Below are 72089 nucleotides of genomic sequence, written 5' to 3'. Positions count from 1 at the left end.
TTTCCTCTAGGCTTCGACTAGTGCAGTTGAAAATACTACATCGGGTTTATTACCCTAGGACACGTCTATATGGCTGGAAACGGGCTTCTAACCCAAACTGTTTGCGGTGTGGGGATGGGGAAGGGACCTTTATTCACATTTTGTGGCTGTGTCCCCAGATACAAACTTTTTGGAACGCATGCTGTAGGGAACTCTCCCGAGTTCTGACTCGCACCATACCACTGGACCCAGGGGCTTTGCTTCTGGGCGTGCCCGATGAGATAGAAACTAATAAGTGGGAAAGATTGCTCTTACACACGGCGATGGGGCTGATTAAGCGCAATATAGCGCAGAAATGGGGTACCCCTGACTCCCCAACGCTGGAACAATGGAAATTAGATATGGACATATGCGCTATGATGGAGCGTAGGATTTACTCGGCGCGAGGCTGTCCCAACAAAGCGTCGAAAATATGGGACAGGTGGGAGGAAGGTGTGGCCTGAGTGTCCCATGTACAGGCGGGGGAATGTGCACTGGGTGCTTTGTTTTGTGCTTGTACCATACTATACATTATTACATGTGATGAGATGATCGCTCAACTGTTGATGTTCTGGGTACCTTTTCTGATTGTGAACGACTATGACAGTCTGGAGTTGTTTTTGTTTGCTTGTTGCTTTGTTATTGTGACCACTGTATTATGTTAATAACAATAAAATACTATATAAAAAAATAAAAAAAAAAAAAAACAATAATGCAGATGCCGTATTTTATGAGATATTTAAGACTAAGAAAGCGCACTGCATTCAGGACTGTGGACTGTCCCCAATTCATGCAGTAACCAGGACCAGCCCTGCTTAGATTCAAAGTGAGGCAGGATCCAGCACCCTTAAGCCATGTTTCTCTAAGTTGTCTTGTAAGGTGGGCTCATCTGTTAGGTAACATGGCCTTAGGGCAGAGGTCTTCATACTGTGTGGTGCACCCCCCAGGGTGGTGGGGGGCACGTGAACCCAGCATGAAATTATAAAAACATTTTATTTATTATTATTATTTTTTTTAGATTGGAAGAAATAGGCTGGGGCAGCCCACATGGTCAGACTGGAGCATAACACTGTCTCAGGCACCAATAATAAAGTGGCCCGCAGTTGCAAATGGATATTCATTCCTTTAGTCATAGACTGTTTGAATAGTACCCAAGGGGGTGTTGTTTGCTAAAATGTAAGCACATTGTGATATTTAAAGAATATTAATTGAGCAACAATGGTCAAACTACTAGCTGCACAGTGAGGTAACTCATCATGCTGGCCCTCAGTGGCCAAAAAGTGGGCAATTTTGACTGGCCTACACTAGCATTTTGTATTTTTGGTATGGGTATTGCCTTATTGCCCTACAGGCCAGTCTGAGCCTGGCGGCTCATCCATAAGGAGTGAGGAGGCGTCCACCCAGTGGCCCCATCACCCATTATGGCGGAGCCAAGAGCCAGCCCAGTGAAACACTGAGCACTCCCTCAGCTGCTTTTTCCAGCTGAGGGAATGCTACTGGGCTGGCTGAACTGTCAAAGGGAAATCCTTTGACAGTTCAGTTCAGTTCCTCAGCCACACATGCTCAATGAGCCATGCACGGCTGGGGGTGTTTTGCTTCACGAAATGCTGGCTGGGGCACTGCATGTCTGTATTTGCAAGAGGGAGCTCCTGTGCCTGCTCGCACATACAGACAGAGCAGCCTGAAGCGGGGTATTTCAGCACTCACGTGCAAGCCCCTCTAGAAGATATGTTTATGTTCATTCATTTTTTATTTAAATATGTGTATGGATGCATGTATGCTTGTGTTATGAGTGAGTGTATGGTGATGGGTGCTCATGTGAATGATATAGATATTGCTCTGTGAATATGTGTGTGGGTGTGTGTGTGTTTGTTTTGGTCAGTTGAGCTGATTTTGATGAGTGGGAGCTAGAGGGGGAAAGGAGGGTTGTACAACAAAGGCATTTTAAAAATGCCTTTGTTGCACAATCCCCCTAACCACCTGCCAAAATCAGCTTTCCCTCTGAGGCGCTGTGGAGCCCAGGGGACAAGGATGGTATTTTTTGACTGGATATCTATCATAGATGTCCAGTTATAAACACCATGTTTTCCCCCTGAGCCCCCCAGCACCATTTGCAAACTATTTGGATTTTTACCCATTTTCTTTTTTAAAGTATGCTTTAAAAGGCAACATTTTAACCCATTATTTAAAAATAATTCACGGGTGAAAAACCCCAGATACCCCCTGGATTGCTTTGGGCTACCTTGCTGCACTCGGTCACTATGGCATATCTGGTGGAAATATTTATGCGCCTCCACTTAAAAAAGTCACCGGCCAACACTACCCTGCAACTGTGCTGGAAGCAGGATGGGTAAGCTGTCACGATGCCTGCCCCCAGACATCCGGAACAGGTCCATCTATCCAGGGAACAGGCACCCAAGAAGACACAGGAATTCCCAAAACCCCACATAGGGGCTACATGGGTTCAGTCCTGGCGCCATAGGCGCCAGGCTCATATTGCCAACTTTAAATTATGCAGGTCATCCTGCAAAGAACTCAGGTACAGTCCATGAAGGGACTACTTTCCTTTAGGAACTATTTTGCTGCTTGGGTGTGGTACTGGAACTTCTTACCTGGGAACTGGATGCTATTTAAACCACGCTGAAGAGCAGCACACGCTTTGCGTTATTCTGCATCTTAGCAGCGTAATACTCACCGTGTCTGCAGTCCAGCATCCAGTCTACAGCCACACCCATCTTGTGTCCGGAGCCAATCCTAGAGAAAAGGAAAGAAGAAGAGAAGGTTAGAACAAGGAGATTTCCATTTGGTCATCATCTTTTCGTGGAGCAGCCGCACCTGTGGATAAAGGAAAAAGACATTAAAATAAACCGCGTCGCATTGCCAACTGCAGCGTCACGCCATACTCACCTGTCTTTGGAGCATCTCCATGACCCGGCGCCGTTGAATCGCTGCCGAAACATCAGCATTTGAAAAGACAAGAACAAACAAAAGGTGAGCGGGGTTCCGCCAAAGACATTCTTTTACTTACCGCAAGATACTTACTCGGAATTTTACCACTCGAGGCAGCGCTGGTCACCATCCTACGTTAGACATTTTCGACAAGGCGCCGCACCTGCAAAGAAGATAGAGAACTATTGGTTAATTACATTTGGAACAATATTACTTGCTAGACAGTGCTTGGTACAAACTGACTCTTACCTAAGCGCTTCCTTCATCCATCGAGGCAAACTCACTCCTTGTATCACGCTGCAAGATAAAAGGTATGAAAGGAGCAAGAGTAAATTAACAGACAGTTGAACTCTAAAAGAACTTTACATTTGGTTTACACACTACTTACCTCGGAGTCATTGTTGTCTGGAACTCTGACAAATACCTTCGGATCAGTGAAGTAACTGAACTTCTACACGCCCCTGCACTCCACGCAGGATGGAGAGTTCATCCTTCCAAACAATAAGGTGAGACTTTATGAAGGGGAATACTGGAAGTTTTCAGGGAAAATATTGTTAGTGTAACCTCTCTACCACGGGTGGCTAATCCCCTTTACTAATTTTAGGAAAATATTCTTGTGGGCCAGGCAGATGAAACTGAGTGGGCAAGTGCAGTCGATCATCACTTCGCTACGGGTCACACTGGTGGAGACCGCAGCAGTCCAGCTTCGTTCGACGCCCCTGCGGAATCCAGGTGAGCGTAACAGAATGCGAAGCCTTACTACAAATCTCCACCCAGGCATTATGGAGACCTCAGAGACTGACCAATTAGCCCAAATACTGGGAGAACTAAGGGCTGAAGTGCATTCCGCCCGTCAAGAGACTAATACTCTCAGGAGAGAACTGATTGTGGCAAAAGAACGTATGGATGATCTCGCCAGGCGATTACTTCAAGCTCAAGCTGGGCACATACCTTTACCTGGACTCGGTGGAGCTTCTGCCCAAGCTCAATCAAGTAATCCAGTGCAAGTAATTTTACCAGGGACAGTTCCTTTAGCACCGCCAGAACGTTTTGCGGGGGACCCCAAAAGGTTTGCCGTGTTTATGAACCAGGGCCGCCTGCATTTTTTAGGTAGACCTGGAGCTTTTCTGAATGATCAAGCAAAGGTAGCCTTTGTACTATCGTATCTCAGCGGCAGTGCAGCCGATTGGTCTATTCCACTGGTCAACCAGGATGACCCTCTTCTTCGGGATTTTCAGGGTTTTCAACTAAGCATGGAAAGACTATTTGCCCGACATTCCCAAGGCCTAGCTTTGGATAACAAACTTTTGTCCTTGCATCAGGGTAACCAGGATCTGCTGACCTACATCGCAACCTTCAATAGGTTGGTGGTAGAAACCGGATGGCCAGAGGTCAAGCGGATTACGCTATTTCATCGTGGGCTACAAAGTGAACTAAAAGACGTTTTGGCACAAGTAGTGAACCCACCTCAACATTGTGCTGAATACAAAGACTTGGTTGTCCAGTTGGATCACAGACTTCAGAATCGGAAGGCTGTTCGGGCTAGATTCGAGAATCGAGAATTGGTAAGACCTAAGGATAACGCCACCCCCAAAGGAACTGATGTATCTGAACCCATGCAAATTGGGGGGGTTAAAGGACCTTTGAAACAAAAAGAAAAGGACAAGACGCAGCAGTTACAATTGTGTTTGTATTGTAGAACCTCGGAGCATTTTTTACAGGATTTCTCAGTGAAACCACCTAAGAAGGTGGTAGGAGTCGCCGACAAAGTCAATATGGAATCAGAGCCGGGAATCAACCACGCACGACAAGCGTAGAGGTCCGCTTGCCGAGCATGAAGAAGGACACTCAGACCTTGCACCTAATTATACCAATGGTCCTTATAGATCAAAGGCAACCATCTCGTATGCACGCAGTGAGAGCATACATAGATAGTGGAGCCATAGGAAACTACATGGATCAAGAATTGGTTACAAGGATGAACCTGCCTCTTTGCAAAAAACCCACAACTGATGTAATCACCACCGTCAATGGGACCGAAATAGCTTCAGGTCCAGTAACTCATTCAACTATGGAGATGACACTGTTGGGTCAAGATGGGTATCGAGAGAGCATTGTGTTTGACTTAATCAAGGCCCCACAGTTCCAAATAATTCTGGGAATGCCATGGTTGGAAACTCATAATCCTTGTATTGACTGGCGAGAAAAGAGAGTGACCTTCTCGAATTGTGCACACACTTGTTACCCTGAAAGAACTTTGATCAAAAGACTGGCTACGGTCATGAATCCGATAACTCAGTTACCCCAGGAATACCAGGAATTTCAGGATGTTTTGCAGAAAGAACAAGCAAACACGTTACCACCCAACAGATCATATGATTCCATGCACCAGAATTTAAGCCCTTACTGAACCAGAAAATCTTCATTTACGGCAATATTTGGATCAATACCTCGCTAATGGCTTCATTCACCCGTCCAAGTCTCCGGCAGCATCGTCTTTATTTTTCGTCCCGAAAAAGGAAGGTGACCTTAGGACTTGTATTGACTATCGCACATTAAACCAAATAACGGTAAAAAACCGATACCCGTTGCCCCTGATCCCAGAACTACTGGACCAAGTAAAGGATGCTCGTATCTACACTAAGTTGTACCTCCGAGGGGCGCATCATCTGGTACGAGTGAAAAAAGGCGATGAATGGAAGACTGGCTTCTGTACCAAATACGGATTGTTCGAATACCAGGTGATGCCTTTTGGGCTTTGCAACGCACCGGCAGCCTTCCAGTATTTTATGAACGATGTCCTTCGCGAACTCATAGACATCTGTGTTGTTGTATACATAGACGACATCTTAGTATACTCTTCATCTGAATCAGACCATGTGAAGCACGTTCGTGCTGTACTAGAAAAACTACGCCAGCATAAATTAAATGCGAAATCGGAAAATTGCATTTTTCATACTTCGGAAGTTGAATTCCTTGGATTTATCCTGACCCCAAAAGGAGCTCGAATGGATTCACGAAAGGTGGATGCAATCCTCAAGTGGCCCTCACCTACCTCGATTAAAGGGGTACAGAGTATGCTTGGATTTGCAAACTTTTACCACAGATTAATTCCTGATTTTTCACATCTTGTACACCCCATCACGGCTCTTTTGCGGAAAAATAAACGCTTCCAGTGGACAGAAGAAGCTGAAAAGGCCTACCAAGACCTAAACAGAAATTTACTTCAGCTCCTATTTTAAAGCACCCACGTCCAGAACCTCCGTACGTGGTTGAAACTGATGCATCCAGCTTAGCCATGGGAGCTGTCCTTTCCCAAAAGGATGCTGAAACTGGTGAACTTCACCCAGTGGCATTCTGGTCATGGAAATTTTCAGCACCAGAGTTAAACTATGCAGTTACCAACAAGGAACTACTGGCCATGAAGTCGGCGTTCAAAGCCTGGCGGCATTATCTTCTCGGAGCTCGACACACCATCACCGTAATCACGGATCACAGGAACGTACAATATTTAAAGACAGCCAAGGCTCAATCGTCACGCCAACTTAGATGGGCCTTATTCTTTGCGGAATATGATTTTGTGATTACTTACCGACCAGGTTGTCGAATTGGCAAAGCAGATGCCTTATCTTGTATTGGAATGGGAGAAGGATATTCAAATCCAGAACCAGTATCCATAATTTCGGTGAGAAGAATTCTTGGTATAACCGCTCTACAGACTCTGGACGACATCCATAAAAAGATTCAACAGCTTTTCAACCCTGCAGACTTACAAAGCTGGTTGAACAAAGGCAAAGATTATTCAGCCACCGATCACCCACCATACTATCAAGGACGTCTTTACCTACCAAATAAAGAATTACAAGAACATGTTATCTCAAATTACCATGAGTCTTTGATAGAAGGGCATCCTGGGATCACTAAAACCGAGGCCAAGATCAAAAGACAATTCTGGTGGCCTACTTGGCGGAAAGACATTAAGTCATTTGTACTGTCTTGCGGTATTTGCGCCCAAAATAAGACCCAGAAAAGGAAACCAGCAAGCCTATTACAACCTTTGGACATTCTGCCTACGCCTTGGCATACCTTATCCCTTGACTTTATTACTGATCCTCCCACATGTAATGGGTATAACCCCATCCTAGTTATAGTGGATCCTTTTTCTAAAATGGCTCATTGCATTCCATTAAAGGGTCTACCTTCAGCCTCGACCTTGGCCAAGGAATTTCTGGAACATATCGTCCGAATACATGGATTCCCCTCCGTATTGGTTTCCGACCGGGGAAGTCAGTTCATTTCTCAGTTTTGGAGGAAATAATGTCAATTGGCCCAAATCGACGATAGATTATCAACCAGCCACCATCCTCAAACCGATGGTCAAACTGAGAGGACCAATCAGACACTAGAGCAATACCTATGGTGCATGTTACACCAAAACGAAGGCAATTGGAAAGAAATTTTGTGGCTATCCGAATATGCATACAACAACTCATTGCACTCAGGAACAGGACAAAGACCATTTTATACTATATATGGGCGACATCTTCAAACCTCTAAACTCGATTCGCCCCAACACTTAGAGATGCCCGCCGTGAACCATCTACACGCCACTATTACACAAGCTTTTAAAAAGGCAACCGAACATTTGAAACAGGCTAAAGAGAGATACAAGAAAACCGCAGATCAACATAGAAGCAAAGCTCCGAAATATCAGATAGGAGACCAAGTTTGGCTGACTTCAAGACACATACCTTTAAAGGGGACTCAAACCTTTAACCCCAAGTATTTGGGACCTTACACTATTAAAGCCATTATTAATCCTGTGGCCGTCAAATTGGAGTTACCGTCAAATATGCGAATTCACCCAGTCTTTCATGTTTCACTTCTAAAGCCAGTAAAACCACGGACAAGGCTAACTAAACCAACTAACCCCATCCTAATAGAAGGGGAACCAGAATTTGAAGTAAAGAATATTTTGGACTCAAAAATAGTCAAATCAAGACTTTTTTATCTGGTTGACTGGAAAGGTTATGGTCCACAAGAAAGGTAATGGTAACCAAGTGACAATATTCAAGCACCTTGATTGGTGAAAAGGTTCCACCAGAATTTCCCAGACAAACCGGGACCAGTGAGGAGAACAGCCTTAGGAGGGGCCTTGGCAGGGAGTGCTGTCACGATGCCTGCCCCCAGACATCCGTAACAGGTCCATCTGTCCAGGGAACAGGCACCCAAGAAGACACAGGAATTCCCAAAACCCCACCTAGGGGCTATATGGGGTCAGTCCTGGCGCCGTAGGCGCCTAGCTCATATTGCCAACTTTAAACTATGCAGGTCATCCTGCAAAGAACTCATGTTCAGACCAGGAAGGGACTACTTTCCTTTAGGAACTATTTTGCTGCTTGGGTGTGGTACTGGAACTTCTTACCTGGGAAGTGCTTTTTTGATGCTATTTAAGCCACACCCGAAGAGCAGCACACACTTTGCGTTATTCTGCATCTTAGCAGCGTAACGCTCACTGTGTCTGCAGTCCAGCATCCAGTCTACAGCCACACCCGTCTTGTGTCCGGAGCCGATCTTAGAGAAAAGGAAAGAAGAAGAGAAGGTTAGGACAAGGAGATTTCCATTTGGTCATCATCTTTTCCTGGAGCAGCCGCACCTGTGGATAAAGGAAAAAGAAATTAAAATAAACTGCGTCGCATTGCCAGCTGCAGAGTCGCACCATGATCACCTGTCGCCCCAAACATCAGCATCTGAAAATACAAGAACAAACAAAAGGTGAGCGGGGTTCCCCCAAAGACATTCTTTTACTTACCGCAAGATACTTACTCAGAATTTTACCGCTCGAGGCAGTGCTGGTCACCATCCTACGTTAGACATTTTCAGAAAGGCACCACACCTGCAAAGAAGATAGAGAACTATTGGTTAATTACATTTGGAACAATATTACTTGCTAGAAAGTGCTTCGTACAAACTGACTCTTACCTAAGCGCTACCTTCATCCATCGAGGCAAACTCACTCCTTGGATCACGCTGCAAGGGAAAAGGTATGAAAAGAGCAAGAACGAATTAACGACAGTTGAACTCTAAAAGAACTATACATTCGGTTTACACACTACTTACCTCGGAGTCATTGTTGTCTGGAACTCTGCCAAATACCTTTGGATCAGTGAAGTAACTGAACTTCTACGAGCGCCTGCACTCAACGCAGGATCGAGAGTTCATCCTTCCAAACAATAAGGTGAGACTTTATGAAGGGGAATACTGGAAGTTTTCAGGGAAAATAGTGTTAGTGAAACCTCTCTACCACGGGTGGCTAATCCCCTTTACTGCTTTTAGAAAAATATTCTTACGGGCCAGGCAGACGAAACTGAGTGGGCAAGTGCAGTCGATCATCACTTCGCTATGAGTCACACTGGTGGAGACCGCAGCAGTCCAGCTTCGTTTGACGCCCCTGTGGAATCCAGGTGAGCGTAACAGAAGCCCAGGCACTGTGGTGGGAGCAGGATGGGTGGGAGCCATGGGATAGTGGGGGGAGCAGGGATTGGAGAGCCCAGGGTCTTGGGTGGGGTGGGGAGAGCGTAGGGACTGGGCTAGGAGTTTTGATGAGGGAGGCCAGAGACTGTGATGGGAGCTGGTGGGGGAGCCCAGAGACTATACTGGGAGTAGGGTGCGGTGATGGCGCGCAATAGTTTATAGCCATTTGGACTTACTGTCCATTAGGCATTTTTGGGGGGCCGGCCTGCCCACATTTTGCTCAGGGTGGGCCCAGCCTAAAAAGTTTGACGACCACTGCCCTAGGAGGCTGACCACTTCCTCACTCGGAAGCTAAGCAGAGTTTGTCACAGTTACTGCAGGGATGGGAAACCCACTGTTGCTCTAAAAATATCTATTTCTTTTTTTATTATTGACTGGGAGACTACAAATACCAGAATGCAATTCAGAAAAAGGCAAAAAATGGTCTCTGAGCGCAAAACTTTCAAGGACTGACAGTAGCACTAAATCATTTGTTCGCCCATCCATGCAGTAACCGGGACTGACCCTGCTTAGATTCAAAGCAAGGAAAGGGCTGACCCATTTCTCTAACTGCTCTTATAACTTTCGTTCATTTATCAGGCAACATGGCCTGAGGAGGTTGGCCCCTTCTTCACTTTGAAGCTAAGCAGTGTCTGTTCTGGTTACTGCATGCATGGGAGACCTGGATGGCAACTGAGCCACTAGCCATGGCCAGGGCAGTAATGTTTCACAATAGCTGTAAAAATATGTTTTTAAAAAAAAGGTAACAGCAGCACATAACTACTCTTATCCACGGCGATGTGTAGTCCTCTGTAGCCTTTGGATATAGCAGGTAAAATGGCTGGAAAAGAAAAATGCTTTCCAGGCCCTCACAAAGCATTTCTGATCACCCTCTTACACAGACATTTCAATAAACAATTTATATCAACAAATCAAGTGCCACTATTTGCAAGTCTTCTCTTGTCATGTGATCCTTTTACAATGTGTTCATCGGTGCACAGATCGTTTTTACTTCATGTGATTGCCTTGCATTGCCCCCCAGTGTCGTGAATAGTGCCTTTGTGTGTTAAGTGTAAGCCAACATTAGAAGCATGAAACCACTGTTTGTTTTGTTGAATAACTGAATGAATTTGCCAAAATATGTGTGGACAGTATTGGAGTTGTACTGAGCATGTAATGCATCTTTTTAGTAGCTAAACATACAATATTTTGCATAAAACTGATGTATTTCAATAAAATGATTGCAGCCTAGAATGTTGCTCGACTTTGTAATATATGCAAGTTAAGGAGATCAGCATTAACAATTGTTTTGTTATTTGATTGCACGGTCAGTTGCTTAAGAGTTTAATTGATATTTAGTACATCGAGCAAGTCTGGGCTGCGCTCAAAGCAATCGCCTCGTAGAATCGAACCTGCTAATGTTCTTACAATAGCCATCAGCCTCTCAGGTTTGGAGTACCTACGCAATGTATGTGCAGAAAGTCCGGCTTGTTGGCCAACAAGGCCTGGAACACATTAATCAGGCAATCGATCGACTGCATATTGCTATATTGGCGTTTGGAGCTAAATAAAGAATTGCAAACATTGACTTTTTGCATCATGCACTCTTTAGCAAAGAGGCACTTCCAATATAAACACATTTACACACGAGAAGATGGAAGACCCTTCAGAGCTTTTCGTTTATCCCCCGCGGAATGGACGCATGGAGCACTATGGTACTCTGCTGTGACAGTCGACATGAGTGATAGAGAAAGGAATGACGTCTATTGGCGAGACACTGTTCTTGTGCAATAAATATCCAACCTGCCCCGAGAGCGCAATTTGGTGGTAAAGTCAATCAGTACTTAAGAAAACAAGGAAAACCTGTAGGATTGGGAAGCTGAAGGATTGAAAAACAGTGGGGAGAAGGGTCTCTGGGCTGGGTCATGGCAGCTGAAAATGGCCTGCTATCCTGAGGAAAGGGTCCAAGCAAAGCAAAGCGAGTTGCAGGGAAGTAGCTCCTTAGACATTTTAAAGGCTCTTATCCATAAGCGTCATTGTTCCAAAGTAAAACGAAAACAATACATCATGGGTGCCATGGAAAAAAGGAAGCTACACAAATGAGTCCCTTGTCTATGTCCATTCCCAGCAGAGCATAGACAGAGGATCCCATAGTGGTCCTAGGTAAATTGGGATTTTAATGGGGGGATGGGGATGCTGTGAGGGCAAAGGGATAGCAGGGGAGGTCCGCAACAGGAAAGAGATTACTGGGAATGTGGGGTTTCACCAAAGAATTTGACCCACAATCTGAGCAACTTGATTGGCACCTTAACAACCTGTTTAGCTCTCTGGAAATTCCTCAAACGCTTCATTAACTCCCAGTTAAAAAGTCTCTTTGATAATGTAGCTCCATTAAATCTGAAGACAGTGAGAAACAAAACCTGGCACCAGTCATGGTTTAGTTCCATCCCCACTAGTTTGAAACAGCAAAAGGGGCAGGCAAAACGAATTTGGGGGGAAATAAATGAGAACAAGGCACTATGGAAATAATTGCAAAAAAACTACAAAACCAAATTCATGAAGCTAAAAAGGAATTTTACAATAAACAGATTGAATCAGCAGGAAACTAAAGAAAAAAGTTGTCTGAGATTTACAAAATGCTTGAAAAACCACAGTTAATTGTTCCATCCACAGAGGATTGCAATAAGGCTCAACAAGCCTTCTCAGACAAAATAAATAGGGCACTTGCAACAATTCTTAGCAATCTGGAAAGTAAAACTCTAGATACAGTAACACTTAAAGTGAGCGAGAATCCTGGCTTCTCTTTCAGACATACAGTTAAGATTGAGATGAAAGGCCTACTCATTTTGAATAACCCAGAGCTATTTACTTCCTTCTTAGTCCTTTTTGCGAATGCATCCTTTACTTCTGGCTCTGTACCCTAGTCCATTAAGCATGTGGTTGTGACACGTTTGATGAAAAAGCCAAGCCTACAGGACCGAAAGCGACCTCCAGACTCATATGCCGGAGGTTATGGAGAGAAGTGGGTCAGGGCTGCTGATTCTCCTGGATTTATCGGCCGCTTTCAACTTGCTGGACCACAGGTGCTTACTGGACATTCTTGCAACCTCAGGTAATTGTTCTCAGGAAGCCACAAGTTGGGTTAGCTCTATTCTGAGAAATAGGTCCTCTAGGGTATTCTGGGGATATGCCAGCTCGGCAGCTAAGTTAATACACCATGGAGTCCCGCAAGGAGCTTGCCTGTCACTGACCTTTTTACTTTGTACATTAGACCCCTGTGTGATCTACTAACAGCTATGGTAATTCATTTCACCAACTATGCGGATGACACTCTGCCAGACTCGACATCTACAACACCATAAAAAATAGGATGTCCAATAGTTGGATGTGCTTAAATAGTAACAAAACTGACTGAGGATTTTTGGCTCTCCACAAGCTAGAGCCAAACAAAGTTTGGAATATAGACACAGGTATATTAAGGCAATCACAAAGGAGTCATAAACAAGGTCAAGACTAGGATGCTCATTACGACCCAGGCGGTAAGTTACCGCCTGGGCCGTGACTTTACCACCATGGCGTAAACTACGTTTACGCCATGGTGGTTGGCGGACTTACCGCCCCATTCCGACCTTGGCGGGGCGGTAAGTCCCCAATCCCCATTTACCCTTCCCCATTCCCATTTTTGCCCCATAGGGCATAATGGGAGTGGGGAAGGCGTTAATTACGCCACCGTAAATTACGGTGGCGTAATTAACTCCATGGTCCCTTAGCGCCATGGATTTTAACACCTGCTGAAAGCAGGTGTTAAAAGCACCATGGCGCTAGGGGACCTCGTAATTGGCGGTAAGGGGTCGGCGCAGCTAACGCTGGCGTTAACCCCTTACCGCCAGGGTCGTAATGAGGCCCTAGGTGTCTATCTGGAGGCATCTATGAGTTCAGAGGCACAGGTGGATGGAATCATTGCTAACTCGCATTGCCGTCTAAGAGTATTAAGAAACATCAAACACCTTCTGTCATTAAAAAACTGAGAGACTTTATTTTAGTCAGGGCCATTATAATGCCATTATTGCAAAACCCTGCTGATTGGGGCAAATAAGGGTGGCCAAGATAGACTTCAGATATTACAGAATGAGGCTGCCCGCATCATCTGTGAACTTCCTAAATCAGAGCATTTTTTGGGTGCAGGAAGGAAACTTCATTGGTTAGCAGTAGCAGCTAGAGTAAGATGTAAGGCTCTCTTTTTGGCTCATAAATGCCTGTGTGGGGAGGCGCCTATTTACCCCAAAGAGCGTTTGAAATTATACACTCCCTCTAGACCACTCTGCTGTAGTTGGAGTGGTCTTTTGAATATTCCCAAACACAAAATAACGCAAGGTTTGGGATGTTCTTTCTCTGTTCTCACGACATAAAGCATGGAATGCTCTTCCAATCGAGTTACAAGTTACGATTGGAAGAACATCTGATTTTTAGAAAACGATAAAAAAAACTATTCCTGTTTTAATAGTCTCCCTACCTACTCTGACTCTCGTGGAAATCCCCTATATTCACATTTGATCAGTTATTTTATGAGTTTTTCTGTTGTCTTGTCCTTGGTGTTTTTGTGCGCCTTGATGGCTGTAGGCCTTGGTGCTATATAAATATATAGGGCCTCATTACGACGTTGGAGGTAGCCATGCCCTTAATAAGGGCATGGCTGCCTCCAGAATCGTGTCCGGGTCCGGGTTCCCTGAATGGGGAAATGCCGGGCCATTCCGAGTATGGAGGGCCCGGTATTTCCTCCTTCAGGGAACCCGGGCCCGGTCCTTCCCATTCCCATTCGAGCCCTCAATGGGATCAATGGGAATGGGGAAGGAGCTAACAACGGGCCCATTACGAACGGGCCCGTTGTTAGCTCCCTGGTCCCCTTGTGGGACCCGCTATGGACGTCTGGAAAGACCAGGCGCCCAGAGTGGGTCCCGCGAGGGGACCTCGTAACTGTGCAGAATGGGTTTAACGGTGCAGGCACCATTACCAGTGCCGTTAAACCCATTCCAAATAAAAGTTATATTGAGGCCCCTAAATATGTAAATATAAATTTCTACTTTACAATGATTTGTGAAAAAAGATAATTTGATTACGCAACTTGCTCATGTCACAGTGAGCCCCACAACATTTTGTCTCGAGCTAGATTTGAACGAAAAGTTAATAATAGTTATTTTACACATAGCTGGTAAATCTTGGAAGTAATCTCTCATTGTTTAAGAGCACCGTTTCATGCATTGATTAAAAAAAAAACTGTTTGCAAAAACAAAGGATGCTAAGGTGGTATTATTGAATGTGGAGGTGTTTTTCAAAGGTATTTTTTTAAAAAAGTAAAGAATATGGGAATGCATTCTTTAAGGATTAGAATTCTAGCAGGATAGGAGGGTCTTGATATCAATGTTGGAAAGATGGTGAAGATTACTTATTTGCGTCGTGTCCTTCAAAGAGTAACTGTTGTCTAGTTCACAAAATGACTCAATACTTACGACCTCAGTCTCCATTCTGTCAATAGGCCCCTGCCAGCCCATGCCATCCTCACATTTCAGTGTTGAAGTATTGCTTGGGTTTGCTGCTTTAAGAAATCCATTTGCTTAGGTGGCAGCCCCAGCAAGACAACATCCAACTATTTAATAAGCTTACGCGGGAGGACATTTCTGTTAGATCCCACATGTTGTTTGTTATGCCAGTGAGGTTGAGGCAGTGCAGATGCACAGATAAGTATTCAGTATGAATATAAACTGCCAAAGCTTCCCCACATTATGGTCAACTTATCTGTGGTCATCCTGTCTTGCTTTGCTTGTCTCCAGTATGTGCAATGCTGAAATAAATATTGCTGGGCACAGGCCAGGTTGACCTAGTGCCAGTCAAAATCACTGATACGGATATTTTGCGTCCCTAAATGTGAGAATATGGTGGAGTGTGCAAGAATGCGCAATGGTCCAGTGTTTTGGGGTGCGGTACTGCTTTGCCAGTGGGTACCGGGTTCACACACACACATGCACGCTAGCATACACGTGGTGACTCAGAGAAGCTTCACCATGATATATAAAGAAGCCAGCCCCTGCTCACGTGCCAGGAGTCGCCGGATGAACCACGCAATGGCTATGGTTGGCAGCACAGCTTCCGAAGTAAGAGAGAGAGTGTTTGGATAGCGTTGTTACGTCCCGCTACCGGGGCACCGGACAGGACACTAGGTCCAGGATCACCGTCTGGTGCAGCAGAGAGGTCGCCCTCTGCCAGCTGGATCACCAACTGGATCACCAGCACTGGGGGCACCCAGCACACTTGTTGCTTGGCCTCGTGGGTTCACAAGCCGAGGCAGGAGTCACAGCCGTGGTCACACGGCACACATACACAACCAAGGACCACAGTACACAGGAGTTGCCAGTAACTGGGTTTCCACTGCAGTGCTGCATGTGCCTACACGGGCCCCTTTTATTAACAAACATGACGCGGTCATGACACACGTCTTGTCACGATTCTACTCACCCACTTGTAAAGGGGCACTACATTACATTCCTCCTTTATTATAACGAAACAAAACAGAACAAACTTTAATGATGGCCGTAAAGCTACCGGCAACTTTGATGCAGTCAAGTCCACACCGCTACTAGCCTACAGTAACTCACAACAGACATTTTGGCACCCCTCACACGAGTGCTTCCTTCCCGGCAGCTGCTTACTGTATTCCTGGGTCAAACTGTCCAGCCTGGAAGGGTCCATTCCAGTAGACATCCTTCGCCTATGCTGTCCTTGGCTGCCTTTGCTGCCACAAGATAGGAGGAACACATCCTCTTCATCCTCCTCATCCACGAGCATATATTGCTGCCTCTGGTTCTCAGCTATTTGGACCACTTCACCTCTGGATGACTTCCTCCCGATGTTTGTGTTTGTTTCCCTTCCTCCTTAGGTACTGGCTTCCCTGCGCTGGCTGGTGCGAGGCACACCCTTGCAAAGTGTCCATCCTTTCCGCACCTGCCACACGTGTGCCCTTTTGCTGGACACTCATTGGCGTGCAGCAGGTCCTACCCACACTGGGGACACAAGTTGTCCATCTCCTTCCATGGCGATTCCCCTCTTCTGGCTGTTTTACCGCCTTGCCATCTGCCCACGGCACACACCTCCTCCAGCTTAACCGTTCTAAGGGCTCTTCGAGCTTGATGAACTGCCTCAAGCTGTCCATTACTGAAGCACGCACTTCCATCAGCTCTTGGGCCCAGCCCAGCTCCAGGATTCTGTCTAAGCTCAGCCCTGGTTCCCTGAGAACCTGCCTACGCAGTTTGGTGGAGCTGCATCTGTATATTATTTGCGCTCTCACCTTGTCCTCAAAATTTCCCAGGGCACAATACCACAAAGCCTCCCATGGAACGCGTCCAGGCTCTCCAGTTTTTCTTGTCTCGTGCTGCGCATTCTAAATCTCTCATAGTCCCTATTTACCATGGGCATGAAGTACGCATTCAGTGCGTCAATGGCCACTACATATGTTAGGTCCTTCGGGCTCAATGTTTTAAACAGTCTCTGGACCGAGGGCCGGCAGAGTACAGGAGGGTTGGTTGTTTTGCTTTTTCCTTTACTTCCACAGCCTCAAAATACAATTCCAGGTTTTCTACCCACGCCATCCAGTGAGGTCCCAGACTGGCCGGTGCCCCCATCACATCAAAGATATGCAAGGGTGCTAGCTGCCAACTTTGCCTCTGTGCTCCTTGGGCACCATTTTCTTCATCAGCCATGATGGATGCTGCCCAGTTTGCCCTTGCCACAGGCGTGTACCAGGCACCTCTTGGCTAGTCTGAGAGGGTGCACGAGCACTCCTTGGGGAGCCGCTACCCTTCCAGGACCGTTGGTTTCCCCACCCAATGCTCTGGGTGAACCACCAAAAGGGGTTGCTCTACTGCCCAGGGTTCTGCCGCAGCATGCAAATTTTCTTCCTCCCTGCTGGTAAATGTGCTGGTGTGCTCAGTCAACTACTGACTATTGTAGGCTACCTGTGCTGCTGTGTGGCCTACACGTGGGCACCCACCACGGGATGCAGGCTCTGCACCTTGCACACCAGCGTCATTTATGTAGTCCACCCAGGGGCTTCTGGCTACCTCTGCCTCAGCCCGCTGGTTCCTCAGGGATTCATTGCTGTACTGATCATGTTTTTTTTTTCTATGCGCTCCCCCACCATTGTACTGTTATGGGGGTGGGGGACACTTGACACTGTGGCCTCTCCCCTCAGTCCAGGGACTTGCTTTACCCCTTCTGGGCTACGCACCACACGTGGCCTCACCTGCTTTGTTCAGATTCTTGGAGCAGCTGTGCATGGACACGCAGCTCCTAGCTGCACCTCCACTGGTTGTACATCCAGCCGTAGCCTGCGCACTGTCACTGCTGCAGGCCCAGCGTTCTTGCTGACACGCCCCCTCTCTTCACGCGGTCGCCTTCCACTCCACCTCCACACCAGGGATCAAACAGCCCCTCGGCAGCCCGCGCAAGAGATCAACACGCGGGCCCAAGGCTGCGCACCTCCTCATCGCCAATGTTACGTCCCGCTTCTGGGTCACCGGAGCGGGACAGTAGGTCCAGGATCACCTGGATAGACTGCGGGCATGCAGTCCATTGCAGCAGAGAGGTCACCCTCTGCCAGCTGGATCACCAGTTGGATCACCAGCACTGGGCGCACCCAGCACACTTGTGCATCGGCCTCGTGGGCTCACGAGCCAAAGCAGGAGTTACAGCCGTGGTCACACGGCACACATACACAACCAAGGACCGCAATACACGGGTGTTGCCAGTAACTGGGTCTCCACTGCAGTGGCCCCTTTTATTTACATACATGATATGGTCATGACACGCTTCTTGTCACGATTAAACACGCCCACTTTTAAAGGGGCACTGATATGTAGCTCCCTGCATCCATGTGGGTGCATGGGGAGCCCTTTGCCAGTGGAGGTCCCTATTCTGCACCAGAACCTGAGAGAGGCTGCCTCCAAACTTGTGAGGACATAAAAGAGTGCTGTAAGCTTAAACAATGATTCATCTGAAGAAGAGGGTTAGAATGATAGGAAAAATAAATGAGTTCACCACAGCAGATTTATTCATTCTGCAGGTGGCTTGAAGGGGAAAAAGGTTTGTGAGATATAGGAGCAGAAAACACACAATGCAGATAGGTGGACGTGAGTGAGATGACATTATCTGATGATCTCTATGACGATGGTTTAGGGAACAGGATGGGTTGTTGCTTGTAAACTTCAAAGCCATGCAGCAGGGAGGCTCAATGGCGTTCCACCCTCTGGTATTTTGTTTCCGCAGATGCCAAGGTAAATATTAAAGATTATCGTGGGAAAACGGCAAAGAACGACTGGAAAATCTGCTCTGACGTATTCAGGCCAAGTGCGTTCAATGAAATGCTGAGTGAGAGCTCCAGAGATTTGCTCATGAGATATTAGGAAACAAATCACTCGATGCTACTGATATGTTTGGGTTATGAACAAAGGGCAAAGGCACACATTTTGTCACATTCTCTGATCGGTTTGTGAACAGAAAAGTGTCCAATTATTTTGGATATTGTTTTTAAAGTATTACATATAGAATCTAAGCCACAATCTTAAAAGTGGAAGACCCACGAAAAAGCTGCTCTTCACCTACCGCCATTGCTGGGTCCTCTTTTAGGGTGTTTTATTTGGTAAGGAGAAGTTGAAGCTTATGTTGTGAGCATGAAGAGGCTGGGAGCTTTCAGGCTCTCTGCCTGTTGACCACATCGGACCTTGCTCATCCTGCCTCACCCGCATATGGTTTCATGTGAGGGAGGGAGGCAGAATGGTAGGTGGTGAATTTTTTAATTGGAGAGGTGCAAATATTTGTCACTAGTATGCCAGAGCGACCGGGCACAGCAAGGACTCAATCCAACCTAGGGGGCTTCATGGTGGGAGAGACATACCCCATACATTTACTTTAATATTGGTTTAAAATGGTGCATTATACGGCACTCTTTCTATGAAAAACTTATAGATGCAAGTCAGTAAAAGTGCACAGGAGCATTTACAAACACATTTTCATGATTCCTTCACCGACAATATATGCCAGTAAACAAATATTTTCACACTGGCTGTGCCCATACATTTCCATGCTGTCTGCACCAATATATTTCAGAATTCCTATATCAGACCATACTCAAGATTGCATTGAACATAATGCCGGTAATCATATTAAAAAAAAACATGCCCACGCTGATTCTGCCTATATATGTCAGTATCCCCACATAAATGCATACTCTATTTGCCGTTGACTTTAAAAATGCTATGGCACAAAAAGAAAACATGTTCAAACTGGCTGCACAATGTAGTCTTCTCTAGACACATACATAGAGGTAGGGGTAACCAGGTAAAATGGGCGCTGTACCAGATGTTACTGTAGAGATTTTAAGTCTTGGTCTGCTGCAATAGATGAATCTCTAGGCTCCCCTAGCCTTGCGTGATGAGAAAAAGAGAAACTGGTGGATCACCTAAGTTGCGCTGACAATTGGTAATGGAAAAGATAGAAATAAGTTAATGATCAATAGTATTTATTGTTACTGACAATTCAGACACCTAATTCACTGAATGAGAGGTGCTAAATAGACATAAGTGCCCTAGAAAGCAGCTTTCTAGGGCACTTATGTCTATTTATAACCTCTCATTCAGTGAATCAGGTGTCTGAATTGTCAGTATCAATAAATACTATTGATCATTAACTTATTTCTATGTTTTTTCATTACCAATTGTCAGCGCAACTTAGGTGATCCACCAGTTTCTCTTCTTCTCTAAACACATAATAACACTTATCATGTTTGCATTATAATTGATGCTCAGTATAAAATACCATGCCACAGTAACAGATAGCTAGACTGGCTGCATCACAATGCCAGTTTAGCCATGTAATAACATTTACCATGCTTACTTTATCATAAATGTCCAGAATAATATATCATGCCACAGTAGGAAAGGTCTAGACAGGCTGCCCCAAAATGCCACTGTAGCCAAATAATAACACATAGCATGCTTGGTTTATCAAAGATGCCCAGTAAAACATGTTATGCCACAGTAGGCAATGGCTATACTGGCTGCCATAATATGCTGCTCTAGCCAATAACAATAATACATTTGCATTTATAGAGCACTGCAAACCCTCAGGTATCGGAGCGCTGCTTATTTTTACCCACGGTGTGTGGTGCTCATTTATTGACTTTGGAGGGATGAAAGGCTGAGTTTGGCTCTGCCGGGAGTTCTGCACGGATGTCAAAGCAAGCGCTTTACTCGCTGTGCTATCGGACCGGCTAGCAATAACAAATGACATACTTTTTTCATAGATATCCAGTAACAAATGCCATGCCACAGTAATAAATAGCTAGACTAGCTACCCCAAAATTCTAGTCTAGCCAAGAAAGAAAACTTAACATGCTTGTTTTATCAGGTGTGTCCAGTAAACCATTGGCTGATAAATGAAAGGATGATGATTTTTTACCGGGTGTCTATAATAGATGCCTAGTAAAAATGTATTGTTGCCATGCCCCCACCCAAGCACAAACACACACACATTCATATCACACATACACACACTCATTCTATTCACACACAGCATTCACTTATTAATTCAGAGGTGCACACACATATCATACACTCACTGATTAAAATGCATATTATACATACAAAAATAAAATCTCACCTGCACACAGCCCTGATCCTCTGCTAGAAAGCACAAACAGGAACTAGGAAGTAAAGAGCGCTTTCTGTTTCCTGCACTTACCATTATAGAAAGTCAAGTGCTAAATATCCCTGAGGCTTGGCTAAGATCTGAAGGTAAAAGAGGTTCACTTTTGGGGGGCATGGTTTTTCAGGTGGGAAACACAATAAGGAACACACATCTGGCTCGAGCTCTAAGGTCGTGAAGCCCACAGCAGTATTTGATAAGGAGGGACTTGGAAATAAACCCTGAACCGAGGCAGTAAATCGACCCCTAATGCTTTGGAAGCAAATTTCAGCACTCTTTGTCTAAGACCACTATCGGCTCATGCACAGGGGATTATGAGTCAGTCAACGGGATTAAGGCCAAATTTGGGACAAATCAGCTTAATACTATCGGTAAACCCACCTTGACAGCAGGGCTTTCAGATCGCTCCCTTGAAATTGTAGATCTCACCAATACAGCACACATCTATGGGCGCCCTGTGTGTCTGACAATAGGGGGAAAGGGTGTCCATCAGTTGAAGACATGGTCTACTATTGGTATGGCCTCCAGGTATTCTAGTCATCTGTCCAGGTTACATTTACTGCCTCAGGTGGCCCCTCTAGTTGTTGTTCTGACCAATGTTCCAGCACCTACTGCCTCTAGCACAGAAGAGATTGTATCCATGATTAATTAGGCGACGCAGTGCACAAACAATATGTGTGGTAAAGACATGGTGTTCCTCTTGGTTATGCCATAGCAGAAAATGCTTTTGGGGTGAATGCATAACCATAACCATAAATCACCACACTAAGGTTTTAGGGACAGGTCTGGCTGATGACCGACCCAGAGTAGTGAGGGCGAAGATAGGATGTCAGTGGAACTCAGGCTTTTCTACACATCCTGGGGAGGCTGGGCATCTTGTACTAGACCTCCTAATTAGGAATATAGTTCACTGTTTAGGGGATCTAGAGGAGGTTGATTGGCAGGCAGCCCACCCTGAAGAGGCTTTGCCACTGCTGGTCCCCTCTAACGATTTGTTCATATCAATGATATCCCCACAACTACTGTTAAATTGCCACAGGCTGCAGTATTGTAAGATTTGTTCCTATCATGAGTTCACTTCAAATCAATGACTTACTTGGAAGATCATTGTTACTATACAGAGGTCCAAGATTAATCAATTTATTGGGTACCTGTTCAGATTTGCCAAGGCTATGAGGCAGCACTAAATTGAGCACATGCTGGAAATCTATAGGGGCAAGGCACTAGCTGCCGGGGCTTGTGGAAGTGGAGTATGGGGCTGTGGGAATTTAGAGACCTTATAGATGGTGGAAAACCTGTTTCTTGCATGCCTTCCTGGTGTCCCCTCTACTACATCATTGCACCTACTGCACTTGGAGAATTAGCTAGCCTTCCTAAAACGCTCACTATTATTGAGGCCGATTTCACTGTGGCGTGCTCTGTGGTTAAGTAATGAAGGAACTTTAACTAGACAGTTAATAATTACTTTCTGGCTTTTACTAAAAGATCACTGGTATGAAGGGGGTGGGTGATTGTTTTGATATTGCAGCAAATACTGCCATTATTCCTATTCAGCTGCTCTAAGTGAAATTCTGGTCTGTCTCAGATAATATCAGGGAGGACGCAAATATGTGAAAGGCTTCTGTCAGGCTGTATCTCTCTTTATGTCCTGTACAGGATGCAACTGGGTACCTAGTCATGGTCTCAAACACATACCACTTCTGACCAGGGCTCAGCTAAATGCTGACATGCAACTAGTCAGGTGAGCTAAACGCAAGTGATGGATCTGCCTGTGGTGTGAGAGTGGAACTCTGCCTCACTTTGCACTGTTCTGCCCTATGTTTAAGGATGCTCGTAAATATTATTTACTAAATGTCCTTAGAGCATGTGGCATCCGGCATTGTAGATCAGCCTTTATGTTATTGCTGTTGCTGCTTGAACCTGGGTGTGCCTTTGCTTTTGCTTCCTTTTTGAAAGCTGCATGGTATCGAAGATCTAAACTAATAGTTTTGTAGTACTGTATCCTGTATGAAATATATGCTTTCTTCATTCTGTTGTCTTGTTTTAATATTGTTTTAAAATAAATGTGATGTAATACCCAGATTGATACCGTTGATACTATTCTGGAACTCCTCTCTTATAAAGAAGTCAAAGCAGTCATTGGTCATCAAAAAAGCCTTAAAGCACCTGGGGCTGATGGAGTGCTGAAATATCTCTTATGCTTCAGAGTACTGTTCCCGGCCCCCTTTCTCACTTAGGCTTTTAATACTATGTTGTCTATGAGTTCCTTCTTGGAGAGATGGAAAACAGAAACTATTGTTCATATCTTCAAATTGGGGAATAGATCATTATCAACCTCCTACCGCCCAATTACACTTTTGTATGGTATATTTAAATTATTCTCTGGTGTTATCATGAGGTGATTGGAGGAATAGATGCTTGCCAGCAATTTTCTTTCTGACAAACAGCTTGCATTTAGGCTAGGACTGGGGACGATTTATCAGTGTGTTAATCTCTACCTGATCATATTGGAGTCTGTCACCATTGTGAGGACTTGTATCTACTTGGCCTTTATAGCCCTGAGCTCCGGCTTTGATCTTGTAGATAGGAGTCTTCTCTGGAGATTGCTGGGTGAAATGGGTGTCCCTCAACCATTATTATGAGTCCTGGAGTCTTTGCATGTGGACACTAAAATCCAAATTCATTATACTAACAATAGGGAGGTTAGTGACAGCATACTCAAGACTAAGGGTGTCCATCAGAGCTGTGTCCTCGTCCCTTTGTTTTTAAATGTATATGTGAATCTCCTCCTGTCTTGCTTAGAGCAACTGTCTGTTGATGTTCCACACTGTGTTGGTAGAAAGTTGACTGTCTTGAGTTACACAGATAAAAACATGCAAGTCCCTGCAGATCTTAGTACAAGATTATGAGAGTTCCATGTTATTTCACCAAAAATATTGAGTTTGAGGTAATTTACTTCAAAGTAATTACTTTGAAATGTTACTTTGATTCTTTTTTTATTTTTATTTGGGGGTCCCAAAACCCCTTTCCTCTTCACTACTACCTCTACCCTACACCCCTCCAGACCCCCATTTTGACCCTTAACCCACAACTACAAATATATGTCAAAGTTATTTTGAAGTAATCACTTTGAAGGAAATTAATTCAAAGTAATTCCTGTTGTTGAAATCATGGGATATCGTTATGTGAACTTCATGGCACACATAGGACTTAAAGTTACTCAAGAAAAATGTTATGTTATGTGTTTTTCACCCTGATACCAAAACGGCTTTGCATGTGTGTTGTGAGTTTAAAGCAAGATAAGAGAAAAAAGTTGCCCAGCCACCATAAAGATGTCAAGGAAAATGCATAGTGCGTTTAAACATTTGAAAAGAAAAGCCCACTTTGTTTTCATGAAAAGTTCCTGTAGGCCCGAGGCAGACTGTGGGTGTCTTTCTGCAGTGGAAAACCAGAGAAAGCTAAAACAAAAGTGTAATCCAAGTGCAGATTCAAAAATCACCTCACATTACTTGTTGAAAAATAAATGCAGCATTTTCGCTGAACTGCCACCCATCAAAAGGTGGTGCACTGTGACGATTCAGACTCACCTTTCAGCAGAAAAACAAACAGCAAATAATTAAAACTGTATTTTATGAATGACTGAAGAAACAGCCCTATACTTTCAGCACAAAAGCAAAGTGGACCCTGAAAACACACCGTTTATCAAGGAATCAAGGGTGATATTAGAAACTGCAATATATGGGTTCCTTTCAGTCAAGGACAAATGGTGGGCCTCTGGGAAAACTTCAGAAAGGACTTCCTTCCCAATGAAAGCCTAATGTGTGCATCCCAACCGTTTACAACTGCAACAAAGTGTGCCGTTAAGAGTGTTGAAAACCAAGTGTCCCCAGACTTGCTGTCTTTGAAAGCCCAGCTCTGGGCAGGACAAATGGCACTGGCTGGTGCATACCAGGTATTTAAAATGTACAACAAACTTCAAACAAAGAGACTAATAAAAACAATGGCCAAGAGTGACAAATGGCCTGGAGGAAGGGAAACTCATATTTGCGCCTATGAAGATTCCTCCTTAAGATGAAATGGACTGTCACAAGTGTAAGCCTTTTTCTCAGCATCCACAAGTCGCATTGATTACATGTATGTAATTTCCATTTGATTTTGGTGATATAAAATGCATCCACATGCGACTCATGGAACTGTAATGGCCATCTAAAATGTTTTTTTTGGCTGAACTGAAAATGTCCCGAATTTAAGAGTTGGCGAACTGGTGGGAAGTAAAATGAGGTATGTGAGGAATAAATTGCATGTTCCTAAAGATTATGCTTTTAGTGAAAATGGCAGAAAATTACCAAACAGCCGTGCAACATGGGGCAGACCCAGCTGTTGTTTTATTAAATTCCCCATGATTAGCTGAATCAGAAAATATATATAATTATGGCAGTAACTAGTAAATCACAATGTTTTTGACACAACTCGTTTTCGCAAAGTATTTGACATGAGAACAAATAGGGATTTCAAATGGAAGCTGCCATATGTCTGCTCCAGACTCTTAAGACAATCCGTGGAGAGAGGCTGGATTTGGAAGGACAGAGAAGGGTAACTGTCCAATCCTATTTGTGAGAACTCTTGCAGGGTATGCCCCAAGAATGTAAACCTGATGCTGTCATCACTGCTATATAAAATGGATGCACTATGAGCTGCTGAAACTTACCATCTGACAGCCACAAGGAATCACCAAAGGAGATTGCATCTGGGTGGAGCTGTCTATTGGTAGAGTGTCCTAAAAGGCTCACTAGACTCCATGGTGAATATCTGGGGACCATCCTTGAGAGTAGAGTGACCAGACTCCTGCCCTGTCCTTCCAGAGTGTCCTGACATGCAGCTGGCTTTCCTGAACTTTAAACAGAGGTTTTATGTGTAAGTAGAATTGAACCCATTGCAACCAAAAGGTTTGGGGATATACTGGCTTTAAATCCTTTCCCTTTATAGCGGGTGGGTGTGAAAAACTGTGTAGATTCTTCGGTGCACAACTGTGTAGGCCCCTAGCCTATTTAACTAAAAAAAGAAAAATGATGAATCCCTTGGCAGAACACCATGAGGTGATATTTATTAAAATTTGAAATTAACAGAGCTCATTCCCAGTGTGCGCTGCAAACTATAGACTGTAATTGTATGTAATTGGGTAAATCTATGGGTCTGGCTTTCCCGACACAGGCCTTTAAGTGGAGGGGAGGTCTGAAATCCAAAATTCTTAAATCATCACAACTTTTTTGTCAACTTCCCCAACAAAGACCAAAGAAGGAGGGGTGACAGAAAAGCCAACTGCTAAATCACCCTGTATTATTTTAAAGAAAAAGGCGTGGCTGAAATCATAATTGCCATAAGCATTGTACCAATTGGTAAACCAAACTGGTAGCCTTTTTAAGCGTGCAGGAAAATCAAAATTGCACAACATTGCATACATAATTGTTTTTGTTTATTGATCAGTTTAATTATTTCTTGAAGTGAACTTTGTAGAAAGTAAAGAATAGATTTGTGTTCTTTTCAACCCACTTGTGTGATTTATATGTGCAACAAGAAGTTAATTGTGAGCCACAAATAAGGTGGCGTGCATAATTGGTGTGATTTCTATTACCTAAAACTCAAATAAATACAAATATATCTCCTGTACACAAGCCTGGTTCTTGGCTCATTGATAGCTCAAGGGGAGGAATCCAAGGGGCATGATATGAGACTGAGATAGGGCTGAATGAAAGAACTGACACAAACCGTTTATTGTTCGTCACTTATCTTGGGAGGGAAGGAACTCCCTGTGTTGTGGCCTCTCAATAAACTGTTACATTACAGCTTATAAAGGGAAGGGGCTTGGAGTGGGCACCTACAGAAGCAAATGTTGGGGCATGGGGAATGCCACAGGACTTCAGACAGAGCTACATTTCTTCTTATCCCATTTACTAAAGGTGCCCAGAACAACTGCGGCCTACATGACACATCTCGAGATGGGATAGGCTTTTATTACCAACATGTTGCAGCTAAAACCTGTTCTGTTCTGGTATGCTCGGTGGGGCTCGGATGCCGATTGTCTGCCAACATTCCTGTTGAAGCATATTCTAACTGTTAGTAATCACCATAGAATTGAGTGGCTGGCATATATTAAATTGACCCTTGGGTCTGAGGGCTTAGGTTCCTATTTTTATAAACCTTGAAGTATCACTATGGCTCCACTTACAACACTAAAATCATTGCTCCTGGTGTCTGGGGCTAGCAACACAGAGGATCATGGCTGTAACAAGTCTGAGGCTCAATTTTATCAAACGCATTCTCACCTTGGTGGGATCGCCCCTCATCTTGATGTTGTTACAAATACATATTATGGGTCATTATTGACCTATGCAAAGTCCAACACTGTACATGTTAAGGCAGTAACCAGCTGGTAGGCTGATATCTCATCTGCTAGCATGGTTTGCAATTGCAGTGAGGTCGAAACGTTGGCTCACCTGGTTATATTTTGCCCCTTATATAATGATTTACATAAACATTTTCTTTATGACTTCCTGAAGGGCTCTGACCATAGGCAATTGCGTACTGACTTTTTACTGCTTTTATCAGTTAAAGGTGTCATTGGTGCTTTTAATTTTGCCTGCTTTTTACATTGCGCCAGGAAAGAAGAGATAAGCTGGATAGACTAAGATAATGGGCCTCATTCCAAGTATGGAGGTAGTCATGGCGGGTCCGGGTCCGACCTGGTTCAATGGGGACTTACCGGTCCATTCCAACCCTGGAGGGACCGGTAAGTCCCCATTGAAAAAGGCAATCCACATTCCCATTTGAGCCCCCATAGGGCTCAAACGGGAATGGGGAGGGAGCTAATAACGGTACCGCAATTTGCGGTGCCGTTATTTGCTCCCTGGTCCCTTTGTGGCTCCCGCTAAGGGCGCCTGATGAAACCAGGCGCCCATTACGGGACCCGCTAAGGGACCTTGGAATAGGGCGCAATGGGATTACTGGCACTGGTGCCCTTACCGGTGCCGGTAATCCCTTTGCGCCCAACTCAGAATGAGACCCAATGTGATTTGTGATGACATTTTTGTGATATTGATGCATTTAGATTGTGTTTGTTTAACAGTTTATGATTCTTACACAGATGCTTTATGTGTTTTTATGTGTATGCTCATGTTTATATGTATGTTTTATGGATATAACATATCCGAAATACACACATTTCTCTCTCTCAAATAATAGGGTGAGATGCTGTTTAACTGCTTGTTAATTTAACGTACTATTATGCATGAGTTGTTGCATTGCTGCTTCACTTTGTGAGACTTTACTTTTATCTTTTGATGTTTTATGGATTCAATGTAATCCGAAATAAACACATTGATTGATTGATTGATTGATTGATTGAATTAAAAATACTCTTATGGTTTGACTTTGACCCTCATTCAGTCCTAAGGCTTTTGACCACAGGGTAGTGCAGTAGTCATTTATGGTCAATGTTATTATCTTCTGAAAGTCAGTTTGATATTGTTCTCACTTATTGTAGTGTGTGGGAACTATGTCAAACTATTTTTAATATAATGTTCTAAACAATCGTACAGTTTTCTATCTTTATCAATGGCTCTTCAATTACTTAGCAGGGCCCACATTTACATCTGAATATTTTCATTGCTTTTTCTTTCATGTCTCTGAAGCAAATGCATGTATCTTATTGAATAATTTTTTTAATTAGTTCAATATTTCAATTATTGTACCTTCATTCTTATTTTATATATCATTAAGAGGTTGAAATTCTCACTTTGACCTCAAAGATGTCTCCCTTTTCCAAGCGCGACCTCAAAGATGTCTCCCTTTCCCAAGCGCCACAGTATGGTGTGACTTGCATTTATTCTATTTTCAAGTCTGGAGTCTGGAGAATTCAGATGTAATTCCTATGTCAACAAATGGAGGGAATGACTAGAATTATGGTGAGGGAAAGTTTTCAATTATTGAGAGGGAAAGTGAGAAGGAAATACATATAGGCTTGCACATTGGAACACTGCAAACATCATGTTTGGTGACGCAAAGGCACTTGAGGTAACACAATAGAAAGTGTAAAGGAAAGGGTAAAGCACCATTGCAAGGTTATGCAGGAATGATTCACAGCATTAGCACTGGTCGAATGAACAATGGGAATGCATTGGAATAGAGGAGTTGAAGCAAGTGTTGGTCACTGAAGTATATAGAATCATGATGGGTGAAAATAACAGGTGGGATGTGGGCCCTCTTTGAATAGAGGTAATGAAAACAAACAGAAGCAGAGAATGTTGGGAATACTGGAGATTGTAGGGTACGCTGTTATGAAGAGTGTAGGAGGTTGGTTGCCTACATACTATCTTCCTGGTCTCCACTGATTATAGGAGTCCCACAAAGCTTTGTTCTTGGCCCTTTGCTCTTTCCTCTGTATACTATTCCTCCAAATACCATTATTCAGTCTTTTGGCCTTCATTGAAATTTCAATTCTGATGATTCCCAGATCTATTTCTCTTTTTCTGATCACATTCATTCTCATCTTTCTGAATGTCTGTCTGCTGTCAAGCTGCGGAAGCTTTCTCAGTCCTGTCACTCATTCCCTTTGAATAAACACTTGCCAAACTGAGATTATTTATTTTGTTGCTTAATCTCCTTGTGATTAGCCTGCTCCTTCTTTCCACACTCTCTTTCTTTATCACTACTTTGCATAATCTGGGTATTCTTTTTGATCATTCTCTTTCTGATTTTTTATTCTGCTATTCATCTTCATTGACTTCCTCCCCATTCTCATATCTTTTCTTCTCTTATTGCACTTACTGCCTCTCTTTTCCCATTCAACTCCCGTTCTGCTTCTTTTGTCTTCATTTGTGTTAATGGTCTTTCTTGCCTGATCTTTCTGCCTTGGTGTCTACCAATACTACCCTTCATACCCTTTTATGTTCTCCCTCTACTCTTTCCCCCATTTGTTCATCCCTTAGACTCATCTTGCTCTTAATTCTTGAATTAAAATGTGACTTCATGATGAATATTTGCCCTCAACGCTTTGATATGCTAGCATGTTTGAAAAACAAACAAAGGAGATAAACGTAGGATAAGGCCTGCATCCTAATAGAGAATTTGGGGAGGAGGCTAGTGTGATGAATCGCAGGATTCCATCACTTTTCCGCAGGGGGGGGGCCTTTCCGTGTGAGAGTAGGGAGGTGAGCCTGCTAAATGATACCCTCCCTAGGGGTAGAGGCAAGCAGGACCTCACTAGGAGAGACTCCCCCATTGGGGACAAGGACTCCCGTTCCGAAGAGGAAATCCCTAAACAACCTACCGATAGACCATCACTAGTAATATATGCTAGAAGAAAACCTGAAGAACAAAATGATATTTGTTATTGTCACACAGAACCTTTGAGTAAACCTAAAAAGAAATCCTTGTGTGGTCCTGAGATGAAGAAAACCACGGGAGCAATACAGAGTGCAAGTAGACCAAAGAATAAGGACTATGATGCTGCGCTGGGCAAGTCCCATGGGTGCATCATAAATCTGTGAGGCGAAGACCTTGAGAAGAGAGGCGCCCTGGAGTTTCAAATCAGCTGTGGGAGTGAAGCTGAAGGAAGTGAGGATTCATGGCGTCCGATGCTCGTAGGAAGCTAGAGTGCGAATCCTAGCATGTGGCACTAAGGAAACCTTAAGGAGAGAGAAGCCAAAGTACTTGCACAGTATCAAAAGAGCAACTGAATACAAAGTGGTGGAGTGACTGAAACCCAGTGGATTTAGGAGTCCATAAACAATGCTCATGCCACTTACCTGAAGGCACCACAGAGTGTGCCGAGCGAAGAAGCAAAGAGCGAAGAAGTCAACCTGACATTCAACAAAGAGCGTCCTCCCCTGATCGAAGTACCAGTGACATTATCCCGGGATACAAAAGTAACGAGGAGAGCGGGAGAACCGAGTGGGAGACCGAAGATAATGACTGGGATGTTCACACTTGGCTCAGTAGAGGCCAGGTCTTAAAAGTACATAGGAAGAGTGAGAATTATTACTGGAACGCTCATACTCGTTCCAGTAGAAATTCAATGTTGGAACGTTATAAGAGTGAGTATCATAACCAGAACGGTGATGCTCGCTCCCAGTAGAGACTAAGTACTGGAAGTATATGAGAAGAGTTTGAATTATTCCTAGAACACTTATACTCTTCCCAATTCAAACCAAGTGTTGGAAGGGCATGAAAAGAGTGCAAATAATTACTGGAACACTCATACCCGTCCCAGTAGAGAGGAAGTGCTGGAAGTGCAGAAAAAGAGTGTGAATCCTTACTGGAACGCTCATCCCAGCAGAGACCAAAGTATTGGAAGTGTGTAAGAAGAATGCAAAGCATTACGAGAATGTTCATACTCCCAGTAGAGACCAAGTGTTGGATGTGCATAAGAAGAGTGGGAAGCATTACTGAAACACCCCTGCCCCTTCTCAGTCAGGGTAAATCATCTGAAATCCAAGAAGACAGTTAGAAACATCGTTAGAACACTCATACAAGTCCCAGGCAGGATAAAGTGACACATGTCAATAGAGAGAAGGAGAATCATTAGAGTAATAATCTCAGGAGATCCAGTCAAGAGAAGGATTGGATGTTGAGTGAAGAGAAAGTCTTAAGTTTAGTTAACAAGGAAGGAGCAGAGTTATCCCAAGGAAAATGGGGGAAAAATAAAGAAGGCCACAAGAGAGAAGTTGACAAGTTGAAGAACCCAGTAGCTGAACTATACGACTTGATAAAAGTAGTTACTAAGAATTACCTATGAATGCTTTATTGAAGTGAACTTGGTGAGAAACATGCTTACAGGAGAAGGGAGACATTTTCCTGTGCCTTAGTTGTTTTTGTTGTGGTAGGGTCAGGTTGGATTAGTTTGGATAGTGGACTTACCTTCCGTTTGGGCTCACTCACAACTGATGAGCACACTAGTTTGTTTTGGTTAGGTAGGGAAAACCCATAGTGCAGGGAAATGTAGGAGTGTTCACCTTTCATTTAATAAAGAATAACCGTAAAATGGAAAACCAGAGTTTGTGTCCTTCTTCTGACCCACCACATTAGCCATAAATACCTTCAGTGACCTCAAGGTGAACTGTGCATGGAGTTTTTCATGATGTTAACCTCTGTACTGGAACACAGTCTGTTTTAAGGTAGTTTAATATCAACAATATTCTGTCCAATGAAATTCTATGCACATGAAGGAGGCTTCCATGGCTTCTGGGGCATTAGGGACGATTAAAGGGGCAGGGCACAAAAATTATGACCCGAAAAAGTAATTAAAATATATGCAAAAATGGGCTCATGTTTTCGATGTTACCAAAAACTCAATAATTTTCCATTCACTAGAGATAAATAGAAATTCGAGAATGTAATGTACTATTGTTAGGTAATTTGCAATGGAGGGCAAAACATCTGTTGTATTTGTATTTTTGTTTTTAGTGAATAAGAGAATCTGTTGATAAGCACGGCAAAGAAAACACTGCATTTCAATGATTATGTCTCATGCAAAGAAATAACATGTGTGGTAGCCATGAGTCCAGTCATTGTTTAGTGCGTGTCTGTCATACTGGCTGTATCAATAAAATATATGAACATTGACGTTCCTTCATTGCAATGGAAAATTATGCAGACGATTATGCAGTAAGTGGGATGCAGGCCAGGAACAGGAAACGCACATAGTCAAATATCATCCCTCGAGAAAAGCGACCTGATGGGAAAGGTGGACTATTTAAAGTTGTGGTCGAAGATATAGGTACTTCTACTTTCCAGAGACTAAAATGACTTGTAATTGTGATCCTTGAGTTCCCATTGATTCATAAATAGGTAAGGTGGGGGTTAATGCTCTTTTATATTAGTGTCGATGCATTAAATAACGAGAGTAAGACAAAGCTATTGGCTCCTTGATCTAAATGCTTTATTTCGTGGAGTGCAGGACCCACATTATTTCCATAACGAATTTGATAACGTGACCACTCATGCCTACTGTATATGAACGTTCAACTCTCTTAACCAATAATGAAATAATCAATTGGTTTTGAATTGACATTAGCTTGAAAACAACTAGACACCATTTCTAGATCAATTTGAAGTGTAAAACAATGTCACTGGCTAGTATACATTTAGTCAAAGGTGGAATTTAAGCAGATTTTGACAGGGTTAAAATAATAAAGGTCAATTTATATTTCATTAAAAATGATTCCTACACAGCACATTTATGTTTCATGAAGGTGCCACGCTGTTTTATTCCAAGATATAGGGCCTCATTACGACTTTGGAGGCAGCCATGCCATTAATAAGGGCATGGCTGCCTCCCAAATCGGGTCCGGGTCCGTGGTCCCTGAATGGGGAAATACCGGGCCATTCCGACTTTGGAGGGCCCGGTATTTCCCCATTCGGAGAACCCGGACTATCCCCATTCCCATTTGAGCCCGCATAGGGCTCAATGGGAATGGGAGCATGTTGACAAGGGGCCCGTTAATGACGGGCCCGTTGTTAACATGCTAGTCCCCTCGCGGGACCCGCAAAGGACGTCTGGTCAGACCAGACGTCCAGAGCGGGTCCCGCAAGGGGACCTAGTAATAGGGCGGAATGTGCTTAACGGCAATGCCACCTTTACCAGCGCCGTTAAACCCATTCTGCCAGGGTCGTAATGAGGCCCATAGACAGGTAAACTGAAGTGGGCCCTACTTACAAGACACCACATGTTCTCGGTGCTCATGACTGAGTGGCCATGATTGATTTACTTGGGATGGTTTGAGTTCTATTTTTGGAGTACAAAATTAATTCTACGTGTAAAGAATGAGCAGATTGGGTGGCATGTTCATGTGAGCAGTAGATTGCATGAAGGGAACTGACTCCCTTTGCACGTAAGTGCAAAAGGTTCCATTGTGCAATGTACACCATTTCCACACATAGTGAAAAAGTGGGGCACAAAAATGGAGGCAAAATCGCCTCAACACTTAACTTTTTTTTTACTGTTCAAATGTTTCCTATGAATTGTTGTGGGAGACATTTTCAATGGATTCCTATAGAATCTCTCTGCTTTTACCCAGTGGTAATTTCAGCCAGATTCTATAGGAATCCATAGCATTACCTACATCATGAAAAACCCTTGCTGGCATTAAGGCAGTCATAATAGTGCAGAGGAGTGGGAAATGAAGCAGGACATGGGGCCTCATTACAACCCAGGCGTTAAACCCTTAACGCCTGATTACGAGGTCCCTTTGTGGGTTGCACTTTAACACCTGCTTTCAGCAGGCGTTAAAAAACCAACCCGCAAAGGGACCTAGGAGCTAATTACGGCACCGTAATTTACGGTGCCGTAATTAGCGCCTTCCCCATTCCCATTGAGCCCTATGGGGCAAAAATGGGAATGGGGAAGGGCCATGGTGGCATGGGGAATTACCGTCCCGCCAACCTCGGAATGGGGTGGTAATTCCCCATTCCGCCATGGCAGAGTCAGTAAGTTACCGGCATGGACCATGGTGCTATTAGCACCATGGTCCAACGCCTGGGTCGTAATGAGGCCCATGGTATGTTCTCCCTGCTACCCAACTCTGCCAGACAAAGGATCAAAAATGTGGTGTTTTCGGACACTTTTTACAATCTGATTCACACGCCAAATGAGGCCCATTGTGTTTTCTATAACTGTTTTGAAGGCAACATTCCAAAAGCCAAATTAAACAAAGTGTTTTTTTTTTCTCATAAACACAAAGTTATGTATTGTTAGATTTACTTGTGGTGTAACTATCTGTAATATCATGTCCATTGATTTAATGGGGTTTATTACGAGACAGTTTAACAACTATAGCTTAGTTAACAGACATGATGTCATTTAGACTGTATTTAACACAGGTGTTCTGATTTAACACTCCAAATGTAGGTTTAAAAAGTTTGGTGTAAGTATTTAATTGGCCTGGAACTTTACTACTTATGGCTGAGAAAGTGTATCAAACTCATTATTTGGCTATGTTGAATAGATTGAATCCAAGTATATGTGTACCTAGACTTGAATTTTGTGCCGTAACTGTATTCATTTATTTCTGAATGTCTTCAGTTTATGTGTGATACGTGCTTAGGTCGGATGAAATCAGAAAAAGCAGTGAACTTCAGGATGGCATCAAAAAGCTTCTCATGGTTGTTCACCCAAGCCGCAACGGTATCAGATAATAATATCCCCATATATATGGTCACCGTAAATAATATCGCCGGGAAAATGTCGTGGCAATATTATTTGGGTGACCATATATATGGAGACAGGGGCAAAAAATAAAAATAAAAAAAAATAAATAAAAATAAGTTTGGGGGCTGCGGGGGTGTCCCCTGCATGTTCCATGCAATAATGTGGCCACAGAAAACGCCCATTTTTCGGCGATATTTTTGCATGGCGAGATTTTTGTGGCAACATTATTACATGGAACCGCCGCAACGCAGTGATTCCCTTTGTCATACCAGAAGTGATTGGATGGTATTTGGAGGTTAGCAGGAATAGGTAATTCAAAGAAATTCGCACAAAAGTGGCGCACGCGACTGGCGCACATCGTGCCCGTGTGAATGTCTGCGCCAGCCGCGTGCGCTAAAATCGATTTCCGCGCACAGTGTATTCATGGATTTTCGCACCCAAAACCAGCCGTGGCGCAGCGTGGCGCAGCGACCCTGCAGCAGCGCCAGTTACGCCCCCAAGAACGCCCTCGCGCAAGGAAAAGCCTTCAAAATCCCCAAATAATCGCATAGGGCTGCGCTAACCCTGGACCAGTTCACAGGGCTGGCAAAAAAGCAAACGCCAAGCGGGGAACGTGTATTTCAGTGGATCGCGGGAAGTTCCACACGCGATTGTCCTGTGTACACGTGCATCAGGGGTGCGCGGGAAGTCTCACACGCGATTCCAGCAGGGTACGTGTATTACAGGGGTGCGCGTGAAGTTCCACACGCGATTTCAGCAGGGTACGTGTATTTCAGGGGTGCGCGGGAAGTTCCACACGCGATTGGCCCCGTGCGAGCAGGGTACGTGTATTCCAGCAGCGCGCGGGAAGTTCCACACGCGATTTCAGCAGGGTATGTGTATTTCAGGGGTGCACGGGAAGTTCCACACGCGATTGGCACCGTGCGAGCAGGGTACGTGTATTTCAGGGGTGCGCCGGAAGTTCCACACGCGATTGGCCCCGTGCGAGCAGGGTACGTGTATTCCACGGGTGCGCGGGAAGTTCCACACGCGATTTCAGCAGGGTACGTGTATTGCAGGGGTGCGTGGGAAGTTCCACACGCGAGTGGCCCCGTCCGAGCAGGGTACGTGTATTTCAGGGGTGCGCGGGAAGTTCCACACGCGATTGGCCCCGTGCGAGCAGGGTACGTGTATTCCAGGGGTGCGCGGGAAGTTCCACACGTGATTTCAGCAGGGTACGTGTATTTCAGGGGTGCGCGGGAAGTTCCACATGCGATTGGCCCCGTGCGAGCAGGGTACGTGTATTTCAGGGGTGCGCGGGAAGTTCCATACGCGATTGGCCCCGTGCGAGCAGGGTACGTGTATTTCAGGGGTGCGCGGGAAGTTCCACACGCGATTTCAGCAGGGTACATGTATTTCAGGGGTGCGCGGGAGGTTCCACACGCGATTTCAGCAGGGTACGTGTATTTCAGGGGTGCGCGGGAAGTTCCACACGCGATTGGCCCCGTGCGAGCAGGGTACGTGTATTCCAGCAGTGCGCGGGAAGTTCCACACGCGATTTCAGCAGGGTATGTGTATTTCAGGGGTGCGCGGGAAGTTCCACACGCGATTGGCCCCGTGCGAGCAGGGTACGTGTATTTCAGGGGTGTGCCGGAAGTTCCGCACGCGATTGGCCCCGTGCGAGCAGGGTACGTGTATTTCAGGGGTGCGCGGCAAGTTCCACACGCGATTGGCTCCGTGCAAGCAGTGTACGTGTATTTCAGGGGTGCGCGGGAAGTTCCACACGCGATTTCAGCAGGGTACGTGTATTTCAGGGGTGCGCGGGAAGTTCCACACGCGATTGGCCCCGTGCGAGCAGGGTACGTGTATTTCAGGGGTGCGTGGGAAGTTTCACACGCGATTGGCCCTGTGCGAGCAGGGTAGGTGTATTCCAGGGGTGCGCGGGTAGTTCCACACGCGATTTCAGCAGGGTACGTGTATTACAGGGGTGCGCGGGAAGTTCCACACGCGATTGGCCCCATGCGAGCAGGGTACGTGTATTTCAGGGGTGCGCGGGAAGTTCCACACGTGATTGGCCCCGTGCGAGCAGGGTACGTGTATTCCACGGGTGCGCGGGAAGTTCCACACGCGATTTCAGCAGGGTACGTATATTGCAGGGGTGCGTGGGAAGTTCCACACGCGATTGGCCCTGTGCGAGCAGGGTACGTTTATTTCAGGGGTGCGCGGGAAGCTCCACACGCGAGTGGCCCCGTCTGAGCAGGGTACGTGTATTTCAGGGGTGCGCGGGAAGTTCCACACGCGATTGGCCCCGTGCGAGCAGGGTACGTGTATTTCAGGGGTGCGCGGGAAGTTCCACACGCGATTGGCCCTGTGCGAGCAGGGTACATGTATTTCAGGGGTGCGCGGGAAGTTCCACACGCGATTGGCCCCATGCGAGCATGGTACGTGTATTTCAGGGGTGCGCAGGAAGTTCCACACGTGATTTCAGCAGGGTACGTGTATTTCAGGGGTGCGCGGGAAGTTCCACACGCGATTCCATCAGGGTACGTGTATTTCAGGGGTGCGCGGGAAGTTCCACACGCAATTGGCCCCGTGCGAGCAGGGTACGTGTATTTCAGGGGTGCGCGGGAAGTTCCACACGCGATATCAGCAGGGTACGTGTATTTCAGGGGTGCGCGGGAAGTTCCACACGCGATTTCAGCACGGTACGTGTATTTCAGGGGTGTGCGGGAAGTTCCACACGCGATTTCAGCAGGGTACGTGTATTTCAGGGGTTCTGGGGAGTACTACACGTGAATTGGCCGTGTGGGTCCTCCCAGGTGTTCGCTCTACAACCTCCACGGCCCCTGCAGGCAGCCCACACCACGGGGGACTACCGTGCACCCCTGCTCATGTCCCGCAGGCAGCCCATCCACCATGGGCATGCCCCCCAGCCAACCCACATGTCACCTTGCACTACTGATCAACAATGTATGTCTCCCAGCACCCCCACCCCCCAGCAGTCAGGGGCACCCTCCACCAGGCCCCCACTCATGTCTCCCACCACCCCCACCCCCCTGCAGTGCAGGGGCAGCCTCCGCCAGGCCCCCACTCATGTCTCCCACCACCCCCACCCACCAGCAGTGCAGGGGCAGCCTCCACCAGGCCCCCACCCATGTCTACCACCACCCCCACCCCCCAGCCACCAGGGGCAGCCTCCACCAGGCCCCCACTCATGTCCAACTCATGTCTCCCACCACCCTCACCCCCCAGCCACCGGGGGCAGCCTCCACCAGGCCCCCACTCATGTCCCCCTGCACCCCCACCCCCCAGCCACCAGGGGTAGCCTCCACCAGGCCCCCACTCATGTCTCCCACCACCCTCACCCCCCAGCAGTGCAGGGGCAGCCTCCACCAGGCCCCCACTCATGTCTCCCAGACCCCCCGCTCCCCCCAGCAGTGCAGGGGCAGCCTCCACCAGGCCCTCACTCATGTCTACCACCGCCCCCCCCAGCAGTGCAGGGGCAGCCTCCACCAGGCCCCCACTCATGTCCCCTATTACCCCCACCCCCCCAGCCACCAGGGGCAGCCTCCACCAGATCCCCACTCATGTCTCCCACCACCCCCACCCCCCAGCAGTGCAGGGGCAGCCTCCACTAGGCCCCCACTCATGTCTCCCACCACCCCCACCCCCCAGCAGTGCAGGGGCAGCCTCCACCAGGCTCCCACTCATGTCTCCCACCACCCCCACCCCCCAGCAGTGCAGGGGCAGCCTCCACCAGGCCCCCACTCATGTCCCCTATTACCCCCACCCCCCAGCCACCAGGGCAGCCTCCACCAGGCCCCCACTCATGTCTCCCACCACCCCCACCCCCCAGCAGTGCAGGGGCAGCCTCCACCAGGCCCCCACTCATGTCCCCTATTACCCCCACCCCCCAGCCACCATGGGCAGCCTCCACCAGGCCCCCACTCATGTCTCCCACCACCCCCACCCCCCAGCAGTGCAGGGGCAGCCTCCACCAGGCCCCCACTCATGTCTCCCACCACCCCCACCCCCCAGCAGTGCAGGGGCAGCCTCCACCAGGCCCCCACTCATGTCTCCCATCACCCCCACCCCCCAGCAGTGCAGGGGCAGTCTCCACCAGGCCCCCACTCATGTCTCCCACCACCCCCACCCCCCAGCAGTGCAGGGGCAGCCTCCACCAGGCCCCCACTCATGTCTCCAACCACCCCCACCCCCCAGCACTGTGGGGCACCTGCCAGCAGGCCCCCACTCATGTCCAACTCATGTTCCCCTGCACCCCCACCCCCCAGCACTGTGGGGACCTGCCAGCAGGCCCCCACTCATGTCCAACTCATGTTCCCCTGTACCCCCACCCTCCAGCACTGTGGGGAACCTGCCAGCAGGCCCCCACTCATGTCCAACTCATGTTCCCCTGCACCCCCACCCCCCAGCACTGTGGGGCACCTGCCAGCAGGCCCCCACTCATGTCCAACTCATGTTCCCCTGCACCCCCAGCACTGTGGGGCACCTGCCAGCAGGCCCCCACTCATGTCCAACTCATGTTCCCCTGCACCCCCACCCCCCAGCACTGTGGGGCAGCTGCCAGCAGGCCCCCACTCATGTCCAACTCATGTTCCCCTGCACCCCCACCCCCCATCACTGTGGGGCACCTGCCAGCAGGCCCCCTCTCATGTCCAACTCATGTTCCCCAGCCAACATGTCATCACAATCTAGATCCCCGGTCCCTATGGTCAGCCTCCAAATGCAAAACACCCACCCGAGTATTGCATCCACCCACTCAGAAATGGCAATAACATGATAGAACTGCAATTGCAAGTTTGGAAACAAACACATGTCCCTCACATACACCCAATGGGTGTCAGTGAATATCAAAACCCATATCATGATGTGCATGAAACCAATGAGATGATACTACACATTAAAGTTTGATCAAAAAATATGTATTAAAGAAAACATTAATTGAATCAAAAATAAACTAACAGAAATGGGAATGTAAAAAAAGTAAAAAGAAGCATGTCCATGAAAAAATGCAAAACCAAAAATCAGAATCCAAAGGAATGGTGTCCAAAGTCACAGTCCAGAAAAGAAAATCCAATGGGAAATTATAATTGAAAGCCATTGCTCCATGGGTACATTGTAAAAAGAAAAGAAAATCCAACAGTGAACTATGTACAGGTGAACAAGCCAGGGTCCATGATCCCAACAAAAGAAATGAAACCTATCTAACAACACTACCTAATAAAAAATAACTATATACAAAAATGTGGCCCATTGTCCAAAAGGTCCAAAGAAAATGCAAAAACAAAGGAAACCTAACACTAACTACATAACTATTTACATGGGCAGCGGGCTAGTCCAACGGCTCACTGGATGTTGTCATAGGCCAGGGCATCATCGAACTCCTGTTCAATGGCTTTGAGGCGGGCATGTTCCCTGGCCCCGAGGTCTCGCAGGGATGAAGCAGTGTCCAGCTCCAACTCCATGCGAAGACCCTCGAGGCACTCAGCCCGCCTCAGCGCCCTCCGCATGGAGTTCTCCGCCCTGACCATTGTGAGCCGTTCCTCCTCTGCCCGCTGCCGCTCCGCACCTATCTGCTGGCCCAACCGCTCCCACACAGAAGCCACTCCTATTCCAGGGTTCTCCTGCCCTCCGGCCGATGCCTGCACCTCTGATGTTGATGGCCCCGAGCCATGATGCCTCCCACATCGAGCCTGCCGCTGCCTCCGACGCAACTGCCTGTGCCAGCACGACGGCATCCAGGCTGATGGTATCCACCGACGCCGTCATACACGTGCCCTGCCCGATGATGCCGTCACATCCTCCATCTGCCGGGTTCCAGTTGCTGGTGTGTCCACCCCTATTGGACCTCCGACTCCCGACTGTGGCAGGGATGGGATCCCCACCGAGCCGGCTGCATTGGTCGGGGCAGGTCCACAGGGAGCCCTGGTGGCATCTGGCCCGGAAGACGGCATGGAGAACGACTGGTGCATAGTCTCCACAGAGGAGGAGAGGGTCGGCAGATTGGCCGACACATGTAGGAAACCCCCGACCATGGCCGTTCCCAACTGGGCCACGTCGGCACGGTGCTCTCCGTGATGACGTGCATGCTCCACCCGGGAAGCACGCACCTCATCACGAATTGCACCTGTGCACAACGCGACACCAATCAGGACCTTCGCCATACGGCCAGGGGTCCCCTCGTACGCAGGTGGAGGGTAGTCAGATGACATGGACATCCCCCCTACCTGCGGACGGGCCTGGGATGGGGCATCCCTGCTGGTGCATGGTGGTGCAGTCACAGTGTCAGGGCCAGTGACATGCACAGGCCCCTCTACGGTGACCTGTGCTGCCTCCTGCCCCTGCCCCTGGACTGCAACACTTGCACCAGCAGGGATGCCCCCACCAGGCCCCATGTGCGCCTCAGTAGCGGTCTCCTCCTCCTCTGTGGAAACCACCAACCTGGATGGCTCCACCCCGTCTTCCGCCGTTGCAAGCCCCTGTGGGGGCTCACCCACCCCTTCCGCTGCAGCCGTGGGGCATCCCCGCCGCTTTGCTCCACAGAGCCGTCTCCGCCCTCTTCTTCACGTGGCGCTGTGTAGAGGGAGACATAGAACACAAGCATCAGGGTACTGTACAATGGTCCCCTAGACAGGAAGCAATAGCAGATGAGTGGCACTGTCAAAGATCACTTCCATCATGTACCTCCACAACACATGGCTCAGTGCAGGTAAAACACATGCGGTAACAGGCATGGCGCATGCTATGGACATTAGCATACATGTCCAAGTGATTCTTGAAACATACACTGTTGTTTTGGAACTCACATGCATCATGTGCCATGCCTATCACATGCACACACTTCACCCTAGTTTCATCCACCTGGCCTCGTACACCACAGACACAGTGGATACAAGGATGACTAGGCTGCATCAGTGAACCTGAACATTGCGACAGACATGTGTCATGCATCCTGGCATTCACAAGTCACAGACACGCAGGTCAGACACACAGACATGGACAGCATACATGTACATGGCATCAGCACCCATCCCTCACCCATGTCCAGGAACAGAGACTGGCATGCTTTCATGTGGCCATTCTGCATAGGGCAACCCATGTTGCATTAGAACACATGCACCAACCGTGTGGTTCACACATTACTGGTCTCACATGCATGAAGTCCCTGCACACACACATGCATACATGGCCTATGTCACACATACAGGCAAGTATCAGACAACCAGCACACTGCGACATGCCCTGTCTCACACAGCAATGCTTGGCCACTTACCGCTCAACTCCAGACGGGTCTGCCTCTCAAGGATCTGGGCGTGGAGGGCTGGGCCTGCGCGTTCCAGGACCATCATCTGGATGGTACTCATGCGGCCCCCCTCCACGAGGTGCCGGGCCTTCAAGAGGGTCCTGGACCTGCAGTCATCCCAGCACTTCTTGACATGTTGGTAGGCGCGGACTGCCACCCCCTCCGCGTTGATGGCAGTCACGATGTCCGTCCAGATCCGAGTCCGTCCTTCCTTGTTGGCGCGCTTACTTCCGAAGAGGGCATCATACTGCCCCAGGACTTGCTCCACCAGGACACCAACTTCGGTGGCAGTGAAGCTGGTGCTCCTCTGCCTCTCTGGCCGGGGGTTGCCAGTGGTGCCAGATGTTGCAGTGCCCGACATGGCAACCCCAGAGGCAGGAGTGGGTGGGCAACTGGGTCCTGGGACTGGGCTGTGGATCGATGGTATCCCAGTCGGGAGTCTTCTGGTCCAGCAGGGGTGGACACAGCAAATGGACCCCTGCAGATGGCTGATGTGCAGGCACCAAATGGTAGGGCACGGTGGCAGCAGGCAGGCAGGCAGGCAGGCAGGCAGCAGCAGATGGCTCGTGGGAGGCTGCTCGGGGCTCTGGGGGGCAGTAATTCGGCCTTTTGGGCAGGAGCGTAGTCTTCCTTGTGCTTACGCGTGGCCAGCTTGATACAGAGTGATTTGGCACGTGAAAATCCTGCACGCCTGCGTGTAAATCGAGGAAAGGCCCTTAGCGCGTATGCACGTCAGCACGCATATGCGATTTCATTGGACCAAAGGCCCTTAGCGCGTGAGCGCGTCTGTGACGTGAGGTGCGCGGGTGTTTCCCTCATTACACGTGATGACAGAGCACACGTGGGTTTCCACCAATCGCGTGTGGAACTTCCTGCGCACCCCAGAAATACACGTACCCAGGCCAATAGCGTGTACACTCACTTCCCTCCGATTACACGCGATGACACTCGGACGTGCAGTTTTACCACGTGTGCTCGCATATGCGATTTCATTGGCCCAAAGGCCACCATGCACAGCTGTGACGTCACGCGCATGGCCGTAGAGAATGGCGCCTGTAAAAATGAAGAGATACACGTCCGAGTGTCAAAGCGCGTAATTGGTGGAAATGGCCTCATTGCGTAGGCGCGTCTATGACGTGTGTATAAAAGGTACGTGTAGAACGCCATTTCCTTGTACGTGCTTTTTGTGGAGAGCGAGTGGGTGAAATCTGTACATCTTGTCGGTTCACACGCGATTTACTTCACGGCGTTTCCAGTTCGTACTCCCTGTTACCTCTGACAGCTTTTTCTCTTTTCCTCTTTTTCCTGTGCCTGTTTCCTTAAACAGCGTTCCCTACTACTGTTGTCCTGTCTCCTCAGACAGCATACAATTCTTCTTTTGGCGGGGGTGTTGCCAATGCGCACACGTGCATATTTTTCACGCTTTTGTTCCTGGCGGACGGTGAGTCAAGCACGTATTTAACATCTCTGCTTGCCCCGTGTGTCGCGTACCCCTTCAGAGGTCATTCTAGGCTGCGTGTGACACACATACGTTCATTCTTGTGTTCCTGGGTGCCACAGGGTAGTGCAGGTTTATTTTTCCACGCACGTGTTCTAGGAGGGGTTGCGTGCACCTTACTTCGCTTTTTTGGGGTGCCTGTGCTTTGCGTGACCCGTCATCTTTCCCCAGGGGTGACATACAGCCATGCTAGAGCACTAGGGTACGATTACCATCTGGTACCCAACCCCTTTGACCCCCAATTGCCCAGGACAATAGTTCACATCAACTCCCATACGCACAATAACATCAGTGCCATGGCTGGGAGGCGAACAAGCCGTAAGGGTGGCAAAGGTGGCCGAGCCCCAAGTGGTGGCCATGGTGGATCCGGTAGGGGACGTGGCCGTGACTTGTAGGGTGCCCCTAGCCCCCCATGTGTGGAGGAGCAGTCAGGGACACCCATGCCCCCCCCCTGGTTGAGGTTACCGTGGCTGACACCATCCATGCTCAGCCCTTGTTGGACCAGCCCACTGTGGAACCAGACCTGGCACAGGGTGACTCCATGGCTGACTATTAGGTCAGCAGGTCTAGGCCAAGTGCGCCGGTGAACGTTGGTGTCATCAGGCCACGTTGATCAGGGGCACTAGGTCATCTGCTGCCCCGCGTAGGCAGGCTGGGGAGGCTGCAGGGGCAGCTGCAGCTCCATCCACCCCACCTCTCACACACCCATCCAGGATAGTGTCGGTCCAAGTCCATCATGCTGACATTCCCCCTGACACCATCACACTTGAGATAATGCCTGCACCAACTCCCATGCTGAGTGTGCAATCCCACGCTCCTGCCCCTAGTGTCCAGAGCGGCGCAGGACACTCCGCATCCCCACCACCTTCCAAGCGGAAGAGGAAGAGTGCTCGTCCAGTAGAGGCTGATGCCCCAGACACGGCTACACAGTCCGGCCCGTCAAGGAAGCCCAGCTTCAATGAGGCCGAACTGAATGTACTTGTAGAGTATGTGTCTGCACATGACCGCGAAATGGTGATTGTTGCAGGATCCAAGACCACACCTGCACAACGTCAGGCACACTGGCAGACCATTGCGGACATCATAAGTGCCCTTGGAATCGTGAGGCGCACAGCTAATGAATGCTACAAGCGCTGGAATGACCTGAAGCGCAGGGCAAAGAATAAGCTGGCCTCAAGTCATGCCGCAACTCTAGTGACTGGAGGTGGGTCTCCAGCAGACGACATAGAACTCACTCCACATGAGCAGGTTGCTGGGACCTACGTCACGGAGGAACAGATCCAAGGCGTGGGAGAAGTGGCAGATTACGAGGCATTGTCCGGTGAGTGCACATGCATGTGTGTGTCGTCCATGTGCATGGTGTGTGTAGGAGGGCTTCTGTTTGGGTGCCAGGGGAGGGTGTGTGTGCCTGAGTGGTTCGGCTCACCCATGTGCCTCTTCCTATACATTCTTGGCAACAGCATTTGGGTATAGCAGCATCCCTTCGGCCAACATTAGACATCCAGCCCAGCACCACGGCAGTTGCCCTTGGAGTGTCATCTTGCCACAACACTGTTGCTTATTTACCTCTGTTTATTCAGGCAGATTGTTTGCATACCACCACTTTTACTCGGGATTTCTCAGTCCTATTGTCACATGTCTAACATGGCTATGGTACAGTGGACTGGCTCAGTTTCGTGGACATGATTAGTTTGGACATGTCCCTGTGCTATAGGACCATTTTTGACTGGCAGCTGCAGGTTAAACATTTGAACAATGAAAATAATCAATTATATGAACAAACTGGACTGAATGAACAATTGGTGACCTCCTCTCCCTCTTCACTTCATGGCTAGGGTACATGCCATCTGTGTGATGGCATGTGTATTTGACCTGCCAATCACTGGCCAATGTGTGATGCCACTGCTAGGCAGCATGCAGCAAATGTGTTCATCTTCCATCTTGGTGTCATCAATGTGTGCCATCTGCCTCCCCATCACACGCAGTGACGGTGCATGCATGGGAGTGTTTTAGTCATGTGGGACATGTGTCAATCAAGTACTGTTTCTGTAGCCTCTCAGCCCTAATTGTGTGCCATAGTGCTAATGCCTGTTTCCATTTGTTTTCTTTCATGTCTTTGCAGGGGAAGACGCACTTGATACTGCTGGGGTTGTGGAGATGGTGCAGACCCAGGAGGGGTTTTAGGGCTGACCGACCACCAGTGAGGGACGTGGTGTTGTGGTGGGTGAGAACCCACAACTGCTGCAGGTCGTGCTCTCAAGGGGTGTCTCTGGCTGCACCTCCCCCGAGCTGTACTCAGGTGTTGATTCGGATGATGAGACCTACGTGCCGTCGCAGGTGAGTGTTCCTGGGAGGGATTCTGTTCTGTCCGACCCACCTGCACCAGGGTTAGAACCCTCAATGGGGATGTCAGTGTTGGCAGGTACGCCTTTGGTGGTTACGGATGCAGGGTCACACTCCGCGACATCTGATCCTGTTCCTGGGCCAGCAGATCAGAGGTGGAATGCAGACCTGCAGCCTCAGGCAGTGCCGGCACAGCAAGGCGCAGTTCGCCTTGCCCCAGACAGGTGTGGTGCCTGCCGACGTGGTGGCCGTACGCCACCTGGCAATACCGCATGGGAGCAATCCATTTACGGTATGGCAACCCAACAGGCAGCATCATCAGAGATGATGGCTCAGGCCATGGATAGGGTGGCCACTTCCATTGTTCCCCCCGAAAGGCTGATGGAGCGACTACAGCAGGCAACCGACTCCATCTGCCAGTCACACAGGGAGGACATGTTGGCGTCCGACAGGGACAGGCGGGCGGCACTGGCGATTCTGCAGGAAGCCATCTCCATAGAGTCCCAGGGCCACAGGGAAGCCCTGAAGCTGGAACTCCTTCACCTCAGGACGACTCTTGTTGAGCTTGAGGCTTCAACAAACTGAAGGACAGAAAAGCAGCTGGAGCGTCTCACGTATGCTCTCAGTTGTTGCATGGGGACCTCCGCACGCTAATCCTCCAGAACGAGACCTACCACACCCGCATGCTTGCAGCCATGGAGGAACAGACTAGGGCTTTGAGTGGGCTGCCTCCCATAGTGCCACCACCTCCGGATGCAGCTGCAGAGGGTGAGGATAGCGACAGCAGTGATACTCCCACAATAGGGTAGCCGTGTAGGCCATGAGCCCATGGAGGTGTTTTTTTTCTGCAAGATCCACACAGGTGGGTTTTGGTGTGCACCCTGTCCTCGGACCTCCTGGGTGGCCTCCCCAACCCCCCAGGCTCATTAATGGCCATTTTTGATTTTTTTTAATTTTTTTTTTGGGACAGTGTGTTGCCTTGTGTGGCTCCCGTGGGCATACGCTGCATTGTGGCTGGGCACATGCAGGCTTGTCATGGATTTGGTTCAGATGCTTGGGTTTTTGTCACACACACCCCTCCTGCTTCCCGTTTCCATGGGCTTGCAAAGGGTGTGCCCAAGTGACATTGACGTACATGGTGACATTGGACTCCCATGAGCTGTGTGGGCAGTCTGTAGTCAATACTGTGTATACATTCATAGTGCATATTGTTGTTGTAGTGTACACTGCGTGGTGTATTGATATGTGCCTCTGCATCCATCTCATCCACCTTAGAACTGGAGTCCATGTTGTAAGCAGTGCACCTACACGCTTGCGTGACGCTAACACTGTATACTTGGAAGTGTTCGGAGGGCTGTCATCATCAGGTGGTGAGGCTAGCTAATTTTTTAGTCTGTAATGTCATGTTTAAGGTAGGTTGGAGGTTGTGTAGGTGATTGGTATTCTTGGTAAGTATTTGGTAATGTGGGTTGTAGGTCCTGCATTACTGTGAGCATTTCATGTGTGGACATGTTTCCATTAGGGACACTGTAGCTGCTGACACTTGGGGCATGTTGTGGGGAATAATTTCTTTCCTCTCACATTGCATGACATGCCATGGTGTGTTGTGTGGCCATGCCGGGGAGAGGGTGGGTGACATGGCACTGTTTTCATGTAGTATTTTGCAAGTGGGTATTCATTTCTGCAGCATGGAACTGTCTTTTCATGACACTGCATTGGTGGTGTTTGTGTAGGTAGGGATGCACACATTGTGACACTTCCACATGAACAATCTCAGGCTGCTATGGTTCTGACAGTTGACAGTCCCTTTGTTCGTCTTAATTGTCAGGTCGAGTCATCATTGCTTATCAGATGGTATGTGCCAGGCCTGTGTGCACTCCACTGGGGTGTGATTTCTATGTGAAGTAATTAGCCACCAGCTGCGTACGGGCTGCCTCACCCCGTGCCCTCTCCCCTCCCATGCGCAGCGGGCGTGGTTGGGGATGTTGGGGCACCACCATGTCCACAGCCATGCCCCAGCGTGTTGCAACATTGTGCAGGACACATGCTGCCACTATGATCCTGCACACTACTGGGGGCGCATATAACAGCTGCCCGCCAGAACGGTCAAGGGAGCGAAAGCGTGACTTGAGCACTCCGAATGTGCGCTCCACTATGCCCCGGGTTGCAATATAGGCTGTGTTGTATATCAAATTATTGTGAATTACTATCTACACAGGCTGCGCTTGGTAACCAACGTAAAGCCACTGATGTGCAAAATTTAAACAAGAATGATGGGGAATTAATCACAGAGATATTCTACTGGTTTATTAGTAACAAAGAGCAAAGTTGTTCATTCACAGGTAAAGTGTAACACATCAATTGTGTTGAATGAGTCTGAACTTGGATGAATTACACAGAGCAATTTATATGCAATCAATAAAACACCCACAATTTATATGCAATTGCGCAGCATATTTGTTGAGTACTTCAAAAACCAAAACTTGAATGAATCACATTGTTTGAGATAGGCTTATTCGCCAAAACACACACAATTTATATGCAATTGCGCAGCGTATTTCACATTAAAGAAAAGCCAAGAATTTGCCAAAACATGCCAACACGTGTTTCAACCAAAGAGGTCGTCCTCAGGGCATACAAATGTAGTTTACCATTTGCATTAATCTATAATTATTGAACCTTGGCTTGAAATCGAAACAACCAACGTCAGAGGTAGTGGGTCAAAAAACAAGAAAAAGCAGGAGAGAAAGGAGAAATAGAAAGAAATAAAAACATACCGTTAGAGATAATATATGCAATTGATTGTTCTATTTCCTAAAATAGGGATAAATGAATCTATCCATACCTTAAATATGATTGAGGTTTCCTAATACTTGATTCAACTTTCAGTAGTTGAGAGATTTAGTGATTTCTACATGCTTGACTGGACAGGGTCTGTAAGTTATAAAGACTTGGTATAATATGACACATATTTTAGTTCAAAAGTCTGCATTGCTAGTAAGTTTAACATCTAATTTGTGAAAAGTATGGAAACTATAATTACCAGTCTTGCAATCAAGAGGTAGTTGTCGTTCGACTGATATGCCGCTGTTGCAGTATAATTGAAATGTAACGCACGTTTTTAGCGTGCCTTGCCTTTAAATTCGGCCGTAATCTGTAACATGGATATGACAACGTATTTAAACACTTGTTATAAGGAACGTGCTGCATAAGCTTTTCGTTTGGTATCGTTAGGGCGTAGAACTGGCTTACCGGCATACGCTCCAAAAGTTGATGTGCTCAATGGCCGGTTGTTTCTCAATACTGAAGGCATCGGCACAATCCGGGGGTTACTATAGTAACCTTCCCGGGTTAGGTCAGGTGATGTAGTCATCTGACCCTGTTGCTTGGATACTCCTTACAAGCCGGAAATGCATAAAACAGACATTTGAGGAAAGCTTCCTATGCGGAAGCTCATTCATTTACGGCAATATTTTTGCAGCGACTTAATTACATATAGATATTTTGATGTTAATACTGTGTACAGCTTTGACATCAACAAAAAGAAAACTAAAATAATCCGTACTAATTCTAATCCTATGTTAGGTGCGGATATTGGATAGTTGGTGCTAAATATCAACCTCAATTAAGAAATCAAAATAAATGTGGTGCGCTCGAATCAGCGTGCAGACATGCAAATAACTGCCGGTTATTGGCATATTTTACACCTAGATTCTGATTTGATATCGTATATTACTGATCGACCCAGTATTATCTTTACCAAGGCAAAGACTTTGAGGAAGATCCTCAGTCCCTCTTTCCTTAAACCTGACCCAATTGGACAGGCAAATTGGCTTACTACAAGCACAAAGCCAGCAGGCTTTTACAAGTGCGGGACATGCAATTTTTGCCATCATGCTTTAGCACCTACAAAAATCTTTAGCTGCCATAATGGACTTCAAACCAAAATATTTGACTTTATTAATTGTCGTACAAAATTTGTTATCTATGGTATCTTATGTGTATGTCAGAAAATGTATATTGGCAGCACGATCAGAGAAGTCCGTTTCAGGATTCGAGAACACCTCAACAATCTTAGTAGCCAGGATATTAGACTTCCTTTAGCTTCCCATTGGCAGAAGCATCATCAACTGGATAATATTAAAGACATCAAATTCATTGGACTCAAACACATCCAACAACATCCGAGAGGTGGTAACAGAGAATTGACCCTACGACAACAGGAAGCAAGAATGATTTGTAAATTACGTTGCCTGTCACTTGGTTTGAACCAAGACCATGAATTGAATGTGTTTCTATAATTTGTACGAATTTAATGCTAAAAAACAGACAATCAAACCCATGCAAACCGATACAGCTTACCGACTATGCCCGAGGCATTTATATTCAGCCTAGTGACCCCACTCTGTGAGAAGTCACTGTTTATATTTGTCCCAACAGCCCAACCGGCAGTTATTTGCATGTCTGCACGCTGATTCGAGCGCACCACATTTATTTTGATTTCTTAATTGAGGTTGATATTTAGCACCAACTATCCAATATCCGCACCTAACATAGGATTAGAATTAGTACGGATTATTTTAGTTTTCTTTTTGTTGATGTCAAAGCTGTACACAGTATTAACATCAAAATATCTATATGTAATTAAGTCGCTGCAAAAATATTGCCGTAAATGAATGAGCTTCCGCATAGGAAGCTTTCCTCAAATGTCTGTTTTATGCATTTCCGGCTTGTAAGGAGTATCCAAGCAACAGGGTCAGATGACTACATCACCTGACCTAACCCGGGAAGGTTACTATAGTAACCCCCGGATTGTGCCGATGCCTTCAGTATTGAGAAACAACCGGCCATTGAGCACATCAACTTTTGGAGCGTATGCCGGTAAGCCAGTTCTACGCCCTAACGATACCAAACGAAAAGCTTATGCAGCACGTTCCTTATAACAAGTGTTTAAATACGTTGTCATATCCATGTTACAGATTACGGCCGAATTTAAAGGCAAGGCACGCTAAAAACGTGCGTTACATTTCAATTATACTGCAACAGCGGCATATCAGTCGAACGACAACTACCTCTTGATTGCAAGACTGGTAATTATAGTTTCCATACTTTTCACAAATTAGATGTTAAACTTACTAGCAATGCAGACTTTTGAACTAAAATATGTGTCATATTATACCAAGTCTTTATAACTTACAGACCCTGTCCAGTCAAGCATGTAGAAATCACTAAATCTCTCAACTACTGAAAGTTGAATCAAGTATTAGGAAACCTCAATCATATTTAAGGTATGGATAGATTCATTTATCCCTATTTTAGGAAATAGAACAATCAATTGCATATATTATCTCTAACGGTATGTTTTTATTTCTTTCTATTTCTCCTTTCTCTCCTGCTTTTTCTTGTTTTTTGACCCACTACCTCTGACGTTGGTTGTTTCGATTTCAAGCCAAGGTTCAATAATTATAGATTAATGCAAATGGTAAACTACATTTGTATGCCCTGAGGACGACCTCTTTGGTTGAAACACGTGTTGGCATGTTTTGGCAAATTCTTGGCTTTTCTTTAATGTGAAATACGCTGCGCAATTGCATATAAATTGTGTGTGTTTTGGCGAATAAGCCTATCTCAAACAATGTGATTCATTCAAGTTTTGGTTTTTGAAGTACTCAACAAATATGCTGCGCAATTGCATATAAATTGTGGGTGTTTTATTGATTGCATATAAATTGCTCTGTGTAATTCATCCAAGTTCAGACTCATTCAACACAATTGATGTGTTACACTTTACCTGTGAATGAACAACTTTGCTCTTTGTTACTAATAAACCAGTAGAATATCTCTGTGATTAATTCCCCATCATTCTTGTTTAAATTTTGCACATCAGTGGCTTTACGTTGGTTACCAAGCGCAGCCTGTGTAGATAGTAATTCACAATAATTTGATATACTTCAAGGTGATAGTGGCAGATCATCTCACTACCTACACGACAGCAGCTCAACCACAATTTTACTTTACTTCCTTTCATGAAAATCCAGTTGTGCGCATTCCTGACTAGGGCTTCACTTCCACATACCGTATTTTTAGGCTGTGTTGTATCTTACCTCTGGAGGCGTGATGGGGTTCCAAATTGGCGTCATCATGTGGGTGCTCAGAGGGTAGGCACTGTCCCCTGGTGAGGAGGTGATGGGTATCATTAGTGGGGTAGTGACATAACTCTGCATCTGACATGCATGCATGTGCAGTGGCATTCATACTCACCTAGCAGCCATGTATCACCATGCCGCCTAGCTTCTAGGTCCCGGCTTAGGGTAGACATTCGGTAAATGAAGCTGTCGTGGGTGGACCCTGGATAGTTGGCATATACTGAGGTGATGATTCCCTTAGCATTAAATACTACCTGCACGTTGATGGAATGCAAGTGCTTGCGGTTCCTATAGATGTGCTCAGATGCCCTGGGGGGACGTAGTGACACATGGGTGCAGTCAATGGCACCTAGCACTTTTGGGAATTGTGCCACACCGTAGAAATGGAGGGTGGCAGCCTGCCTTTCTGCAGGTGTCCTGGGCAGGTATATGTGCCTACAGACTGATGGGCGTGCAGTGATGATGTTCAAGACCTGGTGTAGGCAGCGTGACTGCGTGGCCTGTGACACCCCACCCACTATGGCACTTGTCCGCTGAAATGATCCTGTGGCCAAGAAGTGCAGTACATTGAGGACCTTCTCCAGGGGGCTGAGTGCTTAGGAGCACAGGGTGGGTGATGTGAGGTCACCCTCCCACTCACTGACCAGGTCCAGTATTATGTGTGGGGGAAACCTGTACCTCCCATACACCTGGTCATCAGGCATCCCAAAAAGGCTGGTTCTGGGCCCTCACTATCCTCCTCCTCCTCCTTTGGTAACCCACGGCCACTGCTGCTAGGAATGGTATATTCATCCTGGCGTATGAGCTTGTTTGTTGTTTGCCCGCACTTTTATGCTGCGCGGGTCGACGTACGCCTGCTTCATGCTGGCGTACGTGTCTCAGGATTGGACCATTTATTTTTCGGCACGTCGTAGGCGAACGTGTGAATCTTCCCGCCCACCCCAGGAATACACGTAGCACGCTCTCACAGGCACAGTCGCGGGTAAATATTCCCGCCCACCCCTGGAATACATGTACCCCACTCTCACAGGCCCAATCGCGTGTGGAAGTTCACGCGCACCCCGAAGTACACGTACCCAGGCCAATCGCGTGTGGGACATCCCGCGCACCCTGAAGTACAAGTACCCAGGCTAATCGCGTGTGGAAGTTCACGCGCACCCCGAAGTACACGTACCCAGGCCAATCGCGTGTGGAACTTCCCGCGCACCCCGCAGTACACGTACCCAGGCAAATCGCGTGTGGAAGTTCACGCGCACCCCGAAGTACACGTACCCAGGCTAATCGCGTGTGGAACTTTCCACGCACCCCGAGGTACACATACCCAGGCCAATCTCGTGTGGAACTTCCTGCGCACCCCAAAGTACACATACCCAGGCAAATCACACGGCTGGGGGGTGGGGATGGTGGGAGACATGAGTGGGGGCCTGGTGGAGGCTTCCCCTGGTGGCTGGGGGGTGGGGGTGGTGGGAGACATGAGTGGGGGCCTGGTGGAGGCTGCCCCTGGTGGCTGGGGGGTGGGGGTGGTGGGAGACATGAGTGGGGGCCTGGTGGAGGCTGCCCCTAGTGGCTGGGGGGGGTGAGGGTGGTGGAAGACATGAGTTGGACATGAGTGGGGGCCTGGTGGAGGCTGCCCCTGGTGGCTGGGGGGTGGGGGTGGTGGTAGACATGTGTGGGGGCCTGGTGGAGGCTGCCGCTGCACTGCTGGGGGGTGGCGGTTGTGGGAGACATGAGTGGGGGCCTGGTGGAGGCTGCCCCTGGTGGCTGGGGGGTGGGGGTAATAGGGGACATGAGTGGGGGCCTGGTGGAGGGTGCCCCTGCAATGCTGGAGGGTGGGGGTGGTGGGAGACATGAGTGGGGGCCTGGTGGAGGCTGCCCCTGGTGGCTGGGGGGTGGGGGTAATAGGGGACATGAGTGGGGGCCTGGTGGAGGCTGCCCCTGGTGGTTGGGGGGTGAGGGTGGAGGGAGACATGAGTTGGACATGAGTGGGGGCCTAGTGGAGGGTGCACCTGGTGGCTGGGGGGTGGGGGAGGTGGCAGACATGAGTGAGGGCCTGGTGGAGGCTGCCCCTGCACTGCTGGGGGGTGGGGGTGGTGGGAGACATGAGTGGGGCCTGGTGGAGGCTGCCCCTGGTGGCTGGGGGGTGAGGGTGGTGGGAGACATGAGTTGGACATGAGAGGGGGCCTGGTGGAGGGTGCCCCTGGTGGCTGGGGGGTGGGGGTGGTGGTAGACATGAGTGGGGGCCTGGTGGAGGCTGCCTCTGGTGGCTGGGAGGTGGGGGTGGTGGGAGACATGTGTTGGTGATCAGTAGTGCAAGGTGACATGTGGGTTGGCTGGTGGGCATGGCCATGGTGGATGGGTTGCCTGTGGGACATGAGCAGGGGTGCAAGGTAGTCCCCTGTGGTGTGGGCTGCCTGCAGGGGCAGTGGAGGTGTAGAGGGAACTCCTGGGGGGACCCACATGGCCAAATCACATGTAGCATTCCCCGGCACCACCGAAATACACGTACCCTGCAGAAATCGCGTGTGGAACTTCCCGCGCTCCCCCACCTACCCAGGCCAATCGCGTGTGGAACTTCCCGCGCACCCCGTAGTACACGTACTCAGGCTAATCGCGTGTGGAACTTCCCGCGCACCCCGAAGTACACGTACCCAGGCTAATCGCGTGTGGAACTTCCCGCGCACACGCTATTTTTCACACAGCGGGTTTCCGTGTTTGTCGGTGCCCCTTTGCACCTCATTTGTCCTAGAGGGCCACTGTATGGGCCATTCATCATGGCTGTATATGGGTGCTTTTTGTTAGCGCACATTGTGGCGTACTTGTTTGGCCCTGTGCGCGTCTTTGACCGTGCGCTGGTTTGCCTTATTCGATTCCATGAATACGGGTTGTAGGCAAGCGTGTGGGCGTTCCGCGCACTTGCCTCCTGTACTTCCCCCGTGACGCCCAAATTTTCACACGTTGTTCCCCATTCCGAGTGTTACGCCCCGTGTTCCGCCTACTTTTGTGATGTGCGCCGCGCTATGTGCGATTTCGCAGTGGCCGTGGCGCACGCTGTTGGATGACCTGTGCGCCGGCGTGTGCGGCGCACATTTTTAGCACACATCCAATGTTTTTCTCGCGCACCGACTTCCATGAATCGCTGTGCGCTGGTTTTCCTGCGATTTTCGCACTTGCACTGCGATTTTCGCACTTTTCCTGTGATTCGCACGTTTTGGCACCTCTGCGCGGGAATTTTCGGCGCACATTAATTCCATGAATCGACCCCTGAATCTGATTGGTCAGTGCTGTATGCACTTACTTGACATTGTTTGAAGGCATAATATACTGTCACATTCGGGAATTCATTCATCCATCTTTCACATGCCCACGTTGCGAGGCCTGAAAATGTTAACTTGGGATATGCAACCAAGGAGCAGTGCAAGAGGCTGAAGGAACCAGGTATGTGGAATAGAAGAGCAACACAGTTCAAGTTGCTTGTGAGAAAGTGCTGAGTAACTACAGTACACTGAAGAACTGGGCAGTGAAATGCATGGAGCAGCAGCAGCATGAGATCCTCTGAGGAGCAGCAGAGCCACAACATTGGGGGGATGGTGAGAGATGAAATGCAAATGTGAACCATTCTGGGCATAATTACCATTCGCCACGTCAGGTGATTCTATTTTCTCAAAAGCACTTGCACAGTTGCTCGAGGTGGAGCATTATTCTTAAAATAAAATTAGCTTGAAAAATACCAGTACCTACTTATTTGACATCTATTTTATTGTCTGGGAACATTACAACTAAGTTGTGATTGGTAATTTGTAAAAAGATGTGTCCCAAAATGCACCCGTATTTTTGTTTACATGTGATAATTAGCACTAGTGGACACACCCCTAATCACTGTATGTATGGTAAAGAAAGTTGCTGCTTTTGGAAGATTACGTGTGCAATGTTGACTCTTTTGAATATAGTAGTTGACAAAATGACAAAAAGAAACCACTTAAGAAACAGTTACTTGTTTCAAAACCATTGGGAACACTGGTGATCTATCACCTGATGCCTCCTGAGATTACAAATAGATTTCCTTTATTGTGGCGAAATTATCAATATACATTCTCATCTGGAGCTCATTGATGCTAAACTGTTTGGTTGCATTTAATAGAACACCTTTTATGTATATTTCACATCAAAGTAAGTTCTGTGATTCCTCACAAATATGGTGGTCAAAATGTCGCATTTTGTTTGCAAAACATAGACCCACAATGGGTTGTGTTGTGTATTATCTGCTTAGCCATAGATGTGGGGTACATTTTCTTGCAAGGAATTGCAAGAGAATGGATAACCTATTCCTTATTACCAGAACCTTACCCAATTCTTAATCTAGAGTCAGTCTTCCTTAAGAAGTAATTTCTGTTTCAGCTGCAACAAAATCACTTCTCTAAACATCTATAAAGTAAACTTATCAATACTTCTCTACATTCTGTCTTTGCTAAACAATGTGCCGCGGCCAACACAAGTTTCACACCCGGCCCTTCTTCAGGACATTCAATACACATTTACCTAAACTAATAATACATCCCTTTTGTGCACCTATTATATTTTAGGACTTTTAGCCAGTTGTAAAGCTTGTTTCTAATAGCATTTGGCTGATCCTTGTGTCCTTGTTATTGATTTCAAATGAGCGTATGTATGTCTGTTTTTCAATGCTCTAATTAAGCCTTATCGATTTGGTCCGAGGGTATCAGTGTGAGTTGTGGGCCCTGAAGTCCGAGTTAAATGTCTGAGCACAGAGAAGGCATTTAACAAGGTTGTCTGCCAGAAACTATTGATACAGCCGAGGGTCATGTCAATAAAGGTATTATAACCCAAGGCAAAAGGCCACATATGGAAGCTTTCACAGGTTTAAGGGAATCTGCCTTTTAGGTTTTGGGTAAATGGCTGCAGCTTAACCTTCCTTGTGAATGTGGCTGGGAGAGTGTGTGGAATTGGTTGAGTTCAGCTCCAACATTATCAATGCCCGAAATCCATTTTCGCATGCGGGGGTGGGTGGGGGGGCAAGGGAAGAGTCTTGAGTGATGGGCCCAGCAGAGGATGTGGGCACTGGTACTGAAAGGTAAGGTAAGCAGGCCCTGTTGAGAGCACTGCTGGTAACACAGACATGCACGGTTTTAGTAGTGCACACAGTTGAGCATACACAGACAAATGCACACTCCAACATAAATATGGGTTGTCTCATAAACAAATAAAGACAAAGAAATATCGACAGACACTCCCAAATACAGGTTACAAAAATAACACAAACAATAACACACGCACACACACGTGGCTCCCCACACATACACATGTGTTGTCTAAATAACACATATAGACGCACAAAATGAAATGATAATCTGATTAAATAGCACACATGAAACGGTTGACCACACACACGCACGCACGTATTCTATTAATATTATTATGTAAACATAGTCCACGAATGATTCAACCGTTTATTAGACTTTATTTCAAAAAAAGCAAACATGTAACACGCCCGATAAACATTGGTAACATTGCCAACAGCTGTCGATTGTTATCCATCAAATATATCTAAACAACTGCACATAGCTTGCGGCAAAGGTACTAACAAGTGTTCACAATGTCACAGAAGTTGATAAAAAAAATGGACACACTGTCACAGCTCTTGTTGATGATACAGAATACTTATCAGAAGCGCATACCCTAAGGATGCATTCTGGGTTGTTGTCACAATAAAGACACAAGGTCCTTTTTTTCTTTTCTTTATATATAACTTGCTAGCTTTCTTTTTTGTGTGATCTTTTTTTCAGAGAGGAATTCTCTTCATTGCCTTCCAAATAAGTTTCAAAGAAAAAGAACACAAACAAGTCGGATGCACTCCTCAATCTGCAAGTAATTGTAGTTGTGCATCAAGGATTGTCATTTGTGCTGACACAATGTTACCACCCGATAGATGTAGCATGCATGTGTTTCCTTTTACTAAGTTATTCATCTCAAAACTAGCTTCAACACATAATAAAATGGTTCCACAAGTATGGTTTGTTTTTCTTATCGAAAAGCTGTAAATAAAGTCTTATATACAGCTGTTGGCAAAACATGAGCTAAAATACCAAAGCAGGAACATTGTACAAACATAGCAGCTGAATTACAACAATTTTCGTTCTTGCATCAGCAAACATCAAACTATTTTTTTTTAAAGTGACCATAATTTGCATAATGGCCCAATCTAAAAGCAGAAAGCTACATGTGCAAAATATTTTGCCAAGGCAGAATATGCAGTTTGAAGGATGCCAGCCTGGGATGCACTCTCTATTTCATCTTTACCCTCTGTCTTGTGTACCCTGATAGAGGTTTTTAGACACCTGTCGCCATTGCTGTACTGGGATAGAAATATGCATGTGCAGCATGAGCACTTCTATATTTCTTTTAAATGTCTGCCCATGAAATAGGTGTAGAACAGCACACAATGCATTGAAAAAGTAAGGTCATTTGTTCTGAGCGTGTCATGGAGAGGCTGCTTTCTATATTAACACTCTCCATGTCACCTCCAATTCATATAAGGATGGCCAATTAATTGGAAGACCTTCATCTGCTTTTCTGTAGAAAACAAAAGAAAAAAAACATTCAGGTGCAAAATTCTTGCTGTCTATGTGGACTCACTGAGGGGAGAGGGCAGCCCACTTAAGCTTCTATTGAATAATCTCAACCTAAACTCAAAGGATTGGTAACCCAACATGTGATCAAAAAATACATACTTGATAGTTAGAATGGTACAACAGCCTATGCAGTTAAAAGAGGGTTTCTACAAAATCAGTTAGGCACCAATCACATTTGTATTACTTAGAGATGGCCATATGAACGATGCACTTCACAATGGGGTCAAGAGGCAGAAGGAAGAAAGGGTGAAAAGAGAATGTAGATGTTCCCTGCTACATGTAGGCTAAGAATATGCAATGTCCTTTATTGCTTTCATTCAGTAACAGTAACAATCACAAACACATTCCAGAATCAAATTAAGCAACAAACTACCGTGCTTTATAATGTTCGAAAAAGCAATTCAATGCCATCACTCCTCTGTAATTCAGTCCTATGCTATGTGTGAGGTTGTACACCACACCTGACTACCAAGAAGTGCCCTCTTAGATACTTCGGTAGCAAAACATTAAAATATGTCAATGTGGCAAACCAGACCGACCTGAGAATCGGCCCTTCAAATGGAGGATAAACAGAAAAAGGATCAACCTGCAATACGAGAGGGCCATATAGAGTGATCATATTACTCTGAACGGTTTATATAAAATCATGGAGTTCTAACCATCATAAGGGAACATCTGCATTCTATAGCAAGACACGTATGATAAGATAAATACAATGTTGTCTTGTAAATAATGAAGTTACCACCCTCTCTATTGGACCACTAAAAAAATAAAATAAATAATAATAATAATAATAATAATAATAAAGATCAAGATAATAATAACCAATATTATTATAATGATTGTTATGAGTCTTATTATTATAATTAGTATCATTATTAGTATAATTATAATAACTTGTTTAATTATTAGTGTAATTATTATTATTATTATTATTATTATTATTATTATTATTATTATTATTATTATTATCATTATTATTAATATTATTAGTACTATTAGTTGTGGGCCAATAGAGCGAATGACAGCTTTATTAATGATAAGACTTGCATTTTATGTATAGTAATTATAGTATTAATAATAAGAATGATAAAAATAGTTATTTCAACAATAATCATCGCAATAGTTATTGTGATTATTATTTAATTATAATATCAATAGTATTTTTTAATTGTGATTTAGTTTATAAAAAACTTTTCACAAATATACATAATAATTAAACAACACAAGACATCATTGCAAATGTTCAAAATCCAATTATCGAAAATACTTATTCAGTAGACACAAAATATCCCCATATGCCTCAAAAAGGTAATTCATTGGGTTTGCTAGTAGGACAATAAGATTGATAGTTAATGTTGTGGATGTATACCCTGTTACTATCCTCATAACAATTTTTCCAATAATACTTAATAATATTACTATTATTTGTATTATCCATATCCAGTTTTTTAAGAGCAGCCTTTATAAACGGAAGCTACTTCCACCGTGGACGCTCTGTTGATGCAACTCTTTCCAGGAAGACTTTTCTGTGAAAGTTTCAGTCAGGCGTTATATGTAAGCACAACAAAGATATGATTGGCATCAATTAAACCTCACAGCTAATTGGCCAAGGCTTGACTTTGAGATGCATGGGCAGTGTAGGTTTGACTGTTAGGAAGTGCCACATTTTTTTTCAAAAAAGTGTTTTTGCCAAATTGCAGCGGGTTTGTAGGTGTGTGCCACCTCAGTTCGGTCCATGATAAATTGTACAGCATATCTGTGCTTTATAAACTTCTAAGATTGGAACTATTTCCTTACCACCAAATCTCAAGCTCTTCGGGATAGGGGACATTTGCTATGGGTCACTTGATCTACCCTTTGCTATCAATCTCAAACCTAAATATTTGAAGTAACTCACTTGCTTAATTGTCTTGCCATTAAGCTTAGCAGAGACCTTAGTTGACTTCGTAGGATGGCAAGTCATTATGATTGTTTGGATATATTTAGACTTAGTTAGTGATCTTCAGACAATCTGCTTAAGATGTCGAATTGTTGATTCATGCCAGGGGCGATTAGGAGATCAACAGCACATCATCCGCATAGATAAATATGTCTATTATTGTATTGGCAATCTTTGGGGCATCACAATCCAATTTTAGTAATATTAAAATTCTTGGTGCATTCTCCTCCTACGCTATACACCACTCTAGCTAGTTTATTCATGTATAGTAGATGGATCATAAAAAAAGGGAATAGGAGATTGCTTTCTCTTTTATAATTTGCCATAACCTTGCCCTACCTACCCCATCAAATGCTGTTTTAACTTCTAGAAAGTAAGTAAAGAAACATTTGTCTTTGGATGGCAATTTTCTGCATTAATGCACACAGGGGGAAGCAATGTTTGATGGTGCCATAATGTTGTCTAAGCCTGACTTGTAAATTTGATATTAGGCAGTGGTAGCATACCCATTCATCAAGCCTTGCATTAAGGGTCTTGCCATAAAGCTTGGCTGATCAATCAATGAGCAATATGGGTCAATAATTCCTTGGGGAGCATCTGTCTCCTTTTTTTAATAAGAGTTGTATTTCTGCCATTGTCCTCGAACTTGGTATTAACTGAGATATTGATGTAATTTGAAAAGCTCTTAACAAAAGGTACCCAGATCTCTTGTTCATTTTGAAAAAAATCTAGATGCATTGTATCAGCACTAGGCACTTTAACTACCGTTTGTACCAATATGGCAATCAAACGTCTGCTTTAGAAAAAATGAGCGGGGCCTTTATGACTTGGTATCACTCCTCGACAGGTCTGACGCCTCCATAAAGTGCTTAAAAATGGGAGCGCCAGAGACAGGAGAAACAGTGGTTGCAGTTACTTGGGGGTCATTCACTGTGCTCTCTTTGGTGACTATCGAGCAGAAAGCCTCCTGGTCTTTTTTGAGTACTGCGCTCATCAAACACGACCACGTTGCCGCTGAGCTATGGGATGTATATCCGACTTTCAGTTGGGCAATGACAATTAGGTGTATGTTAACACTAGCCTTTGTGTAGGTTATTTTGGCTTTTTGCACCCATTATCAAACCAGCTATTGCACATGTACAAATAACAGAATGTTTTTGGAGGGTCCTCTAGGAAGGAACTTTCCCCTCACATAATAAAATGTAAGTCTCCTCTTCATCAACTGAATAGGAGTTTATAGTCTGGCAGACATTTACTAGGTCAGGCATCACATTTTTATACATGAGAGGCAACTTGATCTCTAGATCAATCAGACTCCACTTAATCCTCTTTACCTCATGTTCATGATTTGGAACATGAGATATTAGCCTGGGTCAAAAGATGTAAAATTGCTGGTTCATCTTCGCTTTCAGGACTCATTATAACTCTGGAATCATGAACTATGGTGCAGGAACCCAGGTGAATCAATATTGTATCAATGTGAAAATATGATTGAACTTTCCAATAGGGCAGCTTTGCAGCCTGCTCTCCCCTTACACGGCCGCCATTCACTGCAAACAAGCCCAGTTCTGCATAAGTAATCGCTAGATTCATACCATTTGCGGGTAAGATACTATTAAATCTGGTATATTCAAGCCCTGTCCTGTTAAATACTCGCCAGGTACGTTTTAGAGTTTAAAATTGAGCATTCATAAATCCCACCAATACAATTGTAAATTCATTTTGTGTAGGATTAGTTACTTTTGGGTGAGAAATAAGCAGTTCTGCTTCATCAAGTGCGTCCATGTCAAGTTTTCCATTTTGGGGCCTCTAATAGACATTGAATAATATCATAAATAATTCAGACTTAGGGCCTCATTACACGGAAGGCGGTAATGGTTAACGGCCACCGTTAATGGTAACAGTGACCGTTAACCATTACCGCCTTACTACGAGGTCCCTTAGCGGGTTGGTGCTTTAACGCCTGCTTTTTGCAGGCGTTAAAAACCAACCCGCTAAGGGACCTTGGTGCTAATTACGCCACCGCAAAATTGCGGTGCCATATTTAGCTCCTTCCCCATTCCCATTATGCCCTATGGGGCGAAAATGGGAATGGGGAAGGGCAATGGTGGAAGGGGGAATTACCGCCCCGCCAACCTTGGAATAGGGCGGTAATTCCCCTTTCCACCAAGGCGGTGCCGGTAATTTACCGGCATGGTCCAGGGTGCTAATAGCACCCTGGATTACCGCCTTCCGTGTAATGAGGCCCTTAGAGTAAAACATACACTTCAAGTCGAGAGACTGTGTACTCTTAACCTGAATGTTAAGGTCCACTGTTACACTAACCCATACAGATAACCCTCCTTCCCCCTTTTGGGTGCCCTCTTTTATTCTTGGAGGCAGGTATGAAAAAGTTCTTGGAACCAGGTTTCTTCACAGGGTTAATTGACCATATTTCCTGGAAGCATATTTGATTAAATAATCCAATAAATTACTGCCAGGCTTTACATCTTTACACTTAGTGGACAGATCAGCTACATTCCAGGATACCATGGATAACAGGTTCTTCATGGATGTTAAATTCTGCACATAATCAATTTCTATTACAGGTGGAGGTATGTGTGTTATTCTGTGTTTCAGCAGAAAACCCCTGAGATAGAACATGATGCTGCAATACCCCTCATCCAAGTCAGACATGGTTAATGAATATTAACCGCTTGCCTTGAAACACTTGTGTATAGGCGTGTTATAAATGCCATATCATATCATATCATGGGTATTAGACTCACAGGATATGTACATGGTATTGCTGGAATTAGTTGGGTGTTTCTGCAAGATTACACTTTATCCATGTGGTGGGAAAGTTCTAAAATCGATCACTAGGAGATCTGCTACAAGACTATGGTCGGCTATGAATACCTTTATGATGTCATAATTTGGGATGTGTGAGTCCTTAAATCTTCTTACATCAACTACATGACTTCTTCTTCAGCATCCCTTAGCATGCCAAACTTAATAGATTACTTTATATTTTAGTTACCCCTCAATCCGACATTTAACTTACAGACATTCATCACAAATAGTATATTCAACAGTAATTACTGGGTTATTTTGTTCAGTTATTTCTGTTAGCGCCATCAGGATGGTCACATATATGAGTATTTGTTTTGTGCATATTTTGGTTGCAGCTTGGACTAGTCAGATCTTGAAATGTAGGGACATCGAATTCAAAGTATAGATGCGGAGCAATGTGCAATTTTCAAAGCAAACTTGTGAACTTCGGTCTGCGCACAAAATATTAAAAACTATATGCAATATTTTCAAGTCCCCTCACATCAAAACAAGGCCGGAGATAAAGATGTCCAAGTACCTGAAAGCATTTCGCAACTTTTATTAAAATGAGGAACTGCTTAATCTGAGGAGCAAAAAGCAGCAATTTCAAGTTACAGAAAGAAACATGAATTTGCATTAACTTTGGCCGTGTGTGTTTATTTTCCCTTACAGAAATCAGGGGTCGTGGTTATGAAACCTACAGATGTTGAAAATGTGGACCTTTGAATGGGGTTTGAGAGGCCAGTGCAATTGATCAACTGATGTGTTTTTTGGTGACAATATGAAATGTAGGGGCACAGAAAAATTGAACTTTAAACATGGCAATTGGGAGAGACCAACCTGAATCAAGTGTCAGCTATAGGTTTGAGTTCGGACATCTGGCATTCTTTTCAATTCACCTACCCCGCAATGAGTTCTGAAGACAGATCTCATGCTTTCTCAAGGAGTTGGAATTTGTGGCGGTTGTGCCATAAAGATATGATTACTCTGCAATGAGGTCAAAGGGAGGCTGAGCCTGCAATCCCTTCTAAGTCTTCTATATGGCCTGCATCTGTGTGTATGGTGGTCTTAAGATAATGAAAAAATAATGGTAGTTCAGTTTGACCAGTGGATCTGTTTTGCCCTATCTACTATTTCAATCTTCAGATAAAAAAAAAATACCTGGAAAAACAGTGTTTATCTTTTTTTAAATTTAATTATGTTTATTACAAACCTTTAAAACACACTCATTACACGTTTTTGATTCACATTTCCATTTTGGTTTAGTATCAGTTCATGCAATTAAAAAGTCTCTCTGGACCATTTTGCTTTTTTCATCATTTTGATTTGGGTCTTGCTTCAGCCTCTGCTAATTTTTCAGCAATTTCTTCTATGATAAACGTCAGTTCATTTGTCAGCTTTCTATCACTTTCATTAAAACATACTCACCACCAATACTCAGCATCCAGTGACTTTCTTTCAGTCATAAAACTTCCTAAATGATTTGTTCTCTCTCTCCTCAACGCTGGGAAGAACATAGTTAGGTGCTTTCATGTCCCCATATGCTTCCCACAGAGGTGACACAACGTTTCTGTAGTGTCTTCATTTGTCCAATAACTTTGAACTTCTCTTGTCCTGAATTGGTTCAGTCGAAAATTCATGTATATCGACCTTCGTTTACTGCCCGGGAATTTCTCCAAATACTTTTGAATTTCATTGCGTTTTTTTTGTTTTAAGTGGGACATATTGCATAACTCTGTGCTTAGAGAGCAAGTCCCCGGTGACAATCCAGTCTTGAGTCCAGAGCTTGATCTTGGCATCATTGGGATTTGTTTGCAAGATGTCATTATTGATACTGAGGTCAGCTAAAATGTCCTCACATCGCTGTGTCCATGACACAAGAATGCTGTCTCTACTTCCGCTGGATGGATCTTTTAAGATCGTGAATTTATGACTTATTGGCTCTGTAATCATTTTGCAGTACAATATGAGCGTATTCCACATTACTCTAGCCTGTAGAGACACTAGGTTTAGCTCATATCTTATACATGCTGTTGGAACTCCTTTCAGAAGCCATAAAACTTTTGTCCTAAAAGATATGTTCCAGCATAGACCAAAAATCAGCGGAACAGACGACTAGAGCACACTCTGCACCATGTATTAGTGCAGGGACGGCCTTTTGCTTATAAAAGTCTAGGACCAGTCTCAGTAAGAATTTTCTTATTTTTTTGTTGTGGATACTTGCTTGTATAGCAAGCTGTTTGCACTTTGCCCTAATTTTTCAGACCATGGTGCATCATTTAGGCTAGAGCTGACCCACATTCCCAAGTAGCATGTTTGCATGACCGATTTGATGTTTTCATTTCCCAAGTGCCAACTGAACTTTTTTTTCTTGTTTCCTTGGTTGTTTCTCAGATCTTGTAGAGTGAGAATTTCAGACTTATTCGGATTGATACACAAGACGTTACTTTGAATGTAGTATTCTAAGGAAAGCAGTTTGCATTGAAGACCTATTGGTGTCATGTCCAACAGGACTCGGTCGTCAGCGTAGGATCCAGTCACCTCATTTCCATGGATTTTAGGTGGAAACGTAGATATACTTTTAAAAGCTTCACCAATGTCAGATAGAAACAGGTTAAAGATGATCGAAGCTAAAGGGCACCCCTGGTTTACGCCACTAAATGTTTTTATTGGCGTAGATAGATTGCCTTTCCGGTCAAGTCTGATCTTCAAATCAGTGTTTGTGTGAAGATCCTTTATTGCCATTAATAGGCTTTGCGGACAGTTCCAAGCTTGCATCTTAGACCAGGGAAGCTCTCGGTCAATACTGTTGAACGCCTGGGAAAGATCCACAAACGCAAGGTATAGCTTCCTTCCAGATCTTATTGCTTCCATTTTTAGCAGGTTGAGAATTAGAAGATTCAGCCCGCACCCCACTCCCTTTACGAACCCTGTTTGCCTAGGATCAAAGTGGCCACTCGATATTATCCATGCAGACAGTTGTATGTGTAGTTGGGTGGCCTATAGTTTGCCTAAAACATCCAAAAGTGTGATGGGTCTGTAGTCTTTAGGATCGGCTCTGTTGCCCTTTTTGAAAATGGGCACCACTATCTTACTTTTCCAAGATGATGGGGTTACTCCTTCTTTAGCCACTTTCGAAAAGAGAATTGCGCAGAATGCCGCCCATTCTTCAGGATTTTGCTTCAACTGTGTTTATCTAGAATCTGCAGGTCCCATGACTAGTCGAAGAGGGACAGGAATGAGAGTCATGAAACCCACATGTTTTTTTTTTATTATTGTGATATAGTTTAAAAAGATAAACCTTACACAAGTGAAAATGTAAATGAAGTATATAAAATGAGAAAAACAGATCATAATAAAATCATCACAATACAGAACAATTAATTAGACAGTTCCTCCAAAAATGTACATAGTGAAATGACCAACGATACATTATTCCCCACATCAATCTTGACCAGAGAAAATGTTTTGATACATCAGTATGAACACTTTGAATTTCATTTTTAAAATGCCTAGATCTAAGCATGTTAAAATATGGGCAATCCAAAACCAAGTGACATAGGGTTTCACAAGCATCATTGACTGTGCAAAATCGGCAAGTAGAGAAAGTGCTCAGTGCATGATCCAGTTTCCAATATTTAATGTGATCCCGAGTGGGAAACTGAGTGAGTCTGAATATCATATACAAAACCTGAGCTTTGTTACATGGAAAGCGAGTAAGGTGTAACGGAATTGGGTCCTGGCTGTGATGAAAATGTATATATTCTGTTTATGAGGAATAGGCACTATTTAAATCAATAATATTAGCCCAAACAAATTTAAATAATTTCATCTTCACTCCTTCAGGGCGATTTAACAACTCCTCCTCTGTGAACCCTATGGTCAGAAGAACTTGCATTTTGTTTTTGAAATCGTTAATTGAAGCAACAGTGGACTTCTTAAGCATCAGACCAAGGTCAACATACAATGAATTGTCAGGAGGTTGAAGGAACCTCGTATAGTTCATCAATACACACCACTCATAATTTGCTTGTAAGGATTGACGACCCAGTTCATGAGGAATGATTGAGTTGTGTATTTGCTTCCCTGAAAGTGCGCTCTGTGACTCGAGCGTTGGACTTCGTTTGTAATTAACTTTGGCCCCAGCAGCACTGCAAGCAGAGCTCTTGCTGCCTGCCTGCTGTACTTCCTGAAAGAGGCGGGCCCACCACGCACACGTAACGGATCACGTGACCGCAGCCCAGCACAAGTTCCCGGCCCAGCCGCCCGAGCGGCGTGTATTTGCTTCCCTGAAAGTGCGCTCTGTGACTGGAGCGTTGGACTTCGTTTGTAATTAACTTTGGCCCCAGCAGCATTGCGAGCAGAGCTCTTTCTGCCTGCCTGCTGTACTTCCTGAAAGAGGCGGGGCCCACCACGCACACGTGACGGATCACGTGACCGCAGCCCAGCACAAGTTCCCGGCCCAACCACCCTTGCGGCGTTAAGACCTGGAGGCAGTAAGGGCTGGAGCAGCTGTTTTGCTGTTTGGTTGTGACTTGTCCTAGTCCTCGTTCTGCGGCCGTGTGAGTACATCAGACTTAGGTCATACGCTCCGCCATCAACTCATCTTCAAATTGTAACTAGGGTAAGGGGGGAGAGTCGGACTCTGGCCGCTCCTCGAGCTGTCGGGCGTTCCTTACCCTATTACTGGGAGCTCTTTAAGATCATCGCTGCTTGACTGTCCTTTTTAAAAAGATTTTTCAGTTCATATATTTGCTCCTTTATCCAGCCCTGTCTTTTAACTCTATTTTTGAAAGAGACCCATATCTACTACACTTTAGTATAGTGTTTCAAACTGTTCTTGTTGTGTTATTTTATGTATTTTTGCTAATCCTTGGGTTCAGTGCATTTTATACATTGCGTGGCATCTTACTATAAGAGTGTACTTTGTCATAATTCCAAAGACGTTTAAACTTATTAGGCGCTTTTTATTGCATGGTAATTCTTGTAACGCTTTTTAATTAGCGTTTAAAAGTGCTTTTCTCTTCTCATTACTTTCACTTGCGCAGTCTACATTGGTACTAGCTGTCTGTTATACGTTCCAAGAAGTAGCCAAACTAGAAGGCTACTTATGTCTCGCATGCTGTATACGCTAAAAACAGACATGCCAGAAGTAGCTGCAGCAACTCACACGAGTAACATTTCGGGTGATGTGTTGATTAGTAAAGCTACCTCTGAGACAGCTGCACCAAAGGTAACACTCAAAACCCCAGTAAATGGTAATAATTTCAAATTGAGTGAGGAAAAAAAGAGTTCCTCGCGAATTTCCAAGGAATCTATCACTCTTACTCCTGTAGTTAAAACACCCTCCCTAAATCAAGACATTAGGCATTTCTACGACAAAATAAATGATCCTGCAGTAGTGACTCATGCTCAAGGCCCGCTGGAAAGTGCGCTTCCGGTAATGAACAAGCAGCCACGTGAATTTAAAAACATCTCATCTCCAGGCCTAATTGAATCAATTCCTACTGTGGTCATTTCTGACCAAACCCTACTCACCTTACCTCAATCTCCTATTAAAATTTTTCAGGTTAATCAAATGGTAACTGTAGTTGAGGAAGACAACCTGGATAACTCGGTCGCACTTGTTAGTGCAACATTTCAAACGCACTCTATTATCGAGCCTGGGACAACTTTGCAGCCCCAAACCTCCTATCCATCAGTAGGTGACACAGCTTGTGTGGATGTGTTTGAGATTATTGACGTGAATGCTAAAGAATCTGTAACGATCAATACTCCCTCACGCCAGTGTAATATTGACCTAGAAAGTTCGAGACTGTCTGTCATCATGGACTACAATCTTCCTGGCTCCATGGACTGTACAAGGCATGCAATTGAAGAGTCCTTCATACAACCAACCCCGAGACGCTGCTTGTCAGCAAAAACCCCTAGTGACTCATCTGTAAATCCGGCCCTCTTACAGATTACCTTAGGGGCCGTGAACACAACAATATTAAGTCTCTTCAAACTCTTTGAAGAGTTGGATTGAAAAATAGCGCTCCAAACAACTAAAATTGATCAAATTGGGGAGTGGATGCAACGATGCTCGCAAAATTCATCCTCCCCCTCGACCTTAAACCTTATCATGCACAGACTTACTACCTTAGAAAATTTGAGCACTTCGGGTCTGTTGGCCACAGCCCCTCACAAGACCACCATCTTGCAGAGTTCGTCAGGACCGGAATTGAACAATAATTCAAATTCATGGTGCGCTAGAACCGTGCTAACAGTGGTTCCAACATTTGAAAAAATAATTCGCCCTGTGGAGTACATAGATGCCATAACTGACCAAAAGAATGATTCATGGATCAGCGTTGATTCCCCTCAGTCTTTTCCTCGCACTAATGCCACTAAAATCAGTAACACCAATGAAGGTCAGCCTCTTTCTCAGAAAAACAAGAGAAAAACTACAGTCTCAAAACGGTCTAAATTGACAACCAAAGCAACAACAATGCGTAAGTCCGCTAAAGAATCTAATCAAAATCCGCAGGTCATATTTCCATCAACCAGTTTGGTGACTGGGGCCTTAACGCCTATAGCGCCTTCCACTCAAGGCTCGGGAGGTGTTATAGATGTTGTTACCCCCTTAGCGGTACCCGTTGCTTCTGAGGTCGCATCCAGTTCTACCTCGCAAGTCCCCCAGGGTGACTATGTGCATTTGAATGAACTGGTGGACCTTTTTGAACGCGAGGTTTCTTCAACCTTGCCCCTTAAGCCTTTCATTCAAGGCAGCACGACTCACTCCATCTCGACCAGTACTGCTAGGGGTTGCTCCGGTCCTCAGATACTTTCTATACCATCTGCTGGCTTTGAAGATCGCCTATCTGCCCTGAAAACGGTGGTAAATGCCTATCTTGGCAAAAGACTGTCCGAGGCACTCCCAGAGCTAAATCGAGCGGCTGAAATTCTAACCGTTCCTGGTTTATCCAATCCTGTCAAAGCTCAAGAGGAGTGTCACCGTCATGATCCGTCCTTGGGCCGTCCAAGTAACGCTCCAGAATCGAGGGCCCAATTTAATCCTTCCTTCTCTTGCTCAAACATGAGATATCCGAAGGAGAATTCTGGTATGAAGTCCAAAATTCAAGCTCATAACCAAAAAGATGTCAAATTCCTTCCACACCTTAATCTTAAAATGTCGTGAGGGCCCTTTTCCGAAATATGATTTGTGTCGCTCTAGTGTTTTGAACATCTTTGGAGACATTCAGTCCCTGGAGGACTTGTCCTCGAGTGATTTTGACCAGATTGAATTCATTTGCGAAAATAATCTATCAATTGTAAGATTATGGATTAAATCGGGACTGGTCCGGAACGCTCTATGGAAATCAAAAATGGACTTATTCAATCTGGGCTTTTTGCTTGCGTTAGACCCCGCCCGACCACCTACACAAGAAAATACAGTTCAAAATGAAATACCAGTACAGATTCCGACCACAGAATGCTCTTGCACCTTTTGCACAGAGGTTAACTGTCCACAGACCAGATTGACATCAAAAAACATGTTATAACCATCAACAGTTGAGAAGAGAGAAATTATCTCTCTGGCTAGCTGGAATACTAGAGGGCACTCACATCTACAGTGGTCCGCGAATGCTCAATTAAACAGTTACGATATCATAGCCTTGCAAGAGACGTGGCTGGTATGTGCCCCCACTTGGGATGATCATATTATTTGTTCTCTCCCGGCAGTGTCTTCCAATAAAGGTAGACCAACTGCGGGCTTATTGGTGGCTGTTAAATCTAGCAAAAATTTCCAAATTGGGGAATGGCTTTCGCCAAATAGATTCATCCAGGTGGTCAAAATCACTCATGGACCGCATGTATTTGTTCTCATAAACCTCTATCGTAACCCTGCGGGCATTACTGATGACGCTTTTTATCATGCCTTATCATCAGTTTTTGAAACTATTGCCCTACAATCGATTTCTG

The 72089-nt window shown here is 45.7% G+C and overlaps 2 long non-coding RNA genes across 2 annotated transcripts; one reads left to right on the top strand and one right to left on the bottom strand.

The window, feature by feature from the left end:
• Nucleotides 1-48870: 48870 nt before the first annotated feature.
• LOC138521406 (uncharacterized) lies at nucleotides 48871-50039 on the bottom strand. Its single transcript, XR_011283040.1, has 2 exons — nucleotides 49622-50039; nucleotides 48871-49512 (listed from the first exon to the last, which is right to left on the bottom strand). It is a non-coding gene; the product is annotated as an uncharacterized lncRNA (long non-coding RNA).
• Nucleotides 50040-51250: 1211 nt separating this feature from the next.
• Nucleotides 51251-52419, top strand: LOC138521402 (uncharacterized). The gene is made up of 2 exons (XR_011283036.1): nucleotides 51251-51668; nucleotides 51778-52419. It is a non-coding gene; the product is annotated as an uncharacterized lncRNA (long non-coding RNA).
• Nucleotides 52420-72089: the final 19670 nt, after the last annotated feature.

The sequence above is a fragment of the Ambystoma mexicanum genome, chromosome 1q, assembly GCF_040938575.1.
Source record: "Ambystoma mexicanum isolate Mex_15411 chromosome 1q, UKY_AmexF1_1, whole genome shotgun sequence".
NCBI classification, from domain to species: Eukaryota; Metazoa; Chordata; class Amphibia; order Caudata; family Ambystomatidae; genus Ambystoma; species Ambystoma mexicanum.
The sequence above is the reverse complement of the archived record's forward strand: the minus strand, read 5'-3'. Positions and strand labels throughout refer to the sequence as shown.